This window comes from Sparus aurata, chromosome 8 (assembly GCF_900880675.1).
Source record: "Sparus aurata chromosome 8, fSpaAur1.1, whole genome shotgun sequence".
NCBI lineage: Eukaryota > Metazoa > Chordata > Actinopteri > Spariformes > Sparidae > Sparus > Sparus aurata.
This window is the reverse complement of record NC_044194.1, coordinates 13,100,843-13,172,931: the sequence shown is the minus strand read 5'-3', so window position 1 is coordinate 13,172,931 and position 72,089 is coordinate 13,100,843. Positions and strand designations below refer to the sequence as shown.

Here is a 72,089-nt window from a genome sequence, read left to right as displayed (position 1 = left end):
AGCAGTGGCTATTAATGTTTCACAACATAGTGTATCTGTTTCTCCGTCTCCGTTTTTTTTTTCCCTTTTTTCAAGGGCACACTGCCAGAGGGAAAGCGTGGGAGGGGTTTTGGTGGAGGGGTTGGGTGTTCAGACACAGACAATATTTCCCCCATCTCTTGTGCCTCAATGCTTCACTGCTCGCCAGACTCAATCACATGTGCGGTGTGCTTTCATGAATTAATAACGGGCACTTTGGAGGCCTGGCAGGAACATGGTGACCACACGCTGATGGAAGTTTAATGAGCAGCACGGGGACTGCGCCGCCATGGCATTGGCGGGTCTCTCAGCGCACTAGGCCATGTCCCCGGCCCTCCCCGCAGAGCCACAGTGTTTGGGCTCTCATTACCTAGATAAATATATCTGCCCTCTGGATCAGCCCACAGGCCCTGCTTCCTCCTCCTCCCCCCAAGAGATGCTATCATGGCCCTGATTACACTGTCATGCCCTTGGGACAATGGCTGGGCTGGAATCACAAGAACACAAACATCAGTCTCAATTCACTCCTCTGCTAACTATCTGGCCTTAGCACAGCAGCAGCTCCGTCGTAGCATGACACAGGTTCAGGATTGTCCAGGCAGAGATCACTGCGTGCTGTGACTGGAGTAAGGTTCAATGGTGTTTCCAATAGGCAATTATCTCAATCGGATCACATTTGGATTCAGGCAGTAGCACAGGGTAATTACGGAGGTCAGTAGCTAAGAGTGTACCCCCTCCCTCCTCCTCTATTCCAAAGTCTATCTCCCTCTCTTTCCTCCTCGCTCTCCAGGCTCTCTGGGGACTGCCCACTGATGAGACTCTGAGATGCAACACGCTCATTGATTTAAGACCCGCCACAGGCATTGATTTGAAATGGCTGAGGTACCAGGGCGCAGAGCACCCTGCTCCGTCTTAATGACTAGATCAAATGCATCACACCTCCTCAACTGGCCGGGTCCAATACTGACTGCATTCCACACCAACTACAATCACACAACTAATTCCCTTTTAGACTCTCGAATGCAATGTCAGTGAGGCTTCTACAAGAAAACAGCTTAAAACCAGCAGAGAAATATAATCAAGTACCAGACAGAATTTTGAAGTACTTGCATTGTGTGTTGTGAACTAACTGTATTGTGTTACTTTCTACATATTTATACCATTAGATTTCATTGGGATTTGTTGCACTTCAAGGCTATGATGAAGGAATATTTTCATTACTGACTACCCTTGGATTACTTTCTTGATAAATAGATGAAATGCAAAAAATCTATTGCCATTCTCAGTTAATTAATCTTTAGTTAATACTTAATAACATGTTTTACATTTAACAAACAATTAAATTCTTTTTAACTTTATATAGCCATCCACATAATGTTTATAGATGAACTACACAGTATTTTTCTTAACCAATAAATCATCAAACAAGTATCAAGAACATTGGTTGCAACTTTATGAAAAAGGAAACTGCCTTCTAAATGGTTTATAAATGAAGTAATTGTTTGTTAAACACAGATATAACTATCAACTTAGGTTTAATTGACTGTAGATTTGCCATTTACATGATCAATGAAGGTTAGTATACAGTGGTACCCTTTGTTCACATATGCTGTAGTACTCTGTACCTGTGAAGAGAATTTGAAGTTTAAAATAGGGGTAGGGTTAGGGTACCCCTCTTAAATGTTGCTCTTAACAAATCAATAACATAAAGTAATGTAAACACTGACAGGAGAATTTCTTCACCATGATAATTTCTGACACTTAAGTACAAATTGCTAACAATATGTACCTACTTTATTATTTTGAATGTCTTACTTTAACATGTACGGAGTATTTTTACACTATGATATAGCTACTTTTGCTAACATAAAGCAATGAAAAGCATCTGAATATGTCTTCCACCACGGTTCAAAACAGGTCACGCACAATGCACATTAATATATCATAGTGGTCTGTAGGTGCAATTTGTATTCACAGAGTAACTGATGGCTTTAGAGGCAGATGTAATATGCACTTGTAATGAAATGGAAAGGCCTCCTTGAATTCCCCGGTGTGAAGGGGTCTCTTCGTTTTCTTGCCTCTTGCACCTCTTGCTCTCATGTTTATATAACAGTATAGTCTCAATCATTCTCTCCAGCTGGTTGAAGGTTACCAGGGGCAAGAGGGGTAACAAATGGGCTCTGCGCACCATCTGAGAGCTAGCAGGCTGAAGGCTGGATAATGGCCTGTCATAATGGACAATATAGGCAGAACCCTCCTGGGACCAGGAAACCAAAGAACAAGTAGGCTGAATTATTCATGGTTACCATGGCGGCCCGCACAGCTGCATTACATTAGGCTCTTCATTAGCTGTGCCGTATTCTACAAAAAGCTTGAAACTAAAATATGACCAATATTTCCCATTGAGGGAAGACATTATCATAAGCTCTCGTGGGGGTTTATTCCTGCTTAAATGTGCCTGAGTGCTGACCTTCCTCACCACAGTAATAATGTGGTGGGGATTAAAATGTGATTCCATCCACGACAAGAGCTTCTCATGCTTATTCTAATGATGGGTGCACTGTGACAGCTTGGGCTCGTCTGACACTGCAGTCATTTCCCACTAATAAGACACTTAACACAGGGCCTCTCGCTCTTCTCCTCTCTCTGAATACTGAGCTAGACACAAGTAGGATGAAAATTGCACTCTGGGTTATATTTGCTTTCAACTACATGTACAAATCCGTCTGTCAATCACGTTACATTTAGAGAGAGGTATAACACTTTCTATATTATAAAAGCTTGCATGCTTTCTGTATGCATATACACAGAGTGAATGATTTGGAGTTTTTGTCATAATTTTCAGAAGGAATGATTTCAGAAGAATTTGCAAGTGAGATTAGGCAGCGTTTTTTCAATCCCACACAGGAATTTATGCCAACATTAGTTTGTGACTATAGAAATTTCAGAGCTTCTCAGCCAAATTCCTGAACTGTGCTTAGTTGCTGTCTCATTAAAATCTTGAGCGTCATCTCTTATATGAATTCTGCTCTGCCATTAAAGTGGCAACCTTCAAGGCTCAGACAACAGTTGAAGTGACAACTGGACTGCTCGTGTTGCGACCAAACACAGCAGCATTACCAATGTACCCCATTCAAAAAATACATCTTCATGCAAATACAGCACCACTGCTTCAGGACACAAGCTCTCCTCCCAGGATGAAAATAGAGCAAGGAATTTATGTAATTTAGTAACTTCAGATACAGACATTTCTCTCCATGGGTTCATTAAGCTTGAGTTATGCCCATGGCCACTTAATTAAGTAACAACTTTAAATACAGCTTTTCACTTGTATGTTAATAAATTGTCGATATGAAAAGCAAAACTCACAAAAAGGTGAAAAAATAACAAGCGCTCTTGCAATTAAGTCCTCCAAAACTGTCATAATAGCATCTTTGAAGTAATTCTGATGCAACAAGTTTTTGTTTGTAGAAAACAACAGACAACTGGTGCAGTTTACCCAATGTTACACCACAACAGACTTATGGACTCTCAAATCAAATCAATCTATCCATATTGTGCATTATTATATTTCTACAGATTTATCAATCTCAAAATTAAAGCTATCAAACAAGAGTGCGAGTCAACAGCTTTGCTAGCAGCTATATGAAAATCTTCATCTTGTTTTTAAGGGAAAAAGATAACATCACCAGGCTAACATGCTCATAATGAAAGATCTGCGTAAAAACTGTGGGACACATTAGGCTTCACATGTTAGTCAAGGCCTTAGCATACTAGGGGTTGACCGATATTCTAACCCCAAAGCATACCCTGCTACATTCTCGGTTTAACTCTAAATGGGACCATAATTTACTAAATAAACATCTTTCTGTATTGAAGAACACTTGAAATTAGCGATTAATACCATAAACTTCTTAGGAGAGTAGTAGTAGTAGGATTTTTTTTCCGTAAGCTTAAATACAATTAGATTTATTTTTGAAACCAGCAGAGTTGTCCCCTGCTGGTCATTAGAAAGAATGCAGGTTTAAGACACTACCACCCACATTAAATACAGTCAGTGTGGCAATCCGTCTAATAGCTGCCATTTTCACTCCACAAATGTCAACCTCGGGGTAAAGCTAGAGGGGATAGTTAGGGGATCACTAAAGTCATTAAGATTGCTCCTCTAGACAAAGTGGACACCTGTACAAAATGTGATGGCAATCCATCCAGTTGTTGTTGAGATGTTTCTGTCTGAGCCAAAGCGGTAGACCAACTGGCCAGCTGACTGACAGGACATTCCCATTACTAGAGCCATGCTGCTAGCATTGCTACAAATTACCTCTTGACAGAATTTATACTGGAAAACAGTGCCAGGCTTTAAAGGTCCAGTGTGTAGAATTTAGGGGATGCACAATTAATCGAGCTCAGTATTACAAGGTGCAATATCTAAATGTTAAATTTAAATTTGTAAAATGTATGACCAAACAGCAAGATAAAGTGAGGTGTGAAATGCAGTGCTGAAGAGATGCCCTGGCTTACAAATCTTGCTCTCCAGGTGTAAAGAAAACATATTTGTTTTGCTCAAACCCCAGCAAATGTCACATCTCTTGTTCGATGTAAAAATGATCATTCCCCGTAATATTAAATCATACTGCTATATGATTTGTTTCATGCAGTCCCAGAATATAATAGTCACGATTATGTTTTAATTCAGGCACAATCACCTGAAACTAAGAATTGTTGTTTTTGTCACCAAGCTGAACAAAATTACCTTAGACTTTGATTTGATAACATAAGTCATACAGCCAACACACTGCTGTATTGATTGTTTCATAAACTAAGGATTTGTTTAAGTGAAATTGTGTGAACAGCCTGCACCTCCCAGCTGTTGAAACCAGGGAGAGATGAAAGCAGTAGCACGTCAGCGGTGCTGCTATTTCAGTCATCGACCGTTGCACACACAGTCCATCATTTATTCATAGGGGGCAGTCTGTCAGAACAGGATGGCTCATGTCGGCCACTGTACCTCCAAACCTGCAGCTCAGGACCAGCGAATTGCTGGGGAAATGGTTTAAGGGTCATGATACCTGTCAATTATCAGAAGCTTCCGTTTTACAGCTGCAAAAAAAACCAAACAAACCCTGAATTAATCTACACAGCTGGTGAGATATAATGACAGCAAGACCGGGGCAATTAGTCATCTCATGTACGACTTTGTTCCATAAATGGGACCCAGACACATGCTGACACACATGTACTTATTCATTCAGGCTCACACACATGCCACACACGCTACATGCAGCCAGATATGCATGCATGCATGACCTTTCATACATAAACAAAGCACACACACACACACACACACAGACGCTGAAATCTGTCCACCCATTCAATCACACACATTAATCCGTACACACAAACACACACTCACACAGTAAAGGATCCATTTTCAGGCGGAGCAAAATGATTAGCACTGCTGAAACATGAGCGGTTATTAAAAAGTCAATACATTGTCATTATAAGTGAAGACTGTTCCCTCAGAGTGAAGATATTGATCCATTCATGTGCTTACTGGTCATCGACCCAGGCCAGTAATTTGCTCCCAAACAGATTTGAGATATGAGGTTTCTATTCCATGATGGCCTGTATCTCTGTTACGCCTAGAGATGAGGCTTCTACACTGATATGGTTTTAGGGATTCAGTAGGATTTAAATGTGTCCATGGAGGCGAGGAAGGGCACATTTTTATTCCCTGTAAGTGTTTACTATCTCACCACAATTTCTGTTCAATAGACTGAGTCATCCTGGGACTTTAAATCTTATCATTTGACAGTCATAAGTAAAGTGAGTCTGCCCTCTTTTCATAGAATTTACAATGTACTAATTTATGAATTATCTTTACATAACTATTACACATCTATAACTACAAATCCATGACAACTGGGCTATCCTCCATCTGCTGATGAAAATCATATGACATGACTTACGCTCCAGAGGAACTACTGGCACAGTATTCTCAACTGGTGTTTTCAAGCTCAAAAGCAAGTTATGATCCTCAGTATTTACCTGTTTTTTAAGCTTGCATTTCATTATATCTACATTTCTTTCTACTGGTTACAAGCTTACTTACAAGTACATACAGTATGTACTGTCTAGGTATCAACATGGTCGTAATTTACTTGACTCAACATTTTGGGAAATAGGCTAAATATGATGCTTGAGCCAGTCGATGATTAGCTTTGCTAAACAAGAGGAAACAAGAAGATATAGTTAAGATTTGTTCTGTCCACAGTAGGGCAGCAGGATGTGTTCAAAAAATAAATATGTCATACTGTCATTATTTCGAATGTATTGTGATCATAAGATTAATCATTATTGGATATGATAGTTTTGCATTTTCTGTGACAAAACTACTAAAATCATGATGATGTGACATTTGCTGGGGTCTGTACCAAATAACCAGGCACAAATCTATTTGGTTATAGTTTGAGTGGTATTATTGATTATTTACACATGTGCTTATGCAGTTACAACATCTCAAAAATGTCTGCTGTGGAATCAATGTTTTGCAATGTTTACAATAGAGAAAAATAGCATTACAGCTGGGTAGGCATATACTGTATAGTACCGGCCTATATGTTTTTAATACATACCAATTTTGTTTGGCGTTCCTTTGCTTTATACTAAGATTATCGTCACTTATACATAACTTTGGTAAAGACTAAAGTCATGAAACTGTTACTATCTAGAACAATCCAACAGTTAAGTTGAAAGTTAACAGAAAAGTTAAGTGTACTTTTTGAGAAAACAAGGCTTTTGTTCAACAGTTGTGCTGTCATTTAAAACTGAACATAAGAGTAAAAAGCTCCTGAGCCATTTGATCACAGAAACACCCCACAAATCAAAGCAAACCGATTATCTGTGGACTTCCACCTCCAGTGCTTTTACTCAGCCGGTGTGACAGGACTGTTTGTCTTCGAAACAATGCATTATTTAATTGGATATTATTCAAAGGTAATTCAAATGCAGACCTAGTCATAAGAGAGACCTTGAAGATTTATGTTTGCTTAATCCTTTGAATTTGTGTATGCTATGTGATTCAGCAATGCACTGGAGCAAAACCCAATCATTTGAAAAGGAAAAAATGCCCTCTTTAATATTCATAATCCCTTTTGAACTGTAAACTCCATCTGTAGTTTAAAGTGATGACTCGTTCAAAGCATAATCTTAATCCTTTTTTACGCAGCTTAGTTCTGAAACCAAAGGGAACTGGGGGAAATTGAAAGCTGCCATCAATGCAATAAACCAGAATCAAATACAAGCAGAAGGGCACAATCTAATTCTCATACAAGGTCACTAATGCTGTTCATCTGTGTCCCTCACCGCTAAGCAATGCACTGTTGCACAAGATGAGAAAAGGAAATCTAGGATCTCCACATTAGAAAACTGGATTCTGCAGAGTTCTGAATAATGTAAGAATCCATAAGTCGCAACCCAAAAAAAGTTTACCGCAGCAGGTCATTATATCTTTCAGTTTCCATTAGTTTGGGTTTTCCTCAGACTCTCCTGGCTTTATTGTGTTCACAGTTCTATGCTGCATCTTTGTGTATCAAACTTAGACCACAGTGATTTGGGAATTGTGTGTCTTTAAGTTTTCTAACATGCACTATAATACACCTTACGCTGAGTTCCCAAACTCTTTGTAATCACAGACGTACACCCCAAGTGTCAACACAAGGAAATGCATTTTTTAAAGAATAAGTAGAAACCACACTGTAAACACAGGAGATTTTTTTTGTTCTTATGTGCACATGGAGCATATCAAGACATACACAGGACCAATAAGGCATGGTGTCAAATAAGTGAGGAGGTTGGCCCGCCAGGTGTGCGGCCAGTTTTGTGAAATATTTAGTTAAAAGATGTACAAACCACAATGCATACACTCTATATGTAACAGGGCATTGACCAGGTTTCCTTACTTGCACTAAGAAAATTGTAAGAGTAACCATGAAAGAGGGCTTGTGTTAAGGATTAAAGGAATTCAATTTATATTGGGTGATCATGCATCTAATGATTTACATCAAATGGCAACATTTACAGGAAGACGTGTGGTGGTTGCATTTTGTCACAGATACCATAACCGCAACCTTTCTGTGACCTTAACCAACTGTTTCTGCTGCCTACTGTAACAATAATAATATTTTATAAGTCATGACTGTGATCCTTCCCTAAACTAAACAACATATTAGTTATAGTTGTGCAGATGAGATGATTTTAGCAGCACTGGCTCTGGACTATCCGGCATTGAACTTAATCCACGTTAATGCACAATCATCCAATATTTAAGTTTTTCTCTATTTTGGATGAAATCAATAATTAGTCTGTGTGCGACCACCATTCCTACAAACTCTGGCCATGCAGCACCGTGGACCTCTGTTTTCTGTTAATGGTTAACGCTTCAATCAAACAATTACTGCGTGCTAAATGAGTAATTTGTGTGCATGTAAATGTGCAATTAACATGAGCGTTCCCTGCATGATCACTGGCTGTTCTAAAGCTGGGGTTAACAACAGTCATATGAGCTATGATTGTATCTAACATACAGACAACAGGATATCAGTCGCTCTGGATCAGGAAGCATGCAGGTTTGATCAACCAGACAGTTCTTATGTCTTTTGAAAGAGAGAGAGAGTTCACAGCTGAGGACACACTATCCAAATCTCTTCCAACTGAGGTATCCGGTTTTACTAACTGGATTATAAGTGAAAGTCAAAGCCATCAGACAGATTAGGCTGCATCAAGACAAGGTCTGACCAGTCAGTACTTCTCATATAGGACAGATTCAAAGTGAATTACCGTCCAGATTAATGCAAATATAACATAACTAAACAGAATTTCTGAAGGTTAAGTATCAAATCTTTGTCACTCTACAGGCGCAGTGTCTTGTGTATCCTGACAGTACATCTAGATCTCACCGAGGCAGATTGCAGTTCACACTACGCATTAAGAATGTGTCTCAAATGACCACTTGTATGACAGATTTGCTGCTGAACATGCAAATAACCAGTCACACAGTTCATTTTCTACAGACAAGAGCCGACACTTGACATCAGAGGTCTTGACTTAGAGCTTAATGCAGGGCTCCTGTACGGGATCACATTATATACAGTGTACACATGTACTGTATGCACTGTATGTATGTGATTTTGTTGCTGTTAATCTGTGTCTGACACCTGTGGTGGAAGAAGTATCCAGATCTCTTACTTCATTAGAAGTAGCGACACTTGAAAAAGTAATATAGATTCCTTATTGCGATGGGCAACAGACAGGCTGCTAACAGTAGCCACGCTGCTAATGCTGTCTTTGCAACAGCAGCACCAGCAGCAATACTGCAGGGAAGGAATGGTTGAAAAGTTGTCTATTTTAACCTTTACTTTAAAATATTAGCATCCTGATATATCTTAAGTATATAAATGGCCCATCTCAGAATCCTGTATACAAACTTACTCATTTAAATTACTTTTAATACTGCTGGGTAGCTTAACCTACAGTAATACATTTTATTTTCTTTATTGATTTATATTAACTACTTTTGGTCCAACTTAACAAAAAATGTAATTCCTTACAAAACAATAACTATGTTTCCTCACCTCATGTAACTTATTTGAACTACATTCCGAATTTCTGCATAGGTTTAACATTTGATTGCCTGTTTTGTTGTCTGCGTCTGTTTCTTTTTTCACTTAGCTTTATGCAATGATGAATGGAGCACTGGGAGTTATGGATGGGTTAATTAGCAGCGAGAGCTCATCTCATTAGACAGTGAATGCCATCAGTGCTGAGTCTAGCATGCTGTCAGAGCTCTGATGACACATTCCTCCACAGACCTGCTTCACCAGCTCTCCATGTGTATTGGTCTGTTTATAGACAGTGACCAGCTCATCACTGAGACACATCATAACATGTTTGTCTGTCTGAACACAACCCTACACTACTCTAAACCTATACTTACAGCGTGATCTGATGTGTAAATTTGTGATGATGAATATTCATATTTGTCTATGGGAAATGTAACTTATTTTAACACTGATTTTGTTGAGTAACTGCCTCAGCAGGATTATAGCTGATGTTTCCCTATCTTGTGAACATATCCAAAAGCCTTTTAAATGTAACCATAATGCATAAATAATACGTATATTGCAGTTACAAAATATAGAAAAGGGTAAAGAAAATGAGCAAATAGATGTAGAAGAAATACAGTTTTAACTCCCTTTTGGTTAAATAAAAAGTAGCTGAAAATCTGATTTTGTTGTGCCGAATTCACCAAAAATAAACTAGTAATTATCATATATAATCATTTAAAATAGCAAACTTCAGTTTTTTGCTCAGTCAGTGACTCCAGCACTGAGTCTAATGGCCGCACGTATTGTCACCTCAACCGTCTGTTCAGTTTGACAATTTTATTTCCACAGATAGATTCCTGCATAAATGGTCTGATATCAGATGCAAAGTGTCTCCAATTTAGAATCTAATTAAGTTTGATCTAACCGAGTCATGGAGCAGGTGTGAATCCCTCTCCTACCACACTGTCTCCTTATCTGTGACACGGGAAGCTATCCAGCATCGAGCCACAGTCAAATTTCCATAGCACCTTGCTTACCATTTACACATTTTAATAATTTAATGATTCTGGCAGTTGGACATTAAATTTCTTATTCTCTCATCAGGAAAACCACAGGAGCTTTCTCTATGTTGGTCAAACACAGATCATTTGACAAATCATCCCCTGTAGCAAGCTTAATGTCTCGTGCATATTCATAGCTTTTTCACATTTCCAATCAAAGTTGCTGGCAGGTCTCTGGTGTGAGCTGTGCCTCTCACTCCTCTATGAATCATTCATGCTGTTTAGCTCACAGTTGTTTGGGTGCATCTGGCTCGGAGAGGTAAGGGGTTGGCCAAATGGAGAGGCCACATGGCGGCTCCAGATGTTTTGCTTTTGTATATGCACAGCTCATCAAAAACAACAAGCGCTGCCACCCTAGAGTCTCTGCCATCTGGGAGACACCAGACAACAGCTTCTCATGCTCCCCGGTGAATTATTGGAGGGCTCTTTTGAAAAGATAGGAGTTATTTTCAGGCAACCCCCTAATGCCACATTCAGCTGTGAAGACTGGGGCACGAGTCAACCGCTATTAAATTTGGGCAGCAGGCTGCTAATTTGAAGACAGTTATTGAGCTGGAGGGCCATGATTCAAAAAGCATCCGCCCAGTTGAAGGGTCCTTCAGCAAATTGCAGACAGCTCGGAAAGATGTTTTGTAGCTGCTATGTATCTGACCTTCCTGTGTAAAATAGTGTGGAACAACTTGACTTGTTTCTGAAGGGATCAATACAAAAAAACGATTAACGATGCTGTTCCAACACTACTTGTCTTTGAGTTTTTATTGCATCTCAGCATCAATCAAAATAATGGGAGAACAGTTAAAGAGCTGAAGTTCACTTTTTCACTCAAAGTTTTTGAATATCTGTCAGGTAACATTATTCTGAATGCTGTGCGCTGTGCTTCTCTGCAGCCTTTTTGTGTCCAGCCCCCCTGTGCACATCACACCCATCCCCAGATCCCTGCCACTCTCAGTAAAATCATTATTTAGTCCTTTTGTTAGCAAGCAGTGTCCCAGATCACAAATTAATCTTTCATATGTTTCCAAGATCTAGCCTTCTGTAATCCCATCTGTATGAGACACAACAAAGCACAGCCAGAGAGCGCCCATGAATTATTCATTCATTTCTCATGAAAGGCTTTCGTTATGTCTGTCATGTTTCACTCTTGCAAGGAAAATCCATTGATCCTTGCCTTTTCTCTGACAACAAGAACAAACAAGCGACATCACATAGCTGTACGTTTTCTCACACTCCGACAAAGAGATCTGACAAAAAATGCACCGGCTATAAAGCAATATATAATATGCATATGTGCATAATGTGTACACACATTACAAATGCTCATTCACACACACTGTGTGCACACCACATTAAACACATCTCCATGCTCTTAACTAATAGCTGCAAGTGCAACCTCAGGGAAAATGTTTGAACTAGAACACAGCGAGGCACGGTGGATTAAGTCACTCGTGCCTTGCCAGTAATCATTTATCTCCAGTAGTATTATAATATAATGGGCATGTCTTCCTTTTTGACAAGTTGCCTTCATAATTCAGTGCAACAGAATAGAGAAAACAGCATTGTTAACAAGAAAAGGCTTTAAATCACAAGCACGGAGTACATTTCCTGTAAAATATTAATGTGGAAAGTGTGTTTGTGTACAAGGAACAAAGGGCAGAGTGTTGTACATCAATGGGCTGACAGTGCTGCAGGCTTCACAGACCGGGCTCTGCTTACTCCAGCTATGGCACACAGTGTATGTATAGGGGGTTGGTGCATGGGGGGAAAGAGAGAGGGTCATTTATAATATATAGGCCCGCTGGAGCGTGAGGTGTTGGGTCTGCTAAGGTTAGTGTGCATAGCTCTGTGTGGCTGCTCCTCACCTCGCTCTGAGCACTTGCCTTATTTACTTTAAAAGCTTTCCTCTGGAGCCTTGTTTAGAAACTTGGGGGGGCTGGATGGATAAGACAGATCCAATTGACTAATACCTCCATTTTTACCATGATCAGCCTATTGCCTTACAAGATTGGGAGCAGGCACAACTCTCCCTTTGAAAGTCACATAGCCTTGTAAGTCCACATTAGTGTCTTGTTACCTGGAATGTAATGAGGTTAGTCGGGCAGTTGTCTGCGGGGTGCTGCAGTAATGCTTTTGGCTCTCAGGTTGGAGGCATCTGACTGGATCCTATTAAGAACAACACAGTGGCTTTATCTCCATTCACAGTGATGAAAAACTGAACATCGGACACATTAAAAAGCACTGTACTAACTGTGCACCTGTAGCTTGTTCTATTCTCGTCACTCATGCTTATTTCATAGTACGCTGCCGCTCTGATATGACAAGTAGCTCGTGCTGATTGTGTGTACTTGACTATGTAGATTATACAGCAGCTTGCAGGATAAGAGTGCTGTTGTTGGCCCAGGCTGCCTCCTCCCTGCCTGTCAGCGCCAAGCGGAGATGAGCTTGTGGCCCGTTCTGTCTGCTGTTAATCCTGCCTGTTCTGCTTTGTCAAAGCTGCTGTTTGAACAATGGAGCTGTCTTCTTGTCTGCTAATTTAGGAACAAACATTTGCCTGCGTAGCAAACAAGCTCTCCCAGGAAGTGCTATTAATAGGATAATTAAGCAGACGGTAATGAGCAGGATTACTGCTAATTATGACAAGATTTGTTTTGGCATTTGCCTGAGAGGCAGCGGAGTGTTAAAGTCTGCACAGGAGTTCATCACTGCACCGAGCGAGCAGGCACCTGAGTAAACAGACTGGGACTCACTGGGGGTATGGGTGTGCTACGTGCACACACTGTGCATGTGTGTGTTTGTGCGTGGATAGGTGGGTGGAAGGGGGGGGTAAACAGAGGAAAGATAATAGCAAAAGCACAACAATGCCAGAGGTACTGCCAGGCCAGGCTATCACTCTGAAACAAGGTCAATCCAGCCTGCCACCATCTGATTTTATGGCTGAAAGGGGCTGCCAGCTGACCCTGTACACAGCATCCATATCCTGAAGCTATCAAAACGTAATAATTTCCCAGTCCAATGCTGGGTCGTTACAACGCTGGAATAACTAAATACAATACATTAAAAAAAGATCAATATTCAAAACTAAGGGGGAAAACTGACACAACATAGAGGGCTATTAAATTTGAGATTTTTACAAAAGATGAATATTATGTTGCTATAACAACTATTACAAAAACAATGTTTTTTTTCTCAGTAGATCAGGCCTTTAAAAATCATGAGTGTGGCAGCACCGCTAGTACCAGAGTCTTTATACGAAGGCAACCGAGTATTGAAACCATTTCAAATATGTACAAATCGATAAATACACTGATATAAATTTTTCGATAATTTCAATGCTAGTCAAACATGACTTCCAACCAACAATCCAAAACCCAAAGATATTCCATTTACAATGTTGTAAAACAGAGAAAAGAGGCATGTTTCCAAGTGGTATTACTGTTTGCACCACTGTTCCAAAGACAACTGGATTGCTTTCCATTTTTTGAAAATAGCAGCTACCAACAACACAGGTCCGAACATGTTTATTCATTCATTCAGTCTGTACTGGAGACAGTCAGCCTTCACTTTCCCAGGAGATTTGGTGCCCAGACAGACAAAATAGCACAGTGAAAGTGGGGTTTATAGGGGAGCAATCGAAGCAGTGATATTGTAATTTTTCTTAGGCAATTACACTGTGCCATCAACATTTACTTCATAATAAGAAGTTGAAGCAAAACACTTGTCTATTTCCATGACTTAGTTTTAATGTGATATAAGATATATTGTCTTAAGTATTGTCTTTTCCATATCATATCAACAGGCCTAACAGTCAGAGGATGTTAGCATTTTTTCAAGCTTTATTGCAATTAATCATGGAAATCTTCTTACCTCATTCAGATAAGGCCTGGTAATATACAATAATTAGGAAATTGGACTGATAAGTAAATGCAACTGAATAAACTCATTAGACACACCTGTGGAACATCTGTTTTTTTCTTTCTCTATCAGGACAAAATGGACGCTACTGAATAAAATGGCGGCAATTTATTAAAAATAATCTCTACCCTGTACATTTCTGCTGTGTTTCTCATATGGAGTCCCTTTAAGTTTTCATCACATTATCACTGACTTCTCAAATCTTCTACATTAAAATGTATATAGCATGTGTATAAACATTTTGTTTAACTTGGGTGAGGCTTTTTTTTCTCTTCAGAATAGAATATCTCATTTTCAGGTGACAGGAGAAATGTGATGCGAGTGAATAAGCAAATACCTTTTTCAGATGACTGCACAGTATTGTTTTCAAAAAGGATTGTTAACTAGCCATTTTTTCTGTCATTAAACGCTAAAAGAAGTGTTGTTGTTTTTATCTTTATTTTGACATTTTATCCGTCAACAATAACTGATTCTTTTTTGTTCTTAAGGCTTTGCTCCTTTGCAGCTAACAGCAAGGACAAAAAGGCAAATCTACAGTTTTACGAGAGAAGTCTGATTATTTTTCAGCGTATTAGTGTGTTATTAGTTGTGGTATTATTGTCACTCTCTCACATGATAAGAGACTAAATAAGACTGTTCGTTCCTGGAAACGCAGCAGTTGGAAGAATTAAACCGTGGGGTGACTTTAACGGAGATGAAACCTTAATTCACAAGATTCAATCAAAATCTGACAACAAACAAGCCTAGTTGAGGTGAAGGGGAATCTTAATGCGATTGTAGCTAAAGCTCAGACAGTGAGCCGCCTCCATTAAAGCATGCCACACGGCCCAGCAGCTCCAGATAAGACAGCTGAGTCTGGGATTTAGAGCTTTGGCTTATCGTCATCTTCACACCACTGTCTCACCAAGAGCAGAGAACATGGCTCCCAAATCCTCTCCGGCTGGCAACCAAGTTTGTCTTGGCGCTATAGGTGCAGTCCAAGTCTGGGGCAGGTACGTTAATGGGTTATAACTCTCAATTAGGACCTTGATCTCTCAGCCTCCTCAAAACACACAGCAGCTTTGGCACGCTAACAAGACTTTTGATTCCGTAGCAGAAGCTGGGATGAGATTATAGAGAGGGAGAGCTGTGTGAAGCACTGTTTCAGAAATAAAATTGCTTTTATTCCACCCAACATGTGTTCACTGAGATTAAGGCATAATCTTACAACGTTTAATAAGAGCCCGTTTGTGGCCTTCCGGCTGAGGCAGAAAAAGTGGAGCATGCCTGCTCTACTTTAAATCCTGTTTATTGAATTATAAAGAACCTTAAAGGATCAGCAATGTGACTCATACATTTAAATATTTGATGGTATTTTCACGTCAGAGAACACCATCAAGTTAAGTGTGCAGTGTTTTGAAAACTTTTTCTGGCCAACAATCTCATTTTCAAAAAATATAACAAATGAACAAAAGAGAGACGACATATAGAACATTTGGGGGATACAGAATAACATATTTTATGTAAATACACGCAAAAGGTCAATTATCAATTACCAAAGGACACTGGGTAGGACATGAGTAACGATCCCTTTATTTAAGATTCAACACTGAGGAGACAAAATGATAAAATGCAGGAGATTTGCCACCACAACCTACATCCAAATCCTGTTCTATTCTCAAACATAAGGCCATATTGGAAATCCCTAACCTCAATTTATGTAATCCAAAGCCCTTGCATGAACTTCAGCTTGAGCTCTGGCTTTCAAGAGGTATTTGGAAGTTAAAGTCTCAGATCAGATTTGGACAGATTAGAATTAAGAGTTGGAAGTCTGGGAGGGGTGGATATGAGGATTTGCACTGCTCCACGAGACGGCCTTGTCAGTGATAAGTTATACTGAGCCACGGGTAAGAGGATTGCCCAGACTAATCCGAATCAAAAGACATACCATGTGAATTACATCCCGAAACAGGTTCGCTTACAGAGATTAGGAACCTGCATGTAAATCCTGTCATACTCTACTTGGCGCTGAAAGATGAGCCTGAAAGAACAAACACAAACATGCGCTTTGTACCCTGCTGCAACTGCTGGCACCAGGTCGCCTACCAAAAATCGGCGGCTTCCTTGATTACAGCTTTCTTTTTCCTATTCTTTAGAAGATTAGATATCCATTGATGAGACTATCTAGGCCAGGCACACTAATTATTCACACCACATGTAAGAAAGTGCTTAGACTGAGGGTTGAGAATAGCCCTCCACTAGTGAACTGGCACCCACAGACACCCACATAGCAGCCTGCTCAGCTCTCCTATCCCTCCCTCCCTCCTGCCCGCCATCACTAAGCTAAGCTCTAGTTCAATGAAGCATTTATTTCTCTTCCTGTTTGACATGGGTGATTCTATCAAGGCATCTGGCAGCAAGTGCTGTAATACAAGGCTCTCTGTTGAGACGTCAAAGAATGTTACTCTCTGCTGTAGTGAAAGAAAAAAATAGCTTACATTTTTTCTCTCCCTTTTTTTTTTTCTCCAGAAGTACTGAACAAACAAGACTTGTATCCCTGGCCCAGAAATGCTTCAAAGAGCACATGTCTGCTGGGACTGGCTGTGAAATGTAGAGCAGCGTTGGCTGCTTAGCTTTGCATTTCAGCCAGAGCAAGCTCATAAGAGCACTGCAGAAATCTGGGCAGATCTGTAAACCAGGGAGAGTGGAGGATGAGCTACACGCTTGCGACAACATCTACCCAAGGTGGAAATATGCTACTGCAATAAAAACACAACAACTGCAGTTTCATAACTTTTCCACTGCTTACATATTTCATTCTGTCTGATGTGCATGCTCACAGTTGTGAGTAATAAGACACAGGGATACCATAGGTTCTGCTACTGATAAAAGCTGATGAATAATAACACATCTTAAAGGTGGAATGAATCTGTTGGGCCCTCATGTGTACAAGGGATATATACTATGGTAATTACCCTACACATCAAGTCTCGCGAAAAATGCAGCAAAGCAAAGCTATTTTGTTGTAGATTGAATGGATGTAAATGCTTTAGGGCACAGTGTAAATGGAGAGCACTGAGACGAAAGCAGTAGGAGCCGGCATAAGAAAAACCATCAAGCGGTGGTGCAAAACTCTCTGCAGCGCTATGAAGCATGCCGAATAGAGGTCTCTCGCTGCAGTATAATGGCTCATAAAGCCGCAAATGGTATTTCCACTTCATTCAGTCTCAGGGCCAGGTTCCAAGCAGCTCCTCAACGATGGAATTGAACCCATTAGCAATCGATTAAAGAACCAGCAGGCAGTCACCACTCTGCCTGCGGGGAGGACGGAGTATGGCGGGGGTGGGGGCCTGTTGGCCAGCCAGCTGAGGCTCCTGGGGATTGAGGTTCAAATCTTTGTTTATGTAGAAATAGTGGCGAGCACTTTAACCTCAGATCCCACCCCTGTGGAGCAGATTATGACAGTCAGATTGTGAGCTTTGAGATTCAGAGCATGGCGGCTTTTGATTGACACATCATGTCACTGATGCACAAGGTACAACATGTCCCTGAGATAAGACAGCACCCACAGGGCACCTGTGACTCCTCAAGAGAGGGCTGGTTACCAATTTTAATGAGCATATTCATAAGTCCTATCGAATGTTTGAGCGGTGGATGTTTACCTAGACCATGAGATATGAATGATGAACAATTTGACCTTTGGAAACAGATTAGAATTTCAATCAAGTGACCACAAACCAATCCATAAAACTATATGAAAACGGAGAGGATTCATGTTATAACCTCAGGCTTAAAACATCTTAAAATGATCTCTAAAATAAATCATACAAGTTTTAAGATATAAATTGCAAGTGCAAATGCAAGAGCATAAATCAGAATTCTACTTAATTCTACTGTGATTCTACTCTTCTTCATCCCTATACCACACAGTATATGCTCCACACACATCAGCCTGTCAGCTTTTGTTCTTGGGGCCGACCTTTGCCTGCATGGGCCTCATAACTGACATTTTCAATTACACTGCAAACAACTTATCAATATGCATGGATTTCCCAGCCAATATCGGAGCAAACAGAGTCGTTTGGAGAGCCGAGTCTGTCAGGGGAGAGAAATGGGGCAGACATGTCAAGGTCAGGATTTTGTTAATGAGGGACGGGCCGCTGAATAATTGAATGGGCTGAGCAGTATCGACTGTTGAAGCAGAAGCGTTTAAAGCGTTGGCGATCGTTAAGGAAAATCCTCCCAGCACTTTATGTTCCATGGCAGTAATTTATGCACGGGCATCCAAGCGGGTGCCCTATGGTTCACAGCACTGAATGCACAAAGCAATGAGTGGATTAGCCAAGCACACTCTAGAAACAGCAGCCAAGCGTGCAAGTCATTCCTGTGGATGAAGTAATGACTCTGGCAGTGCAATTATTCAGCTGAGCATTTTAAATACGCAGACAAATGGCGGCGAGAGAAGCGTGGAATATTTGCTCTGCGTACCTAGCAGAAACATGGAAAAATAGATAATCGTGAACAGAATGTCAAGGCTGAAAGTGATCAATCTGCAAATTATGCATAGCATAAAGCACACTGAAATACGGAGCAGCTGCAGCATTGGCGGAGGGTGATCCAGAGTCAGGGAAACATAGCATGTGATTTTTTTTTATGCTATGTAGAATGTAAACAAGTTCCTAAAGAGAATAAAATGAACGATGATCTGATGAACGACTAAACTGATGACTTCAGCTGGTACTGCCTGATTCCCTGGCAGGCATGACTGGGATATTTGGCCGCAAATTCTGATAATTGTGGGATCAAAGCAGCAGATGTAAATGCATGTAAACAAGCTAAGTAATACTTCTTTAGCCAAATGTGCCCTTTGTTTTGAGTGCAATCCCAGCCATTTTTAATCTGCGCCACGAACTGCTCAAGCTGTTGTTGTTGCAGTAACATACTCGAGCAGTTCTCAGGCCTTAAAGCCTCCACCCCTCTCTCCTCTCTGTAGGTTGGGAGCGTTGGGGGGCTTCTAATCCCTCTATGTAATTACTGCTCCCTGCAATGGCCAGACCATCTCTGTGTAAATCAGATTAGCTGACCTAAATCGCACTCGTTTCTCTCTACCCCATCAAACAATTCCTTATCTACACCCAGAGAGCTAAACAACACACAGACACCACTCCTCCAACCTCCCGCCCCCCAAAGACATGGCCTGTTTATTTGATCAGCGCAGGAAAGCAAACAGTTTCTCCATGATACACAAACAGGCTGGGCTGGGTCGGCCCTGCTGGGTGGCCAGAGAGGCGAGGGTAGGGCTGAGTTGTAGACATGCAGATAACCACCTCCATCACGTCCACAACTTCCATGCCGGGGAGACATTAAAAGCAAAGGAAGCGAGGCAGACACATAACAACGGTGTTGCTCAATGCGCGGTAAATAAAGGTCACCGAACATGATAGAGATGTATTGCGTCTCTCTGTGCTGCCTCCTCGCCTCCTTCCCATCCAATTTATTCCTCAGGTCATACATTTACAACTTTGAGAGAGGGGGAGGAGGAGGGGCACGGAGAGGAAATGCTGCTCTTCAGTGGGAATAGAGACAGGCTAAAGTAAAGAGGGGGAACAAATGAGGTCTGTGATCCTGCCTGTCCCCTCCTCTCCCCCCTCCCTCCCTCCCGTGCCCCAATCAGGCTGAACCACTGCTCTCAGCGCGACAGCCAGGCCTTTGTTGCCGTCTGAATGGAGGTTAAATATCCCTCGAAATCAGAGCTCTTTGGCTTTCTGGACGCATAGTCAGAGACCCAGAGCCTTTCACATGCTAATGCCCGTGTTTTTTATTTCCTTTGTAACCATGGTTAGACAGCGGTATCATGCTAAAGGGCGATGAATAAAGCGGGTGAATTTGTTTTTTTCTCAGCTTTTTTTCCTTTCCTCTTTTCTCCCATCCCTCCCTCACCCTCCTTTCCCCTCGCTCCCTCTTTTATCACCATCTCTGCGAGCCAGCCCACATTCCATCCCCCTCCTGCAGGGGTTTAAAAAAGCACAGATGGTCTCTCCTGACCTGCTATTCATCATTGTGTCAAAAGCTTTGTCAGAATAATGCTCCACAACAACAAGCTGAAGGATTTTATTTGTTTCTATTGACGAGGCCCGTTAATTTCACAGACGTCTCATTAGGCTTAAACCACCAATTAATTTCTTTTGTTCTCATTAAATGGCTAATTCTAAACATGAACCGCGCTGACAATGAGTGCTGCTCAGAGCCAAAGCCAGACAGCGCCGCTCCCGCCACGGAGCTACTGGAGCGTGAAGCAGGCAGGTAGAGGGAGAAAATTGAAGAGCAGGAGGGAGTGTGAGATGGGGAGGGGGGGGCAGAGGAGAGAGAAAGAGAGAGAAAGTGGTGGCGATAGCAAGAAAGAGTGAGGGAGCGAAGAGAGCCCTGACAAAAGCCTCTGTTAATTTGTAGACGCCCTTAACACTAGGCATGGATGGCAACTCATTAACTGCTTGCAGATTTTTTCTTTCCTGTCGGGGGATCAAGTGGCCCTCAGGAGTAAAGGTTGCAATCATCTGTTGGTGGCAGCAGCCAGCACTCAGCCATGAATAAAAAAACGAAAATAAAAATGATAGCAGAATAGATCAAAACACAAATAGGAACAAAACAAAAAATAAAAAGCACAGACTGTGAACCAAGGTAGTAATTTTTCTATTGGAAGTGTGCTCACAAAAGCTATCTTGTGCCTGCACTCCATTATGGCAGAGCAAGCTGTCATTATGGCCAAGGATATATGGAAGCCTCATAATATCCAGAGATTGGTAGTTTGTTAGACAGCACTGTACAATTTGCTGCAGCCTTGAAGGATCCTTGAGCCTCTCTTGACAATTTACCGAGGGAATTGCCGGAGCGTTGCCTTTTGTCTGCTGGAGACACAGGGGCAATTATCCAGCCTCCTGTAATGTTTCCCTGACTTTAATCTCCTGGCTGAGAGCGTAAAGCAGAATGGGTAAGGTTTCAGAGTGCCTCTGGGTTCTATTAACACACAACTGCTGTTTCTGTTCAGGCCAGGCAGCCAAGAGAGGACTGCAATCTGACAGACAGGCCTCCCCTGGGCTTTTAGGGAGAAAACATGATTATGTCATAATATATTTTCGAAAAGAGATCCATTTGAAAGATTGCCCCTCTGTCTTTTCAATCTAACATGGCTCTGCTTTTGTCAGGCGCAGTGGGAGCACTGGGAATGACAGATGCTTCAATGAACCAAACAGGAATAGAAATAAAGTGTTTACCAGGAAAAAAAAAAGAAAAAAAAAATCACCAGAGACCGGAAGCAGGGGCAAGAAATTCAGTTTCACTAACAATTTCATCAAACAAATCTTATTAGTGTGGTGTCAAAATTTCCCTGGGTTTATTTAACTGTATTTCTTTGAAAGAAAATACCCCGCAGAGCAGTCTTGCTTCATGAAAGCATACACATGGTTTTACTTATAACTCACACATACTGCCACCATAAATGATACTTTTTGATAATTGATTTGCCATTTTTAAGCAAAAATGCCAAAACTTCTTGAGTCACATCCATCAAATGCTTTTCGTTTACAATTATTAAACCATAATGTATATGCATTTTGCTTTTCTTTTACACAGGTATGGGGCTGTGCTATAAGGACCTCAAATAATATTGCAATATATTTAGGATATATTGCAATCTATAATATATATCTCGATATTTTGATCTTCACTTCATAAATGCCAGGATTTGGAGACAAAGTCAAATATGATATTTTTGACTCAATACCTCAATATTGATATTGCAACAATATTGTAGGGATGACTTTTGGTGCTTTCACAAAATATCAACACAATTCTTTTGAGATTTAATAATCATCAGTAATGTGGATATAATAGATAAGTGGGTTAAGGCAAGTGTTTGATAATGCAGCCTTTAAAACCAGAAAAAGACAAGAGACCACTTGTGTCATATCACAATATAACATCATCCAAAGTTCATGACGATAAATAGTCTCCTATCGTGATAATGATAAAGTAAAAATAGATCAACCAGTCCTAAGCAGTTACACCCAGTAAAAATAGGTGATTGACTCCTGTTTTTTCATCAGTGACTCCATTGTAGATAGAGAGAAAAGTATTGACATGCAAACATCCTTAACTTCAGCGTGTGACATAGCATGGTACCTGGAAAAAGGTGAAAATGTGTGTGTTCATCTAGGTGTCATGTTTCCATTACTGGAGCTGGTGTTGTTTAACACCTGTGACTACTTCCGTCATTTAACCTGGAATTGAATGCCGACTGTACCTTGTAAGGCCAGATGTTAGTTGGTGTCTCTCTTTGGGCTGTGGGGAATTGTTCATAATTGTTTCGTACTATTTCAATATAGACCATCATTGTCAGATTAATCAACAATCAGAAGATACAAGTTCACTAACCAACAATCGCTAGCTGCTGCCCTAAAAAAAATTTCCTGTCGACCAATGGATTTTCCATTGCTGCTCAATTTGAAAACTTTGTCTAAAACAAGGTATCTATCATGCCCCATAGGTGTGCCTGTCCACTCGACTGAATGGAGGTAAACGTATCACTTCGAGGCTGAGAATAACACTTGAGCTTCACAACAGAGTATTTGGACAGGGTTGAGCTCTCCAGCACAGAGATCATGCAGCCACTTCACTTTTACTTATATGTGTAAGAGCTTTCTAAAAAGCCAAGAGACAAGGGTGGGCAATCTTGTGATCAAAGTATATACGCCTTTTAGAGTGTAGGCTGCTCTCTGCACCTCTCCAGTGATGACTATAGTACACTACAGGGATACTGAAATGAGAGCATCCACTGGGAGGAAAGCAAAAGGTCCAGTGTTTCTTAACAGAGTACGGATGAGACAGATGCATTGCTCAGATAATGGGTTAAATCTATGACCTCTGTACCAGACACAAACAACCGCTTAAGTTACCATTGTTTTTGTCAAGTTTATCTGACAGCAGATAATCAAAGCCCATTGTTTTGTACTTGAAAAAGAAAATATATTAATAAATATATATTTGAGAAATCATCACTATTTACTGCAGCAAATGGATAATGCCAAACTTCTGGTGGAAATTGTTTTCTTTTTTCAGTTGCTATCACAAGAAACATACTGTAGGGAAAGGATGGAGTTTACAGTAAAAAAACACTTGAAAAACTTGCCAACATCTACTGTGTGAAGACAGTATTGTTCAAAAGACTGATCAGCGGAATTCAACAAAGTATCATCCTGGACAACATCCTCTTTTAAAACTCAAAATAATGCCGTGAGTAGTAACCTTCAGAGGCCTATTCTTCCAGTCAAATCAAGCTGAGGTGGCTAACTCAGTTAGCTTGATTTGATTGTTGATTTGACGTGAGTCTGGATGGGAGCGTAGGCTATCTATGTTCCCAGGGTCGTATGTTCCCAGGGCCTTAAAGGACATATTGATAGAGCTTGTACAAAGGTGCAGAGTGAAAGATCTCTTTTCCTTAATAACAATTATTGTGATTGTGAATGCTTGTGAAAAATGTGTCAAGCCCAAAATTATTATTTTGTAAATATCTGTGTAAGAATTCTGACAGTTGTTTCCAGCGACTAACAAGGTTTGTCAGCCAATAGTATAATGCTGTTAGGATCATGTGAAATGTGTGTTTCATCAGCGATCAACAGATTTATTCCATGAAAATGGCTAAACTGTACTGCCCTAACTAAGCTAGCATTATTAACATTAGTTAGCATAGCAATGTTACCTAGTGTCACGCAACAGCCGTATTGTGACGTGAATGCAGAGGAAGGAGAGAGATGGAATGTCACATTTAATTGCTGAATGTTATCAATAACACCTTTAAGTTCCCAACGTCCTACGTTCCCAATTCAACATCCAGTTAACACACATTAATCCTCTTACTCTGCTCTCTTTATGTGTATCATAAATCTGGGGAAACTAGCACTCTTGGAACTATTCTGCACACCTTCAGTTCTTCATAGTTCATTTAAAATATATCTGGAGCTGTTATCACATCAATTTATGTCAAACACTCACCCACTGAAGCCTTCACTGGTGGCTGTTGTCAGGTTTCCTTTCCAGTAGCTGTGGCTAACATTAGCCTAGCTTCCTGTCAGTTGGGGTGGATCCCAGTAGTGGTCACTTTTCTTCAGAGCAATACAAAAAAATCAAGACAGACATGTATATAAAAAAGAAAACAACTTCCAACACCACCCACACCTCTGCTGGTCACCTGTACGACCAGTAAGATGCTAGGGGCGGTTACTCACCACTTCCGGTGGAGAGAGCTAGCTGTTGCGCGACATGCTAATCCATAGCTGGTACATTTTCTCGAGTGTAATTCCAAGATAAGGCAGGTAAGTAACATTATAGTATACAGTACTCGAATCTCAGCTAGCAGCCTGGCTTACTGACAGAAATGTTAAATGTAAACTCTGTTGTTAGGCTGTTTGTAGCTAGCTGAACACAGTTATGAGTAAACCAGCAGGAGGAACTGACAGGTGCACTAACCAACTTTTAACTGGATGCAAAGGGATTTTCACGTAGGAACACCTTTTGATTTTATTAGAAAAAAATGTGTCTAACTGATGTATAATGATTAACTGTTAATGAAGTGCAGTCTTAATAATAGTATTTACATTTATGAGGAGTATATAGCTGCATTTACAGCAAGTGTGTATCAGGGGATACAAGTATTGGAGTAAAGTACAATTTGGGGGTACTTGTACAGTACTTTACTTGAGTATTTGATAGCTTTAGCGACTAGTTATTATGACATCTGTACATATCTATTGTATGTCCTGGAGTACTTGAACAAAACCATAATGTTGTTAAGCATCACTGAAGCACTTTAAATTCACTGAAATATAGCCTAGTTAAAACATGGCTTTCACATCCGAGAGAACAACAAACCAAAGGCTCCATGCAGTTTAGGAAGTGTACAGTAAGTAATATTTTGCCCTGCACATTATTTATAACATGGTGGTTTAACAAATAACAAGCAACTCAAATGATTATCGACATATGCAAAGATAAATTCATATTAACTATTAATCCCCCTCCCTTTAATACGTCTGAGTATGTGATCAAGCTGTTAATGAGATTTACCGTATATTAAAAAAGATGTCTTACAAGTAAACACAGGCAGAGGAAGGGGCCAAAGGGAAACACAGCTCCCACCACTTTAGCTCGGTTCCACCATTTCCTCTGTAATTAGTCGTGTTACTTATACACCTCCAGCTGTGCCTTAATCAAAGAATATGTGTGGAAATATAATTAGCATGTTAGCATAATGCATATAATAAAGAAGTACTTGTAGCTGAGTTGATCTCAACATCAAAGAGCATGTTGGTTCCTTCTCAGGGCATTACTATCATAAGAATCTAATTACTCCCTGTATTGAATTACTGGATTTTAGTAGATTCTTGGAACAAGTACAAAGAAATGTCTCGACAGTAGTCTCGCCTTCCAGTGAAATACGGCCGTTACAGAAAGGGCAGCTGTGAGAAGATGGCGAGACGACATACTGATAACGTGTGGTCGCCTGTTACTCGGGACACATCAGGAGGAATTTCGTTTTTTAGCTTCACGGCCCACCAGCCGCGGTGACACAAACCTGCCCAGTGCAGACAGTGCCTTGACCTCAATATCTAAAATAGCATCGAGTCCATTACTGTGCCTGTGCCCTCTCACTAAGCTCTGAGAGTCCATGGGGTGAAGTGCAACATCAAGTTCTCGTGTAGAAAGTCCTGTGAACATCAGTAGTCTGAACACAGCAGCGAAAGCAGCTGTGGTGGCGGTGGCAGCAGCAGCAATCCAGCCTAATCCAAATGAATCCGGGTCTCCCAGGTTTGTTCATCCTGGTTGGAGGGTGATGACTGCTCTGCTCTGCTGGGGTGCTTATCTGCTGTCAGTGGTCGGTGGCTGTACAGGCCCCGTGTTATCAGGGCTCAGCCTGCTCAGGGATTGGAGGGCCCATGGAAAGTAAACAGTGAACCTGTCCTTTGCTTATCTATCCCAGGAGAGAGCGTGTGTGTATCGCGTGTGTGTGTGTGCATGTGTGTCTATGTGAGGGAGAGAGAGATGCACAAAGAGAGAGAGAGAGAGGCTTGTTTCCATAGCAACCTCCTCCTTTAACCCCCCCCCCTCCCCACACGCACACACCCCTCCCCTCTAGAGGAGAACCCTGGTGGTCTTTGTGTAATGCGATTCCACTAGAATGCACTGTGGATTAAAGCTGCACTGCCTTCGGGCCCTAAGCAGGGCAACAGTGAAGACATTATTACCCAGATCAAATGCTGTAATCACTAGGCACTGGGGGCTTTCACATCCATTGCAGATAAAACCTAGGACTGGCAATACTCAGGTGATTAGGGGATTATTATTCTGCATTTCAGCACGGTGCCAGTCCCTCACTGTTGAGAAAAAAAAAAAAAAAGAAGAAAAACCCTGATTCTCTGTGTGATGGATAGGGGAGGGTGGAAAACAGAATGCCAGCCAAAAGGACCAGCCAGAATTCTGGTGGACTGTGATCAATGCCTGGCAAGTAAATCTACAAAACAGGAAAAAAAAAAACATTCACATAGTGGTTTGCATGTGCGGGCCCGCATATTGGCATTGCGGACCTCCCCCCTGATTTTCTGTAGGGTCTTTGAGTCTTGGCTCTAACAATCTGAGCAGAAGTAGAGAATTGGACTATGTTCTTATGTTTAGAGCTGCTGTAAAACACTCAGCCATTCTGCACTGTAGCCCTCGAAATAGAACAGGGCAGCATGGGCTTTTGCATGAGAACCTACTGAAAGCCCTCCATTGAGAGGTAGATCAGCGGAAGGCAAGACAATGACCCCCTTAGTGTCCAGCAATAGGCACTCAGGAGGTACAACCTTTCATCTGCAGATATTCCACTGTTTGATTAAGTGAGGAAGAAAATTCTACTTGAGCAAGGAGCTTAAGCTACAAATGCACACAGGAAGTACACACTTGAGCGATGTGGGAAAAGAAAGACTATAGCCTTTAACAAATGAGCCCGTGAGAGCAGAGCATGGCGGCTGGCTCCATGCTGAAAGCATCCGGCCCTGCTTTTATAATCTAACAATAACATCTCTGAAGAGGCAGCCATATGAAGGGCTCACAGCTTCACGCACAGAGTCCTAGAAGAGCCTTGCTCTGGAGTGGAAGGACTGGGCCATTCACCTCATCCTTCCCAAAAGTACTCAACTACCTAAAGACCACTCAAGAGAACTCGAGAGCAGTGTTTGCGTCATACTTCTGAAGTGGCACTGCATAAAAACGCTGCCTTATTGTATTACTCTGAGGCGGCTGTGCCGTTTCAGCGCTGCCATCGTACATGGACGCCAACCAACAAACAGTGGCAGCTGACAGGGACCACAGTTGGTTACAGTACACTGTGACTTTGAAAGTTTGTTCCTCAAATATTAATGCAAGCTCAGTAATTTTCTGAGTTAAAGCCACGGCCAGAGCTCCCTAGCAGCCTGCCTAACAACACCCACAATGTCTTCCTCTCATGTCTGCGGTTCTCCTGAGACAGTTGTCAGCTCCTATCTGGATGCATTTACAGCCATTTACTGATGTACTTCCATTTACTGTCAGGGAGAGCCTGTGAGTAAGTCGGTATGTCCTGCAGATGCTGACTAAAGTGAGGGAGCACCCTCACTAGCAGCAGTGCACGGGGCAATCAGCACTTTGAGGATACATTTCTGGTTTACAGAGCCAAGAAACATTCAGCATGTCAATACATGGTGTATTTCCCTCAGTTCCCCGTGCAGTCCACAGCTGGTTTACACTCCCTGTCCCACAAAAGCAAATAGTAATCTGTGTCTATAGATATAAAACTGCCTTACTTAAAAGGAATAGTTTGACATGTTTGGAAATGTGCTTATTTGTTTTCTTGCAGGATGTGAGATGAGATGATTGATACCGTTCCCATAGCTCGTGCGGTAAAAACGAAGCCAGTCATCAGCTACTTAGCTTAGTTTAGCATAGAGAGTGCAAATAGGAGGAAACGGCTGGCTTGTCCAAGGGTGACAAAGTTGGCCTACCAACACCTTTAAAGATCACTAATTAACAGAGCATACCTTGTTTGTATAATCAAAAAACTGAAGTGTAAAAACAACACTGGCTAGTTTATGTCCTGGACTGTTTATTGGCCAGGAGCAGTGACTTCCCTCAGAGACTCCAGTAATATTACTGAGCTTTAGAGTTGCTGCTGCTGAGGTAGATTTTGTTACTTTAAAAGAAAATGTGGCAAAGTTTCCCTTTAGTTTCCATATTTATCCTAAACTAACCTGCAGCTGGCTGTAGCTTTATATTTACTGAACATGATCCATTGGATTAGTGACAATCTTCTAATTTTAACTCTTGGCAAGAAAGCAAACAACCGCATTTCCCAAAATATCAGATAATTCCTTTAAAATGTGCAACAGTAGCAAGGTGCCAGCACTATAGAAATTCAGTCAAGATGATTTTATATAAAAAACAGTTTATTGATTTATCAACAACTGCCAACTGTACAATCCTTAGGGATGATGAAACATGTATGCTACACAGTCTAACTTGTGTTTATGCAGAGACCATTCCTGTCTATGAGAAGATTGTAGCCGAATATCATGAAATACTGAAGAAAGCAAACAGAGCATACCCAAAATGTCAGATGTGGTAATGGCTTTGCCTGCCACCTTTATGAGTAACCATGTAAGTCTTGCACATCAGTCACAGAGAGTCAAACGAGAGAGGCAATAATTAACTCCTGACTGATGTGACTAAACTTTGCTGAGTGGAGAAATGAAGCTTCATTCAATAGTTGAGTCAACAGATGAACTCAAGTCACAGCTGCTTCTCCGTAAAATCCATCAGTCCTCCAGTTGATAGTTATCCATTTTAAGATCACTGAAAGCAGCCAGCGGCCAGTGATAGATCTTCATTTCAATGTTGAATTTCTGCTGTCTGGGGCCAAAGGGTATAGTAACTGGAAACCATGATTTTCTCCTTTTCCAGAATTCTCCACTGCTAAAATCCATGAGACAAGCGTCTGTGTTCTGTGTTACAGCAAATAGCGAGGAAAAAAGATGCCGTTGTCAGGGAGAAAAAAAATCCAAATTAGATTTCCGAAAAGGTCATTCTGGACAACGAACATGAAAAAAAAGCAGAGGAGGGAAAAAAAACTGAAATAGAATATCCTCTTACAAAGTCCTAATCTAATTTCCATCCCCAGAGGGGAAAGAAAATCACGGAGAGAACAAGAAAGAACCATCACAAGCGTAACTGGACACCAAAATATAAATCTATAAAAGGCCTTTTATTACTCCATTATGTACACTTTTCACAGGACCTCCAAGGAGAAGCTCCAGAGCGAAGCGCCGCTTCTAGTTGTGTCATGGAACTTTATCTCCACATTAAAAAGGACGAATAAAAAAGAAATATCCAACAAACAGAAAAACAGCAAGACATTATTTTCTTCTTAGTGCCTTGGGGAACTGCACTTGCTGTACAAGTGTTAGTTGTATGAGTGAGGAAGGGCAGAGCCGAAGGTCACAGCATCCATGGCCACAACAGCGCCAACGTCCATTTCAGTCTGGCACTGCCAAACTTCCTGGCCATCCACCCCGGGGGCTGCAGGCAACATCCATGCTGTCTGTGTGAGGGAAGGTAGATGGAGGAAGAGTCTACTGTTCCTGAGCATGAGCATGCTCCCGTCCACAGCAGTCTGTTCTAGTAGATCACTTCATATACAGTGGCCTTCTTGTCACCAGAGCCTGTCACAATATACTTGTCGTCTGTTGAGATGTCACAGCTCAGGACAGATGAGGATTCCTTGGACTGAAGAAGATAAAAAAAAACAAAAAACCTTTCAGTCTTGGGGGCAGTTAACATTTCAAACTACATCTGAAGTTAAGTGGAGAGGATAAGCTGACTACAGGGCAAGATTAGATTGCAATGACATCAAGTTCTGGCCTCATGCCCCTCAAAAAGACTTCTTTGTCAGGTCAATAATTCAGGTTCAGTTTTCACTGATAGGAGAGTCCTGTCAGACAGCGGTCACAGTGCCCTTCCTCTAAGACACAACTGTGCATACTTTTGGACTGGCTGCAGACAGAGTGTATTGATCTACATACCTGGAATATGCTGGCGCCATAAGGAGTCCTCCAAGCATTCAACAGATTGTCCTTCCCAGTGCTTACGAACCATTTACCTGCGAAGAAAACAACAGCGTAATCAGGCCTCTAAGGACAGAGAAGTGGTGGAAAAATACCTACAAATGAAAAGTTATTGGGTCCGTAACCTTGAAAACACACACAGGCATTCAGACTGTAAAAAAGGCACAGTAGTTTTAGCAGCACAGAAAATAGGACAGGCTGAGGCTGAGCAGTCAGCATTATCTCTCCTTTGTTTTATGTGTGTGTTCATACCACAGTAGGCGAACTTGAGGGAGAGGACACAGCTCTCGTGCAGGTGGAGCTGATACTTGTCAGGCTTTGAGTGGTGGAGCACCTCCACGTTGCTGCTTTCCATACCCACAGCGAGCCACTCTCCAGTCGGACAGTAGCCTAAGGAGAAGATCTGGAAACGGAACAGAGCAGTCATTACTAAAAGGAAGCTGTCCACTACAGTAAGTCTGTGGCGGTATGTTATCTCTCTTCTATGTACCTGCGATGTGAAGTCATGCTGCTGCAGCTGTCGACCCTCCCTCAGATCCCAGGAGCGAACAGTGTTGTCAAGACCGCCTGTCCAAAGCTTAGTGCCATCATGGGATATGTCGATACAGCTGGCGCCATCCGTGTGACCCTGGAACTGCCTACAATCAAAGTCACAAGGCATACAAACATTTATTGACATCTCCTTTCAAAGTGACTCGCACGGTCGTAATCCTGTTGTGGGGCCAAAGCCCACATAGTGTGAGTAAGTGTTTTCTTCCAACCTAACAAGAGTCTGGTTGTGCAGGTCCCAGACGGCAATGTTTCCATCACTGCAGCAGGAGAAGCAGACTTTGGCATCGGGGCTGATGGCCAAGGCGTAGCACGCCGGGGCTGAGGAGGTGAGCTCAGCCTTGATGCGGGGTGTCTGAGAAGCCAGATCCCAGATGGTCAATGTGCTGGCCTCACCTCCAACAATCAATGTGCGACCATCAGGCAGCAGCTTACAGGAGCGGATGTAGTTATCCCTGTTCTGTTGCACAGAGGACAAAGCCAATCAATACATGTTCAGGGCAGTGGAGCAAGTGAGAGATTTCAGAACAAGTTGGTGGGAAAGAGGATGAAATAATAAACCAACCCAAGGCTTTTCTCAAAACTAGTTGACGAGTTTTCAGCTGGTTTCATATTAATTTGGTGATATTCACATTTCAAGGAAACTATCATTTATTTGTAAATGTTGTGTGAGGTTATTATGTTCTACCTTGAGTTAAAAACTGGGTAAATGCATCATCAGCGCATCTACTAAAAACAAAAATCACCTTACAAACAATTGCACAAAAATAATAAAAGTTGTTGATGTTGACTGAAATGTGAATCGGCGGCGGTCCTCACCAGACAATCCAGCTGAGACACAGGACTCTTGCTGCCGGGTTGGCTGATGTCCCAGATTTTGACACAGCCTTTGCCACCGGTATAGACGTGACGTGTGGGGTTGCTGATGGTAACAGCACAGACCACCTCGCCGTGGCTCAGCGTGTTGATCTGACGGGCGTGGCGAGGAATACCTGGGCCGATCAGGGCGTCAGGAGGAAAGGGCACGGGCTGCATCTGACCGTCTGCACTGACGTGAAAGGAGTAGGCCCTGAAAGAAAAGACAGACATTCGTTAGTGTCTTGCATCACTCTTGTTTTTAATAAATGTGTGACTGTAACACATTTAGTGAGACACTTACGGTTTGCCTCCAGAAATTGATGTGAGGCTGGCTGGAAGGCCTGGAGCTCTCATGTGGGTGTGAGGATCAAAGCCCTGAAAAACAACAAAATGGACACCTTCAGATAATAGATCTGTTACTGACCTGTGATAAAATCCACACATTGTTATTATAAAAGGGAATACATCGACATTTTGGGAAATTCACTTATTTGCTTTCTTGCGGGGAGCCACTCATAGAAAAACAGCTCCATAGGTTACTAGAGGTCTAAAACTCTACGGGGAGTCTTTAACAGACAGAGAAACATCGATCTTTTCATTTCTCTGCAAGAAAGTGAATGAGTGTTTCCCAGAATGTCAAACTGTTCTTTTTACTATGTGCAGTGCTTTTAGCAAAAAAAAAGCAAATGCTGTTACCATGGGGGAGCGTCCGTAGGCTGCAGCTGCTGCAGCGCTCATTTGAGGGGAGATGTGCAGACCAGCATACACACCAGGACTAGTCAGGCCTCCGTTCATTTCATGATGACCCATCATAGCAAAGGGGGTTGGGTAGGAGCCAGCGATGGACAGAGGGGTACGCAAAGCTGGGGCTGCTACGGACAAAGACAAGAGAGGGATATTGGTATGTGATGTAACGGTTCATTGGGGGAGGATGGAGAAAAGATTATCTCAGTTGCTAGAGAGGAAAGAGAGTGGTACCAACCAAGAGCCTCCATGCCTGGTGGTTTGCCCAGGATGGGTCTGAGCCCGGGAGTGGAGCTGGTGCCAGGGGTGGGGGCGTCGTTGCGGGGAGTGGGGGTGTTGGACTTGAGGCCAGGCGTGGAGGATTTGTCATTCTGTTGAGGGAACGAGAGAGTAAGCACATTCACAATCCCGGAAAGCAGGCACTGTGCAGACTGACAATTTGAGAGCAAACTGAACTTAATCCAATCTAATTCTGACAACCCTCATAGTCCTGCGGAGCCATAAACTGCTATTTATTCTAAAACCTATTATGGCCACAATGGAGATGGGGCCGTTTTTATCCCCTTACTGCTTTGGCTTTAATCTTTTAGTGAGGCAGAGGGAAAAAAATCCTGGAATAGTTAAATACATTGAGCTATTAACAGAGAAGACCTGACTGATCCTGATGCGGGACAATATTATCCCTGACGTTTAGTCATGCACTTAAAGCACCGACAGCCATTCCTAATCCACTACAGAAAACGTCCTAGATTTATTTGCACATATCCCTTTGCTCTCTCTGAAATTCTCATTTAAACCCTTTCTGTCCTAGTTTGTTCGTAACTCTTGGTGTCTTACATGACTGAGCTCCTTGGCCTTTGAGGATGGGGTGCTTCCAGAGGACGCCACCGACGCCGGGCTGTTGGGGGTGTCCTTCTTTGGAGGGCGGGGCTTATCAATGCCATTTTCAGGTGGCGAGTGCGCTGGGCTTGCCCGTGGAGTGGCAGGGTCCTGGAGAAAGACAGCATTAGATTTTGACGTTTGTGCGATGGCTTCATCTCGGTGCACGTCAATATGCCATTTAGAGTTACATGCTGCTCTGCTCACCTCATTAGACACATCTACCACCAGATCATCACTTTTCTCTCCATCACTGTCCTGTGAGGATAATAAGCGAATTAGTCAACTTAAAAAAAACATTTTTTTTTTCAGTGAAACCCTATAAATGCATCTCTGATCACAGCAGGGCCTAAATAATATCGCTTTTATCTTCACTTTGGGAAATATTCACATTGTTGCTGAGAGTTGGAGGAACCTGGAGTCAAAATTGTCCTGCACATAACCCCCCCATTAAAAAAAAAACCCTATATAACATATCATATAGTGCAAGGCGGGCTAGCTGTTGCCCCCTGTTTCCAGTCTTTTATATATTTAATGGACAGACACCAGAGTGGTATGGACCTCCCTATCTTCCTCTTAGCAAGAAGGTGAATAAGTGAACAATTCCTTTAATAACTTACATATCTGCTCATGCTGTCCTTCTCCTCTACTTTGCGTTTCTTAGAGTCCAAACTGTAGTCAGAGGAGCTGCGGTGCTTCTCGCTGGATGTGCGTAAGCTTTCTGATGGGGATATGGAGTTATTCTGCAAAGAGAAAACCAAACAAACTTTATTACCATTTCATCTTCCATCGTAAAAACGAAGCAGTGAGTCACTCATCGGTTACAAATTTACAGCGAACATGCTGCGCCAATCCAAACACTAAAAATGCCTCATTCACACAATTATGGATGCTGCAGACTCTTAAAATGCAGCTGTAGGCCAGCTCCAAGCAGTACCCTGACACCAGCCAAGCCCAATCTCGCACACAAGGCTGTCCCTCGCCAAACAACAGAATGGGCCGTTATCTGAACTGAAAGGAGGAGGGCTTGTTTTCTGAGCTGGGCTCCCTCCTCCTCATAACTGGACAACAAACAGCCTCACAGGGACATGAGCAGTGTGTTGTGGCTGAACAGAGGGCCTTTTCTCCGGAGGCAGTCAGGCTAAGCGCACAAGAGAGAGAGCGAGAGAGAAAGAGGGAGAGAGACTGTATGTTGTGGGCATTGGGCATTGATTGCCGCAGCGCGCTTGGGCACCATGTCAGCTCAGGCTTTGAGCTCTGATAAAGAAAGAGAATCTATATCCTGCCAGTGGGCACGGCAGCGTGGGACTGACTGGTGCTTCTTCATGGAGCATGCCTGCCCACACAAGCTGGGACAGCTCACTCCAAACACCAACAGAATGGGAGGAACTGGGCAGGTGTCCAGCGGCTTTCACAGGAGTTTGCCATTTGCCCGCAAACTGCCAAGTTCTCCTGATTCCCTCTGTCCGTTCCTCTGAAGACCAAAGCAACAACATGGACTAAGTCAGTGGCGGCCCAGAGAAGCGAACAATGGCCGATGGACTAGCAGACTGGGCAAAGGGCCACTGTCTGCATAATGGCTGACCTTTAAAGAGATGCTTAGCGTGACTCATTAACCAAAGTCACCACTCTGCTATCAGATGACCTGGGACGAGAGCACAGAAACAAAACAGGCCTGCTAATCGCCCCAGGAGTTCCATTTCTTCAGACATGACTGCACCCATTCAGCTGGCCCAGCCTGCAGAAACGTAATCTCACAGGCCCATCACAAGCCATCAGAGATCGTAGCCATTCAAATAAAACGCTTTAGCAGGTCCAGCCAGACGGGGTGGAGAAAAAGAAAACAAAACAATTCTCCATTTGTGTTCATAAATATTCATCACATGCCAAGGAGGAGAAAGAGTGAGCTGGTAAACAAGGGAGACAGTAACAGTAGAAGGGATCAAATAAATCCCTTAAGAAGGGGAAGTCCAAGTCTTTCTTTAATTGTGATGAAATTACAAGGCTTCTAATCTCTCCAGCATGATACCAGTCATTTCCCTTCTGGATTAAAAGCACAGGACTTATATTCCAAACCTCATTTCCAATTAATCATTTTATTGAAAGCAGATTACAACAGTGCATGAAATCAGCGTGAGCACGCTGTTAGCGGGAATTTTTTAGTTTACATTCACAGTGGAGATGAAAATGTAATGAATCACGAAACCAACAAGCCCTGCAAGGAAAAACTAGGTGCGGGTTTGTGAAACTCACCGCGTTCTCTGTATCGCAGGCATCGCGATGGCGGCCGAGACGGTGATGAAACCAAGTGGAGCAAGGAGAAAAACAAGTCAGTTAGCATATCATAACAGATGCTTCTGGCTGAACGTGTGAGAATCAACTGCAGGGCACAAGGCCCCTCTTATCACCGTGTGTTGGAGCTGTTGAATAGCTTATGCAGTCATGGGCTGGGAATGTACCAGCTCATTACCCAGACAGAATGTGAACAGACAGGATGTGCTCCTCACCTAAGGGCCCTACCATTCTGCTCTAGAGAGTGAGAAGCACTCCGCACTAAATTGGTTTTTCCCTGTTAAACATCTATGCAATAATGTCAAAATTAATATACATTTCAATTCTTCATAATAAACTGGTTAAGCAGCTAATGCCCAATTGGGCATCAACGACACCTCACCTCTGTGTTCCAGATCGTGGTGGTTCTTCTCGTCCTTCACTGGGAGGTGGGCTTGGCTGCCCAGGGCACCCAGTGCAAGCAGGCCTGACCCAGAGCCCGTCACAGGGGGGATGCCAGGCGGCTGCAGACCTGAGGGGTGAGGTGGCAGTTGGACGGGAGGCCCGTGAGCAGCATGGGAGAGGTGCTGTGCCTGGAGCTGCTGCTGCTGTAAGTAGAAAGTGAGATAGACAGATAGAGACCAAGTGGGTCAGAGGGAAAAGGCAAGGAGAAACCACACACTAAACGTGAGGCTGATCAGTTAAACCCTGGATGATATTAGCGCATTCACACATCTATTACTGTCAGGATCAGACAGCAATCCCCCTCAGTGCTATTTCCATACCAGGCCATGGTGGCATAAGCCCCAGATCTGTGCTGAGGAGAGCAGACGTTATGACTAACGATCAACTGCTCAACACATCTAACGCATGAGACGCACAATCACACAGCGTTAGCAGTGCATGATGAGATGAAAAAAAAATAAGCTGAAATATTTTTCACTCTACATTAATATCAAAACAGCAAAGTGAAGTTTGATTCAACCAGGAAATCATTTCCCATCAGGTAAACTAACGCATTTGATATTGCAGCACCACAGCACACCTATGCCATCTGTGCGTTGAGCAATCCTCTTGAGGAACATGAAGCTGTGTAGGAATCTGTCAGCCTGTGGGCTAAACAACTACCTGCTTTTTAAACACTTTGGAAAACACGAGCAGCGTCTATTTACTCCTCTCATATTCATGTTCCTGGATTAACAGAACATGAATCATTTGCACACTCAAACTTTAAGAGACCGAGGGAACACTAAGTGCCAGAAGCTGGCACTCCTTCCCTCTCACTCTGAGTATTTGAGTGTGTGTTTGTGTGTGCATGTGTGTGTGCGTCTGGAAGACTGCTCCGGGAGCCAGGACCAGGGGTCCCATGCTGGCGCTCAGTCAACCCTCCAATATTCACCATCAATATTTGAAAGGCACAGGGAAATGGATGGGAGTTAAAAGGCACTCAGCATGGAAGTAAGCAGTTTAAAGCAAGGTTAAATAATACTTAGCTGAGACACCAATAAAAACATCAGCAATTTATTACCCGTCTACGAGCCAGCTGAATTATTCAGCTGCTGTTACAGCATGCACCTTCTCTCTTTTACAAGACAGACATCAATCAGTGACCATTTATGGCCATTTCTGGATTATTAGGCACTTTGTAATAACTGGGGCGGGGGTACGACATATAGAACAATGTGGTCAACCCCCCTAACGCATTGTTAAAAATACATTAAATCAGGAGGAACCTGATTGATTTCTTTCTTATCTCATTTTAAAAACAGACGTTTAGTTCAGATCTTACAAAGGGCGTCATCTTCTAAAAATATATCCTTAAAAATCATATCTGGAGGGTCTATTTAATTGCTTATTGCCCTCTACTGTATCCGCCCTGAAGATACAGATGATTGGAAAATTGTGAGGTTTTTAACTTGCAACCTTGTCCTTTGCTCCATGGTGCAGATGTCAATCCAATTACAAAATGTGCAGGACACAGAGGAAGAGAGAGAAGGAGAGCGAGAGAGAGAGAGCGAGTGTGTTATAATATTGTGTCCATGAGGGAAATTAAGGAGCCAGTTCATTGGCAGGGGAGAGCCATCCTTGCTCATTGTGTTTAATGAGGCACTGATGGGTAATATGCATGGTTGATCAGAAAGAGCCCTCATTAGAAGGCCATAAATGAAGACAATAATAAATAAAGAAAGGAGTCTGGCCTATTTCCTCTAATTTAATATTCCAAGATAAAGACCTACTCTTTGCCCCTTTTTTCTCAGAGCGAGTGAGGCTACTGAAAAAAAAAAAATACACACACAGGCAAAATTTAGCAAATGTTTTATAGTATTCTCAAGTGTACCAAATACACTTGCTATAGTGAGGCACTTGGACAGAAAAAGTGCCATGCAACATGCACAAGCCTTTCAAGCCCAGATGTGTGCACACACCAAATGACAGCATGGCACATACACATGTTTGTGGATGCCACTGACCATGAGAGCAGGGTAGGCAGCCTGCTGCTGCTGAAAAGGAGGACAGAAAACAGTCAGGGCTGCAGCTGCTCTACACGTCCTCTCTGAATTATTATAAACGTCAAATGAAGGTGTTACAGACAAAATAATTCTCGATGTTTAATACAAACCCATTAATGGGGTTTATGCAGGTGGCCACTCACTGGGAGAAAGGTGGGCTTCTCTGAACTATTCCTTGGCTGCCATCACTATTTTGTGTGTTTTCCAATCAAACAGGAAACACCACCTGTCAGGTTCATCTCGACGCAAGCAGCTGCCCTAGTTGCATCCTATTAATGGCCCTCAGCCCCATCAATAAGGCATGCAGCTGGCTCCTGGATGTTGCCTGTCTGCCTGGCACGCTCTTTCACCCCACCTTGCTTTACAATATGCATGAGGATTTTGGCATGCCTACAGAGCTTCTCCTCAATGAATAACTAATGGAGAGTTATTCGTAAAACATACAGTAGCTACATTTCCACTTCCTCCTACATGAGCAACCAGCGGGACTTGGGTGGAGGCTTCATAAAACAGACTGGGTGTCGAAAGGGGCCGTAAACTAAAATCATGAATGGGCTATATACATTTTATAAAATGAAGATTTTTTTAATGCTGCTAATTTGAAATTATAGCCAAAGACCAACAGAGAGCTGCAGTGAAAGTATTACAGCTACAAATTCAAGAGTTCAGCAATATTTCAGAACTGTATTGTTCCAAATTACACAGGAAGGAGACACAAATCAAATCTTGATTTCTTTTTGTAGGAACAACTTCTGCTTGCAGCTGCTCTGCTTGATTAAAGTCTAATAACGCATCTGCTTCAGTCCAACAGATAAAAACAAACGGCTCTCCATCAACCGGCTAAGACACCTACTCAGACAAATTCTAGGGAGCAATTATCCCAGAACAAAAGGTCACCAAGGGGGCATTAATTGAATTCCAATATGTGCCTCCAGTCATCAAGTCAGCCTTTTGGGTTGGCCTCTTCTGCATGCTAAAGACTCTGCGAGATTTAACTGTAGTAATAAGATCACTGATAGCCTGGGCTGTGTATCGAGGGTGACACCAATCACTTCTCCTTTAGGAGGCCAGAGTGAGTACAGCTGATCAATGAGGAGCAGATGGCGTTTTGAAGCCGTGATGAACGCCGCACATTACTGCTTGGTGCTGCGGTGAGCAGAGAGAACGGCGCCGTGGAGCTGTGATGGCTGACTGCTGTCTGTACTGTCTGAGCTAGCTTGCAGCGCTGGCTGTGTTCTGCTCACCCTCTGCCTTTTTATTCCCACAGCTATCCAGGTCAGCTGTGAGGGATGAGGCTCCTCGTTAAAACCTTAGCCAATTAAAGCAATACAGGCTGCGGAGGGGATCTCAAGAGCTCTCAGGCTCGCATTTATAAACACACAACAAGGCAGTGAAGACGCCACAGAGACCATAGCTGGAGCAACAGACCAGCTCTAGAGAGCTACACTTGTTGTGGATACACTTTGAATAATTTGGTAAAGAATATAGCACTTAATTGAAAGAAAAAAAAAAAAACATAAAGACATTTGATGCAAGAAAAGACAAATCTGTACTATAACTTAAGCGGATGGTGAATCATTCAATTCACTTAGCATTTCAGGCTACTTAATTAACAAAAATATAAAAAAGTACAATCTACTCTACAGTAATTATCTTCTCTAACCAAGGTCATATGAAAGAATAAAAGGGGGTATACACACGGTGAGAGGCAGATTGGGAAGTCCACGTACCCCGATGATAGCATTCAGCTCAGTCATAGTCACCTGCTTAGCCCGCTCCACTGCCTGAGCGACCTGCTGCTGGTGCTGTGGGAAGACATACAAAAGATGATTGGGGCATGCCAGCATCTATAACACACCCACACTCACTTATCTGTGAATTTCACACTTGATTTTCTTAGTGCTGCTGCAATGTAATAAGTGAGGGCAAGTGCCACACACTGTAAATGTAGCTACAATAGGCGACTTTATTTTCGTGCTAAACTGTGACACCGTGTCAGAGCCACATTCAGAACTCACCTCTTGTGACAGGAAAGGCATAATTTGAGCTAAAATTGCGTTGAGCCGTTTGGCAATCTCCGTCTGGAAAAACAAAAGAGGAGCGAAATGAGATGGTAAAGTATGAAACAGACAGTGACTCCACATAACCCCGCCTTTAATGTTTACACCGATTAAGTCAATTACTGCGGCAATCAGAACTGCTTGACTCAACATCCTCTAAACAGCGTGATATTGACATTTGAAATATTTAAAACATTAGGAGAGCCCAGGGGGATGGAGCACAGCTGTGCTGAGAGTGCACTCCATGCTAAACGGATATGAGCAGGCAGAGTGCTGCTGTGTTGAGAGGATCCTCTCTCCCTCTGCCCTCCTTCCCCTCATCTGCAACTGCGGTGTCTTGCAGTTAACCTCAGAGTTAAACCACACAACCACACCCCAGGAAGAGAGGCCCACTAACCAGACTGCACTGTTTACTTACATGTGACAGTGTAGGCAATTTACAATACAGGGTATAACTGCAGTTTGAGCAGAGTTTACAAACCGTAATGACCTAGAGGGCCTCGAATCTATGATCAATACCATTAGAAGACAACGTTAAGAGCACGGTGTGCTAAAGCTCTGCCTTTCCAAGAATGAAGCCTGGGCCATTTCTCACTGCAATCAGCTGCCCAGCCCTCCACCCTCCCAACCTCCCATCCATCCACTGAGCCCTGCCTCCATTCTTCTGCTTGTCTACCAACTGCCATGGCAACGGTTGCAGCCCTATCTTGCTGGGATCATTATGCAAATGGCACCTCTGCTTGACCGTAACAGGCTTTAAAATCATATTACGTGCTTGGAGGCAGGTCATTAAATTGAATTTTCAGCCTGTCGCTCACATGAACGTAGCAAATGAATGGTGGATAAAAAGAGCAATGGGAGGAGGTGCGATACACCCCCTCTCCCCTGTAAAAACACTGCACAGCCGGCTTGTTCTGCCTCCTCCTCCTTCTTCTTCCAATGATGGGAGATGAGACACTCAGGTTCAAGCTCTGCGCTGGGAGCAGAAAAAAATAACAGTGCCAAAGCTACATCATCTATGGAATTTATGAGCTGCAGTTCAACCCAAGGCCACTGCGGAACACAAACACATCACAGGGATTTTCTCCGATTTTTCATTTGGAGCAGCACACACAATGTACTTTGCAGACCGCCAGCTTATTTATTACACATGGCAGAAATGCCAGGCAGTTTTGGCAGCCAGACATATTACCTCTGAGCAGAGCCAGAGAGATTGGAGAATAATGTCCAACAGAACGAGACCTGCTGACCCAAGCTGCAACATGGATAGCCACTTAGCCGGGCACGCCAGCAGCACAAACTACAAGCTGAAGATGAAATATGGCATGAAAAAAGGTAAAGCCTGGGATCAGATGCAATAATGTGAAACAAATATATGGTAGCATGTGTTATAGAAAGTACAATAGTCCAGGACATAACACTGATTATAACTTGATTACCGTCTGCAGATACTGAACTCCTCTGACATGCAATAAATGTGACCTACAACCAATAAAGCAATGAGAGGGTTGGATAGAGGTTTTATGAGCATTAGTATTAATACAATGCAGTAAGTGCTCGAGCAAGAGCTCAAGAACACCCTCAGAAATGGTTGAAAAGCTACAGAGCCTTTATAATCCATGTTTGCTGAGATAAGCCATGTCAATAGCAGTCGAACATTTGACAGGATTTGTGAAAAGGCCTTGAGCGCACAGTCCATTCCTCTGTAGCTTAGTGTCATGGTGACAGCTGGCTGAGAGAGGTCAGAAGGTGGCTGATCTACTGTGCCCTACACAACTGGCAGCCTCCACACTCTCACAACACAACATGCAAATACATGGAAAAGGCATCAACTCAGCTCGCCACCGCTGTCAAAATAGACACAGCGCAGTGCCGGGAGGATTTTTTTTTGTTCTGCTCGCAGATAAAAATGGGGCTGTTGTCACTTTAAGTAGATGACAGCTTGGCCCTTGAGAGGCCAGCTTTGCGCTGCTGCTACACAATTACAGGTACTCGGACCTGTGTAGCACCACTTTAAGAGCACTCTCAGGCTGGCTTGTCAATGGTGTGCAGAAAGGTATTCGCCTGTTGCTATCAGGAGTGAGAAAATGGAGTCGAGACACTGATGAGTATTAAATACAGAGAGAAAAAACACTGGTGGCTCTGGTCACATGATCCATCTATAAACAATACTTGACTAGTCAGATTTAGAGGGCCTCCAATTTGTCCAAGATGACAGCGTTGCCCCTTTCCTGATTATTCTAGTAGGAAGAAAATTAGACTAGTGCTTCACTAGTGGCTCATCTAAGCCAGAAAATTATGTTGCACAAAGCCTCGGAGCATTGGTTAATGTGAAGCAAGTCCAGAACATTTCTAATTGGCATTTGAAGTTATCTGTATTGATCTGGCTAAGGCTAAAAGCCTGCCTAAATGGATGCATGACTCATTACTATGATTAACCTTGTCAGCCACGGCAGTAAGTCAGCTGCTTTTCTTGGGAAGAACTGTGATCATAAAATAATAAACGTATTATTTTTTCGTTATGCCATATGCTAAAATACAATAACTTTCTGTTTGTATAAGTGGACCTGACACCCAACAGTTCACACCCTGTAATTATTACACTCCAGTGCAGTCCCACATAACAGACTGGGGAGCCACAGTTTCTCCAACCACTTTTCACAACACGCCTCTTTTATATGAACACTGCAGACAGTCCACTGGCTGACCATGTTTGTTTTGGCGCTGGGTATGACAGATAGTTTGCTACTTAGCAAATGATTCCAGCAGCCATGGGTCTCATGTCAGCGTTACGACTGCAGGTAACAGCCAAATCTGATTGAGCCTCACAAACATCCAAGCCCTAAACTCTGAGCAGCTCTTGGAAACAAGCACCAGATGATGGTAATTACTGGCTGACATCACAGGGCAGAAATTAGCTGTTTGTATCTACATACTGTCACAGCTGATAGAGAGGGATCAGATAACACTGCCACATCAGTCCATCTGAGCTGTGCCGGTGTGTGCATTCTGAAATGTGAATTATGTCCCTGCACAGTAATGAAAAAGGCACAGTTAGAGGAATGGATTTCCTCACAGTGGAATAAATCTCCTGGCAGGAAAATAATATGCCTATGTGCATCCAATAATCCATCCCATCCCTGCCTGTTAACCACTCCCCATCTTCTCCTCCTCCCCTGCCTGAGCAGTAAGCTGGGGGAGCTGCATGGACGGGGCCCACACTGTTTGCTCACAAACACGCCGTTCAGCAGGTTAGGGCCCCACTGATGAATTATTCAAGCACTTCCATCAGCTCTGTTGAGGTTCCTGATAAAAGTCAGGCACTAAAATGGATCAGTCGATTAACCTGTTTACACAGAGCCGGGGCTGTTGCCCCTCCCCCAGCTCTATTCTCCAACGTGTCTCTCCGGCTCGCATCCCCCTCCTCTTTCCTCTGGTTGGCGATAAGTGCCTGACAGAAGCTATCAGAGCGGCTCGAGCCCTGACAGACATGTGGCAGCGTGACACACGGCCCAGACACTGATGGATCACCCTACCACACCAATCCGCCAATGCCCCCAACGCTGTCATTATCCAGGCTAGGCTGTCGCAGGAGAGGGGACAACCCCACTGGCTTAAGAGCAGCATGCATGGGAATCTCAGGGTTACTCATTCATACAATCTTTATCTCTCCAAGCATCAGTGTGATTGATCTGTGGGGCAATACAAGATAGGATCTTTGGATAAAGATAAGGGCACAATAAGTGACTAAAGGACTTTAACCCCCCTCTTGTAATTACTGTTCATCTTAAAAGAAATACTGGCCCATCAGCAATCCTCTCCCTTTAATCATTAAGTCAAAGGCCGAGCCTGCCAAAGTCTACCTTTAATCTTATCAAAAGGCTGAGACAAATCCAGGATTTACACAACTCAAAAAAGGGCCACAGTGACTGTACATGTGGTGGTACAAGTTCACAATTGTATTGCCTGGTTTGTGTGCAGCATCCTATTACATCCTATTACCAACGCTCAGTTCAGTTCACGGCCTATGGGCTGCTCCTCCTGGGTCTCCCTTCCCCTGACGCTGTGGAAAACCACTGAGCTGCAGAATATGAGGAACATGATGGTACCTACCTGTTTGTGCATCTCTATGTTCAGCCCGTAGGACATCTCATAATACTGAAAAGAAAGCAAAAATTTCATTAGGATTAATGAAGTCAGAAAAGGTCACATTTGTAATCAAGTTAAGTGAACATTTACTTAAAAATATTTCAGTGCAACTCACATACTGTATATAGTCAGGTTGACACAATACCAGAATGTTAACCTTCGAAAAGATAATTCTTGACACCTCTTTTGACATAATGGCAAAAAGGAGGTAAAAAGTCCAAGGTACACAAATGCACAATGTCAGTACAGAACGATTACACTGAACACAAACACATTTATAATATTGTTAATATCCGTGCAGCGGGGCTCCAGACTACATTCTTACACTGGCTTCACTTATGCACCTTTTTATTTGGGTACACATTATAGGTCCATCCAATAATACATTTACTTCAAATAAGTTAATAATTGCAGACAGGAATACATGTACAGTCTGAGATATTATTCCTTATTTAAATCTCAGCACAACTGTTTAAAAAAAAAAATTAAGTTTTTCACACATGTGCGACATGTGCATAGGAGCCTGCTATACACTGACAAAATAATATACAGAAAATATGTTGATAGGCTAATATTTGCTCAAAGGCGACTGTCCACTCACCCAGAATATCGTATTATATACAGTGTCGTTTTAACATGCGCTACCATAAACATATTGACACTTTGACAGAGAATGTATGTAGCCACACATCTAATTTGATTTGATCGCTTTGGTAATTTCATCACTAAATGGTTTTGAACGTTATGACTGAAATCTAAATACAATCCAGCTTCTTTGGAGCAAATGTGATGAACTAAGATCAGACAAGAAAAAGAAGGGAGTTATTTGAGCAGCTGGCAGAAAATAGCCAATAAATCCATATTGTGTTGTTTATAGTGCGGGCACAGAGAAGAAAGGGGTCAGATTTATTGATCATCATCTTAAGCCCTCAGATCTCCAGGATGTCTATTTACTTAGCGTAACACGATTGCTCAACACTCCTGATATTTCGAGCCAGGTCAGTCTGTCTGGCTGAAATGTAATCCGCGGAGCCCACAAGTGGCAGCCAGGGCAGAAATGGCTTTCCAGTCAGCGTCTATTTGATGAGGCCAATGCATTATTCAGTCCATTAGCTTCTTCGAAAATTACTCTCAAACAAGAGAGCCATTCTGTCTGAGATCAGAGCCCCGCAGCCGTAGCGTAACCCGACACCCGGTGCTGGCTGTGGGATACTTCCCTACATGTTTACCTAACCTCCTCCCTGTCAGGCTGACATGTTGTTTTCCTGTGAAAAGAATGTTTAACTTAAGCCTGCGCGTATTGGTTTAAGTCATCCCTGGTGTGTTTACCTGGGACAACAGAGTACACTTCCACAGAAGGAACACACTGATTGCATCATGTCTGAGCTGGATTCCTGCGTCATAAGCACACCTATGTTTTTCTAAAGGGCTGCTTTATAAATAAGAGCTAATAATTTGTGGTTTGCACAGAAACTGAGGCGCAAAATAAGCTGCAGCACATCCTCCATTTTGTTTGCTGTGGTGCGTTTTTCCCACACGCTGCTCTGGCCCTCTCCACCGTCAGCTCACACCTAATTTATGGCCATGCATATGTCTGAGCGTGGAGTCTCCTAGGAGAATAATCAGATCAGCACACACGGAGGGCAACGCTGCAGTCGACCCTTGGAGATCAGGGGCGCGTTATAATGGAGCCTCAGCCCACCGCTGCCTGCCTGTCAGGAAGAGCTCCTCCGTAACCACCAGCTACAGCAAAACCCCCTTGGGGGCTTTCACAGGCCTGTACCTGACACTCAACCCGCCCTAACCACAGCACAGGTGATCACAATAGCCTGTCTCGCTCCACCCTGACTAGATCTTCAACAAGCCTTGCAATTTGGAACCATAATTGCTCCCTATTGTAACGTAATCTTACCATGACATAGTGGCGCTGCATCTCCGTCTTCTCATTGGCCAGTTTGTCGTACTCCACCTTAAGACTGAAATAGAAGACAAGGTGTTAATTTCAGGCGTCTCCATCACTTCAATAACTCGCTCACTGTATTTTTTCTTTCATTCGTGCAGAAGTCAACAACCAAATATTAGCCTTAACCTTTACTATTCAGCGGAGAGTCAATGTTGACACAAGTCATACTTCAGTGAAACACTCTGTAATCATTACCTGTGATACTGGGCTTGCAGGAACTGAAATTCATCTTTAATCCTGTCACAAGACTCTGCTACGGTGAATTTGAAGCCCGGCTGGCCGGGCTGATGTGGAGCCTGAAAGGAGGTGAGAAAAAAATAAAAAAAGGAAAAAGGAAAAACAACATTAGTAAAGTGACAGAAAGTTTTATGCATCATTTTCTGCATTGTGTCCCGGAGAGCTGAACCGTTTTCACAAGATAACATCTCCTCTGCAGTTCAGTAAGACATTACCACACCAAAGACATGGGTCTGCTTCACACCTCCAGCAGCTAAGAACACAACATGAAAAGGCTTTCACTCTGAAAATTACATTTCCCCTAAAAAAAAAAAATTAATTTAAACCACCACCTGTCCTCATGTGCAGCAGAATCATATGTTAGTGTATGGCTGAGTAAACATCTCCAGGCATGCAACCCATCTGCATCCATTTACCACTAAGTGCATTTTCTGGTGCAGCTTAAATGCATTATAATAGAACCATATAGAAATATGATGAGCTGCGTTGAGGCTGGGAAACGCTTTTGCTTATTTATTTATTTATTTATTTTTTCCTTTGCTTTGCGGGGAACCAGCACAGTCAGGAGCCATGTCAACATCAGTGTTGTCAGATACATATGTAAGCTGTAGTAAGTGGAGAGAGGAAGCGCTTCTTACCGGATGTCGGCCTTGTGGATACATCTTGAAATGTATCCTTTGTTTATCTCTCCAGTGTTCAGGTCCTTTGGCAAAATGGTCGAAATGTGCTCACAGCCACACCAGTCTCAGCAGACAGGGGTGGTGGTGGGGGGTAGGGGGGGAGGAGGAGGTCGTGAAAATCCCTGTGTTGAAAAATGACGCGGTTTAATCTACAGACGAGAAAACAACACAATACAGCGCACGTTGTTTGGTAATAAGTGGTCGGGACGTCAAAATAGTTGCAATAATCGCGGGCGAAGGGAGTAAATGTCAGAAAGCGGCACCGGTCGTGCGCTTCTGTCTTCTTGGTGACCTTATTCGGTCAGTGGTCAGCGATATCCAAACAAAATGTACCATTTAAACTGATGCAAACACAACAACACAGGCTCGACAGAGCGGCCACTTTCTGCGCGTAAAAATGTAAATACTCGCACCAGGTTGGTTTGTTTGTGAAAAAAAAAAAAAAAACCCTCGCCGCTGTAGGACGTCTACAGGCCGGCTACAGCCGACAGCAGCTGGCTCCGACCTCCTGTTTGACTCCGCGGAAAAGCGATGGAAGCGGCGCTGCTGAGCGTAACGCCCCGAAAAACTCAAAAAGAAACCATCAGCTCCGGTAAATACATACCCGTACGTGCGTCCTAGCCGTCCGTCCGACTTTTGTTCCTGAAGAAGAAACAGCGCAGGCTGTAATTCATGCGTTTAATCCCTCGTAATGTACGCGTGGTGGACGCAGATCTCTGCAAGCATCTTCTCTCTCGCTCGCTCGCTCCGGAGCGCACCCAGCCAGACTGGGGGAGCAGTTGGGAGAAAATTTGGTGCGGTCGGGCTCGATTAAACTACTTTATTCTCAGCCGCGAACCTCCGAGGAATGTGCGCCTTTTGTGGCTGGTTAATCCCAGGAAAAGAAGGAAGAAGAAAAAAAAAATACGCTTCCAAAATCTGTCTTCCGACTCGAAGAGGCTGGAGATTCTTTAAAAGCGTAACATGGTACTCTCCACAATCTCGCATTTCCCCCAGTTGTCCAGCTTACCCCGGTTGCCACACACAGGCAGCAGGGCTGAACTGCCGTGAAAGCGCCTATCTGTCCAATCGGATTACTCGGAAGGAATACGGCCACATCTGCCTATCGGAGAGCGACGGCCCCCACGTGGGGTGCAACGATACATGACATCATCCCGCGGATCCACAAGGCATCATCCGTCCGTCCCACCATGTACAACAACAACAGCAGCAGCAGCAGCATTGATGTGCCGACGATGATATCCACATTTGACAGAGGCAGCACAAATTCCACAGCCGCGCTTCATTATGTGTGTTTGCTCTCTTTCTTTTAGTATCATTATTTTGTTGTTGTTTGTTGTCCCAAATAAAGTTGATGAATATTTTTGGGTGAGACCACCACCAGCGGGACAGGGAGGGGGAGAGGGAGGGAGGGAGGTGTGAGGTGCAACAAGCATTCTTGAATTTTTATCCCCATACAAGGAAGAGAGAAGGAGGGGGGGGCTGAGGGAGAGATACGGGAGCTTGTTAGTGCAACACGGTGATAAAACGGGAAGCGATGTCGCTGCGAAGTATTCAAAGCGAGGACCCATATCAGAAATGCGCGGGTGAACCCCCCCAGTGCACGCTACACCCTGAAGGACACAATAATGACCAATCGATCGACGATGTCCACCGAACTGCGGCGACTCCGGGCGCGTTTTTTAATTATTATTTTTTTTTTTAAAGCCCTTTAATATCATCTTGCACAACGCGCCTATCAGCGTTTGTGTAATAGTTGCACTGCGGGGAGAGAGAGGAGGTGATTGCCTTTGTCTGATATGAACATCAGCCATGTCTGAGCGCAGCCTCGACGCCTTGTTTTGAAGGCTCGACTCAAGCCCCACGTGGGACTCCTCTGCGGCTTTAAGGCCCGTCGTCCAATGGCGGCGCGGCGCACTTACTCCGCAGCCTCCCATTGGCCGAGCCGCGTCGAGCCTGTCATTCACGGAGCCACGTTGTCAATCAATACCACGCGGGGTCAAGCGCTGACAAATGCCTGTGCTCCTCGGTCCTCTGCCTGTGAATAGAGCCTGGAATGGCTGCTTAATTAGCTTCGAATGGCTTTTCTCTCCAGTTCAAACAATCTGTTACCACCACGTGGTAATGAGAGCCTACATTAAACAAAGGAAGAAAGGAAGCATGCAAACAGTTGTAACATCACAACCTGTAGTTTTCCTTTACATATGGGCCTATGTAGCGAGCAGTCAAAGAGCTGTTGTTTGCTTTCCACGCAAAAGGCCAATCGACCCGCTCTAACATTAAAACATGAGTGACAAGCTGATATTAATGTTATGCCGCCTTGTGCTTCCGCAATCAAAAGACCACAAATAAGACATTTGTCCTGTTGTTTTTTTTTTTTGGATGGATACGAAAGAAGCTACTTAAATCAGCGACAACAAGCCGGTGAGATGAAAAACAACAACAGCAGATGCATAAAAATGGCAGACTAATTATATTATCTCCAGTCTTTTAATGTAGAAGACAACTTTCCAACGCCGCCAAATTAGCAAGAGAGGAGACATGTGGGTTCTTTACACATGGAGGACATGTAATCCTACACAATATGGATCTTAATCACAGTCGTGCTGGCGAACAAATTTCATATGAGACTTGCGCATGAAAATAACACACACGTAAGGTGACTAAATTATTGTTCCAGTGTTTCAAAAAGCACCTGAAAGTTATACTTGAGTATAAGGTGCACTTAGTGGTTTTGGGGGAAACATTTTAATCAGAAAGGAACAAACCAAAGTCATTTTTTTCATGATTGAATAAACAAACAGACCATAAAGGACAACACAATTTCATACTTTCTTACTTTGTTTATATTCGGCGGACCCTGCCACCTTTCTTTGCCTCAAACGTTGTTCCATATTGTGTAGGGCTCTGTGTGACGAGCAGTCAAAGAGCTCCTCCAACACAAAAGGCCAATCGACCTGCAAATTGAACGTTATCGAACGAGCGTTAAACGTGAGTGACAAGCTGATATTAATGTTATGCTGTGTAGTGCTTCCGCAAATGAAAAGACCACAAATAAGTCATTTGTCCCCGTGTTTTTGCTTTTTTTTTCTATGATGGATACAAAAGGAAGTGACTTAAATCAGCGATAACAAGCTGGTGAGATGAAGAAAAACAACAGCAGATGCATAAAAATGGCAGACTAATTATATTATCTCCAGAACACAACTTTGAAAGCTGCTAAATTAGCAAGAGAGGAGACATGTGGGCTCTTTACACATGGAGATCATGTAATCCTACACAATATGGAACTGTCAATATGGTCGTTGCCAATAGAGACATTTCATATAAGGCTTGTTCATTAACATAACACATACATTAAGTGATTGAATTACAAAACATCCAGCTGTGTTCCAGTGTGAAAGTCATACTTGAGTTAAAGGTGCACTAATCAGAGGAGAAGGAAAGAAACTCCCTTCGTTTTCATGAATGAATAGACTAAATACACAAACTGACCTTAAAGGACAACACACGTTCACACTGTTATACCTTGTTTATGTTTGGCGGACCCTGCCACCATTCTGGCATCAAACAGTGTTCCAGTGACGTCATTTCGTCTGAGAGCACCATATTCAGTTATGTCTGTGTTTGTATTATCTCAATAATATTGTAAATGTTTAGATTTCTTCTCCAACTCTTCATAGTGTTCCTTTAAAGTAAAGACTAGTAAAATTTTTAGTTGCACTTACTTACATACATATCAAGTACAAGTAAAAGTAAGTAGTAGTAGAATTAGTTTTTTAAGATTTTATTTTTTTTATCCAACGAAAATAAGTTAATTGAAAATTGAGCTACTTCGGCTCTGATGCAGCATGCACACAAGTAACTAGTAAGTAAAGTAAACAAATACACGTAATTAAGTTTAAAGTACATTATTAGCCTCTGAAGTGTAGTGGAGTAGAAGTTTAAAGTAGCGGAAGATGGAAATACTCATGTACAAGTACCTCGAAATGGTACTTAGGTAAAGAACTTGAGTAAATATACAAAGTTACATGCCGTCAATGCATGTTTCACACGGAGTCTAGCAGAAGCTTCTCGGGAATGCTGAGGTCATTTTGTCATGTAGAGGTCTGAGCTTGCCCAGCGGTCGTCTTACTTGTCATTCTTGTCAGCCACCTTGAGGATGTGGGATAACTGTGTTATTTCCAAAAGTATATGGAGGCAGTCTGTGAGAAACTCAAGCACACACAAGAGCTGGCGGGCTAATCTCAGCCAGGCACCCCCTCATGCTTTTCAATAGAGAGTGCTTGGATTAAAGGCAACAAAAGGCTGGGCCAAACCCCAGGGAGAGGGGGGCCCTCCGCCCACTGAGACCCCCACACTGTTTATTTACACGGAAACCCCAGCCTCGGTGAAACTCCCACCCTCAGGCATTACACACTGGCCTATTTGCAGAGGTGGCTCTAATTCTTGACAGAGCAGGGATTGTCCTCACTTCTACCACTTTCAACTGACACTCCACATACCTCAGATACGGCTACCGAAGAATTATTTTCCTCACAATTTATTGTCAGAAGATAACCATAACTCTCACACTCTGCATGTATTTCTGAGGAAAAACTGGTTTTATTCCACTCGGCTACTGTTTTGGAATCATGGCCGCCGAACAAGGCAAAGATCAACGACCTGGTGGAGCCATTTATCATGAACTTATATTGGATGTATTTGGAGATTACACAGTATTGGCTCATTAATGTGACGCGCGGTTAATAAATGACTCAGCCATTTTTCTCTCTCATGTGGGCTTACTTTCCTGTTCATGAAGCAGAAAATGAGGGCCCTGTTACTGCGAGGGCTCGGGTTTGTATGCGGCGACTTACACTTCGGGGGAACCGGCACGCTGTTTATACGGAGACGCACACGGACATGCTGCACATTCACAAACAAACACACACTGTCGCGGCCGCGTCATTCGCAGGCAGGAGGCAGAAATTCACAGAAACACACACACACACACACACACACACACACACACACACACACACACACACATTCCTTGCAACAAAGGGCCTACAGTGTGTGTTGGAAAGATGAGTTGCTTGTACTGTATAATCAGGGTGACTCATCAGACAGTAATCAATGAAAACAGGATGAAAGTCCTTATCAAAGGAGAAAAATGCAGACATGAAGAGTGTCTCTCAACAAAAAGATGAGGTGTTTGGCAGGAATCCTGGAGCTGTACTAAGCCCTCGGCTGGGGACGACATGGAGCCAAAACCTGCTCTGATATTAATATTATCTGCTATCAACGGTCCTACACTGATAAACATAAATACAGACATTAATAACAATACATATAATTGTGCACAAGTTTTTGGATGGTGATTTCCCTTTGAGATCAAGCACAGATAACACTGAACAGTTTCAAATTAAACATTTGCAACGAGAGCCATGTTTTTATACTCCAGTGCTGGACACAGCTACGGTTAAGTAACTTTTTTGGCGTCTTGTTTCATATAAGTGATCGACCCGTCCCAGTTTTTTGTCAGAAATATTTACTCTTAGTCTCGAAAGACTTTAAATAAATTTCCTCTTTCAAGCCAGTGCTCTTTTCCTGGAGGATCAGCTTTACACCAGTTTCTTGCCATGGCAGAAAATGGTCTTACGTCTCAAGAATGTGTCACGGTTTCCTTTCCAAAACATATTCCATGTTCCATTGTTAACTTCAGAGTTTATTGCACTCTGCCATGTAGATTACAAGACACTAAAATGACATACATTGTATAGAGTCGTCCAGATTATGACTAAAAGCTGTAGTTATCCTGAGTTCATCTGCCAGCGTTATCACCTGTTGATATTTCTCAACACTCCCAAGCTTTTAGTGTTTTTAGTTAATTTGGTTCGTAGACAGACACCTTAGTCAGTGATTTAAAGTGCTAACAAACATGTTAAATTAGGTGAAAAAGTGAAATCAGACCACAACTTTGTGCATTTATTGGACACAACGGTCATAAAATCATCCAGCATTAACATCCAGAAAGTTGACATGACACTTTTCAAAGGCTGAGAGTAACAATAAAACTGTCTTGTGTTTGTTAATCGTTCCATGTTACGAGCAAAGGCTGCCAGAATAACAGATTTTCACAACACAATTATCTGGGCCTGAAGGATTCGTAATAATTATATTATTGCATTATAAATGGAAAATATGTATATCTGTAACTTGTGTGTTTTGTTTCTTTTTTGCCAAACAAATTGCACTCATGCAAGTGTAAGGAAGGGAAGAGGGTTTGTAACAGGAACTGTACAAGAAAAGTTGACCACTAATGAAATTTTCCGTTTTATGGCAACTAGCGTAAAGGCGCTCTACTGCCACCTACAATGACAAAGCACGAACAAAAATAATTTAAGAAGTATTGGATTATTTACACAATATTATCATGTGTGTGTTATTAAAGTGGAACTATTATGCTTTTTCCTTTTTTTTTCCTACAGTGTGTTTTATGGGTTCTTGTGCATGTAAAAGATTTTGTCTGCGCCAACACAAGCTCCTTTCTCCCACAGAAAATACTGCTCCCACACTACATCACCATGTCACACCTTCACACACACATGTATCTCCTATAGGCTAGCTTGGCATGTAAAAACTGATTTAGCACAGCTACTCTAATGTTGTTAGCATTGCTGGCTCAGGTGTGTGTGAGCTGACCAATCAGAGCAGATTAGGTATTCAGGAGGGAGGAGCCTTAAAGAGACAGGAGCTAAAACAGAAGGGTAATACAGTATGAGAAAGCTGGCGTGTTTATTAACATTAGAGCATGTAAACCTATTGTAGTAGAAACCCAAAATAAAATCATGAACCTGAAAGTGAGCATAATATGTCTCCTTTAACACAATATCAATATTTTCATTTTTAAATGTAAGCTACAATGTAAGCAATCATAAAGTCCTCCAACTTCAAGTACTTTATTGTCACATATACAACAATTTCTAGTCAAGCAGTAATTCAATTCATAATGCTGAAATAGTATGCATCCTCATCTTTCAATTAAAGCTACACAGTGCAGCTAGAACACAGAGCGTCTCCACGTTCCTCTCTGTGTTCAGCCTGTAAAACGTCTCAGTGCTGAACCAGCAGGACTCACGCAGCAGCTGATACATGAACACCACCTCCTCCCTCCCACCACCTCATCCTTGTAAACAAGTCTCGGTATGTTGTTATTGTTCTGTGTCCACCACACGCAGCAGAGCTGGAGAGCCGCCAGTTATATTCTTATCCACTTAAATTCAGCAGCCTACTTTCAGAGAGGTGATGGTGGCGCAGCGGTGGCCCTTCAGAACTTCATTTTCACTCACACCCTTCACACTGCATAATCAAGAATCGGAATTGCCGTGGCGAGAGCTTGTTGGACAGACTCTCAGCTCGGGAAAATGCATAGCTGTATTATTTCTATTTTTGACAACAAACTGCAGATCACAGCTAGTTACAAGCTCCCAGCTAGTCATGAAGCTGTTTTCTGAATTATCCCTCCAGCTGGACTCGCTCCATGAGTCACAACACGATTACTAAGAAAAGATTGGACATTAAACTGATCAGAGGATCAAGCGGTACCAGTTGATTGAGAAGACCTTGAGCTGCTCAACAACGATTCTGTTCCTCTAATCCAGTTTGCTAAATGGCTAATGTGATTAAAAAGATTCTTTAGGCCTAAATTCAGTTATGGTTCATGATTACATTCACATGGCATGGGAATGACTTCACATGACTGTCTCACAAAGGAAAATATGTTGTCAAGGTAACAGCTCATGCAAGAAAAAGTGCAACTGCTACTGAGGTCAGACTCTGTAAATTGTTTCGCTAAGTGTCTCAGGAGGGTGAACATTATATTCACATATTCAGATGTAACAGTGTATGCCAGGGCGAAGCCTCAGCAGTGGGAAATGTGATGAAGCAACCTTGTAGACTCAGTGTGAGATGAGTGTATCACAGGGTGTAATGAATGGTAAGCAGAGCCCTTTAACTAGCTCCATAATGATAATGTGAGCCGTGCAGTATCTCAGAAATCTCCTCATGAGGCCGCGAGCCTCTGTCCTCGTATACCGCATTTCACCACTTCTGCCTCACCGAGGAGCATTTCATATTCCCTGGCTCACAGTAATATAGCTCCACTCCTCCATGCCAAATTGACTCCACAAGTGCTCCTATACCTGCTGACTGACACATGCTCGCTGAAAATGATTCCTTCACCAGCAGCCAGCATTGCTGCTTGCTCTGGGAGGTACTTGATTCCATTATTAAGTTGAAAAAGAGAAGACAGAGTGAGGGGATGGGGAGGACTCGGAGGAAGGGGAAAAAAAAGAAAAAAAGAAAGAAGCTTGACTGGGCAGGGAAGAATAATAGAGAGCTGAGGAAGTTATCAGGGCAGGGGAGAGTGAGCGTGCCGTCTGACAGCAGATCAGAGAGCTCCTCCAGCTGGAACTCCTGCTCATGAGGCCGGCAGAGCAGAGCCCCACAGTCCAGCAGCGTGATGAGCAGCAGCACCTTTAAACTGCAGCAACTCCACATCTACGCCTCAGCACGTCACCGTCAATGGCGGGATTCAAATCATGTACTTAAGCGGCGATGAGAGGTAACTAATTACACCCACTCAAGTACTATGACTACAAATAAAAGTTTCCAGCTGCTTTATTCCTACTCCGCTGCAAATATTTTACTTTCAGATTAAGAGTTAAAGGAGCGGCGTGTTGGAATTAGTGGCATCTAGCGGTGTGCTCGCGGAATGCAACCAACTGAATCCTCCTCGTATCACCGTCCTGGCAGCTTCCATAAGCATGGACAACGCAGAAAGGCCCTCTGTTACGGAGTGAGTCAACACTTTTTATGTACTTGTACTTTACTTAAGAATTTCCATTTGCAGCTCACGCCATTACATTTGGTAGGCTCATATTGTACTTTTACTCCGCTACATTTATTTGATAGTCACTTTGAAGACTATATGCTACATCAGAGACGAAGCAGCAATATCTAATAATCTGTTGACTCACAGTATACATACATGTAAATGTGTATTTTGTATTTTTACTTGTATTTTGATACTTAGGTGCATTTATTGTCTGAAGATTACTTTTGATATCAGAAAATATCAACATCAGATACTTTAAGACTTTTTACTTGAGTATTATTCGTATGGGTGACTTTCACTATCAGCTAAGTAATATTTTAACACAATAGCTTTACCTATACTCAAGATGACTTCTGGCTGCTTATTTACTATTTTGAGAGTCAGAGTTTGGTTTGATTTGTTTGTTCTGGGTTACTGTAGAAACATGGCAGACTCAATGGTAGAGGAACCTCTCCCTCTGTAGATATAAGAGGCTCATTCTTGGGTAACGAGTACTCAACGAGACTTGGTTTTAAGTGATTATAAACACACACAATTTCTGCTAATAGATCCTCCTTAATCCCTCCAAATCCTGCATACTGGGCTTTTAAATGTGTTGTGTCGTTACTCTCACTTAAGGAGGGGAACTAAATACTCCTTCCGCCACTACGTGAAAGTATGAAAAGTACAATGAAAAAGTCCAAATCAAAAAATGCTGAATTCTGGAAAAATGGCCCTTTTGAGAGTTATACTAATAAATATTTTTTGATTAGTATTAGTGACATATTAAACTTGAAGCAGCATCTTGCTGTTGCAGTTGGTCTGTTTTGGTTTGTTTAATCTGTCACAATACATCATAACCATAGAAATTAATGGTGTGTGTGGAAAATCTTTTTTTGTACAGCTGACAAACAAATGTTGGAGGATAAAAAAGGCACACAGCAGCAGGAAATGGTACTACTCAAGGAAAGTACAAGTACTTCACATTTGCACAGTACGAGTACCGTCCTTGAATCGTTTCTGTTCCATTGCTGTTAACCATTCAGCAGTCTCTATATCAGAGAGCAGTTGATCTTACGTACCTAACCCCCAGAATATTGCTACGAGTGTATTTTTGTTTCCTAAACAAGGACAGAAGAGGGTTAAAGAATTATGTAGGCAGAAGCCCTGAGAGAGAAAGCGAGACCAAATCAACAAATTAATGCCTGTCCTATGAGAGACTAATCCTCTTATTTTTATTTCAAATGAGGATAGAAATTGACTTCCTTATTAAATCTAATTATTAGCCGGTGCCCTCCAAAAGTCTTCAGAAATCGCCTGGAGCGTCCAGCCTATTAGCATAAACACCACCACTGGCAAGCTTAAAACAAATGGTATATTTAGTCAGTGTTAATGGGATTAAAGTGTGCTGGATTCAGGAGCAGTTTCTGCTAACAGTGAGCATCACATCTTCATTATGGATGCCCCGACTTCTCCATTTCCACTCTCTTTGTTTGCATTTCATTCCACTCTGCTGCCTCCTGCTCCTCTCAGTTATTCAACAGATTGTGTTCAATCTTGATCCAAAAATCCCAGACAATCATAAATAATAAAGGATTACACCAATCTCTGAAAAGCTGGTGGCTCGCCAGCGGCAATGCGCACACAGAGAAATAATTGTTGGCCATCTGTGCACCAGATTGGTAAGAGAAAGGGTAAACAAAGAGCACAGTGTACCTGCTAAAGCTTTCTCCCCTTCTCTCTCTCTCTCTCCCCCTCTCTCTCTCTCCCCTTTTAGCCAGTGAACATGAAAGGCTTTGATGACGCTCACCCCTGCAGAATCCACTGGCTCGCTCCAAGAGATTTTTTGATTATGGAGGTTTCAGAACCACAGACTGACAAGCTGCGCCTGTCAGGAATCTAACAAGGCTTGGGGTTATCTCTCCATCAGCAGCCAAACAGTGCTGAAACGCTGCACAATGCCAGCCAAACAGAGAAAAGACAGAGGATAATTGACCAGGCAAATGATCGCATTTACATGTCATATAACTCAGCTCTCCAGGAAAAAGAGAGTGAAGTCATGAAAGCTTACCCTCTGCAGTCTCATAAATCACTCTTCTGTGGGCTGAGATTGGATTTACTGGCACAGTGTTGCTAACACACTGCCAGAACAACTGCTAGGGATGCATAAACCTGCGCCGAAACATCGCAGATCCTTATTAGGGAATATTGATCTCGTTGCTAAAGATTGCACCGGGGGTCAATCAATGCATTCTGATGTGAGCTGTAAACTTAACAGTGATATGCTTTAGATTTATGGGTCAGAGAATGAATCAATATGAGAAAGATTTCACATGGGTCCCCCTCATGTTTTCAATAGCCTGATTGTTTCTAATTGAGTGACTCATTTGATACGAACCATCACATTTACCGTTTGGATAATAAACCCGAAATGTTGGATTTTCCACACGAAACGCACACCACATCACAGCTGTTTCCACCTTTTTAATGGGAAACTAAAACAAAAGCCACGGTTCTGCATGCTTTTGCCGCTGCACACTCGGCACAGGGAGTGAAAAATGACCTCACAGCTTCCTATCCATCCCAGCTGGAGGACCCTCATTTGGGTGTGAGATTTATATATTTATACATGGAGCGAGATAGATGGAGATAAATAGCATGGGATTCTGGAGCGGGGAGGAGACAAAGAACAGGGCAGAGCCATAATGAGCTGTGTTTATGTGTAGCGTAGCTTGGCCTGTTGACAGCGGTTAATGAAGTTACAGTTAGTTGGGGAACCTGCTGGCACTAATTAAACTTACTGTCATTAGCAGTGTTGGAAAGAGGAGGCGCTGCAGCAGGAGTGGGAGGAGAAAACACAGGCAGATCAATCGGAGCAGCAAACACGCAAACATGAGCACACGCGGGAGGAATGTGTGATGATGAAGCAGATCAGATGTAACTTTATTGTAAACAGGGAACTCCTGACGTTGCATTTAAGTTTTATGAGATATAAATCCTCCTGAAAGCTGACGAAGTCAAAAACAGAGGTCGCTTTCTTATACAGCAAATGATTAATAATATGAAATCTACTACCACAGGGAAAAAAATGTGATATGAGATGGAGGATTTAAAGGTGCAATATGCAAGAATTGTACTTCAAACATTAAAAAAAAAACACTAAAATGACCAGATATATAGAAATAATAGTTATGACATTATGTGTGTGTGAGTTATATACTGAAGTTAGCATGCTAACCAGCTAGCCCCAGGCCTGAAAACCTCTTTCTCTCTGTGGTCCAAAGTTCCTGTGCTAGTGGTGTAAACACCAACATGTTAACTGAATAGCTAGCTGAGCTAACAAGCTAACAGTAGCTACAGTCATGGATGTATAAAGAGAACACGGCTGGCAGCAGTCAGCACTCCGGTGATATAATGACTCAACTTGTTGGGAGAACTAATTCAAGGTGGTCAATTCTTATATACTTCACCTTTAAACATATGATATACAACAGTATATCAGGTGCTTGAACACATAAAGTCAACAGAGCTTCTATTAAACAGCAGATGCAGGAAACTATTTTACACCTAACTGAGCCTTCAGTGTGGATTGGCTCCTGCAGAAGCCACAGCTCTGACATCTGGAAATGCTGCAGTCACCACTGAGCTGTTAGAAAGTGGGAGAGCGCTCGATTGACTGTCACAGAGTCTGAGTGGAGCTCAGTGTGTGCCATCTAGACCACAGCTCCATCGTAGCCTGTAATCCAGCTCACCACCAAAGCCACCGCTGTTGGCTGACTGCGCAGACCAAGCCTCACTGTTTGTTTATGCAGCACGTAGACCCGGCCATTAAAAGTGGGAAGCCTGTCAAAAATAAAAAGAGACTTTTCATGTTTGAGGGCTGCAATTGTGGCTCTTGTGTGATGTTTTTCCTCCACAGTGACCCCTTGCTTTGAGGTCGGGAAGCCGCTTAACCCTGGGCTGTGGAGCCAGCTGATTGGTTGGGACAAACGCAGTATTTTTGAATGTGGTGGCGTAGTGGGTGCCTCCGGCAGAGGTACTGTGGTTGCGTGCAGTGACTATGGCTGTGTAACCGAGGCAGCCTACACATCATTATAATGGCTCCTCAGGCAGCGAAGCCAAAGATCCTTCATAAATGTGCACATCATTTCCCTTATTATGTCCTAGTTACCTTTCCTCATGCTCCCCAAACTTCACTACAAGGCAAAGTTAACCATGCAACAAGCTGCGTGACGGCTCCAAATCATAAAGAAATGACGGCTTAGCAGCAGTCTTACTCAAATAAATACCTCTGCCTAACATGCAACTTCCCAATATACAGAAGCTGCTTACAAATGATACAAGCTGTTTAAAATAGCTATTCCCAGCTCACAGCCATTCAAATACTAAAGCAGCGCAGGGAGAATGTGGAAATTTGCTATGTAGTTAACTTGCGACAGCCACCAATTAGGTTTACGATTCGGGCGCCTTTGGGCCACTGTCGCCAGGCCTCAGTCTCCCTCTGATGTCATTACACAAATCTGCTGCAGTCTGACAGAGCAACAGGGCTGTAGGACACAGGGGGAGAAGGGGAAGGAAAGTTGGCTCGGCTCCTCTCCTGTGATAGCAGCAGATAAGCCGGCCTTGGGGCCTCTTATCTCATCGTTGGATCCTGTGTAAATGTAAGTTTTAGTCTGGCAGATTACATCAGCAGAGCCTGTTGGGGACAGAGGTTGGCCGCTGGGGGACCATGATGACTCCCCTCATGCGACAAATGCATCCCCTCCACCCTTCGCGGACTAACAAAGCAGGACCGGAGTGTACTGCGGGAGACGACTCCTCTCAGCCAGTTAAAGTGAGGCCCCAAAGGAACCGGAATTAAAACTGTCAACTCCCATTTAGTCCAAAACGTTCACCCCGTAGCATTTGTTTTCACTGTCAGCTGCTGCACACTGTTCGCGGTGATAGTGATATTAGTGGACAGCATGCCTCACTTTGCATAAACGTCCGTATTGCAGCTGTGTGACGGCGTGTGTCCTGACGGGAGAGGAGCCGACCAGCTGACGTGGGACAGGCCCTCTGCGGTCCAGGGGCCACAAAGGTGCCATGTGACTGTGAGAGGTTCATTTTAGGATACATATACACCCTCCCTGTTTGTCTAAATGTCTCTCTATCCGTCTACTGTATGTACAGCACATTCCAGCCAAAGAGACAGACAGGCCACATCTGGGGAGCGACCAGTGGAAGGCCGTCCCCCTTTTTCCCTCGTCTCTCCCTGCTCCCTGCGTCTGTCATCCCACCCAGAGAGGGGAAGTGGTGAGGTTGGAGTGGTTGGCCAGACGGGGCCAGCTGTGCGACCACAGACCTCTGAGTGTGTGTATGTGGGAGGGAGGGAGGGAGGGATCCACAGGCCTTATTACAGACCCGACTACACACTGGGCCTCACAAACAGCTACTTCACAGCCAGCAGCAGCCACTGAGTAGCAGCAGAAACACTGCAGGATTTATTCTGTGACAGCATGGGAACGTATGCTCGTGTGTTCCTATCAATCACAAACACATATCTACTATCTGGTGTTTTGAATGGACACTAATAAAATTATTATTTTTTTATAAACGTTGCTGTTTCATGGTTAAAATAAACAGATTTAGTCACTGAGATGACAAACTCACTAGAGGCGATACAGATGTTAAACAAGCCCGGCAGTTTTGGGAGGAATGTGTTGTACCAGAGTCTGCTGCCAGCTCATATCAGCTGAAAGCGACTGTTGCTGGACTGCACCGTCAGCCGGATCACAGGACAGAGGGTCTCAGAGTGATGATGTCACTGTTTTGCCTGGGTCCCCAGGGCAGTGATTTATGAGCTAATCTGGGTCTGTCTCTCCAGATTCCAGGTCTTTCTCTCCCTGGGGAGCAGCTAATGGTACAGTGGGACGGAGCCACCATGCAGCAGGAGTCCTCTCAGCGCACAGGGCCTGACATCCATCTCCATGATCACACACACCAAAAGGAAAGAAAAAAAATAGAACAATGTTGACTTCATTTTGCAGCACACATCGATGTACACACACACACACACACACACACACACACACACTTGCACAGAAGCAAATACAGAATAAATTAAGTGTTGCATATATAACCTTGGGTATTTGCAATTTGTCATGCAGCCCAAGAAAGATAATTGAGGCAACCTCCCAGTATGCAAATAGAATGATAATCAGCCTGCGACTCTCTACCAAACACATATGCTCAGAAAGACGAAAAAAAAAAACAGTTACATTGTTAGCAATTTCTAATAGAGGACACCTATTGACCCATTTTCTCTTGGAAAGCAATTTGTCCCTCCAAAATAAAACTAATAGGTGGCAAGATGAATGGATTAGAGTGGGCTAGACTGGGTGCACCGTGCCACAAGGCACTAAATCACCAGATTATTAGTTTTATGAGCCAAGCCCATGAGAGAATAATTGCTAATGTTCCCAGAGTAACCAAGGGAAATAAAGGTAATGGAGCAATTTATAAATTCTGATTGGTATACATAGAGAACTTCCAGCCCATCTCCTTTGTTATTTTACTGCTCTCGATAAAATACGCCCCAAGCCACACAAACACTCGGGCTACGGCTATCAAAATCAATACAATCACAGAACCGCAAGTGCTGCTTCTGCTCCTTTGTTATTTTTAGTGCAACGCAGCCTGACTCGCAGTTATAAATCAAACTAATGTGGAAAGAGAGAGAGAGAGAGAAAAAAAAGAGTAGCAACATCAACTTCCATTTCTTAACTTCATTTAGCCTGTCTGAGATGATGATTCACCCCCAATGCACTCTGCATACTGTAGGTGTCTGTTATTGATGATAAAGACGAGCTCTGGCTAAAATTGTTCAGTGAGGCAGACAGACAGACAGACAGACAGCCAGGATGCCAAGGCAGGCAGGTGTCCTGTTTAATCCACCCAGCTCAGATGAATAACCGCTCTTCACTCATCCTGTTTCTGTAACCACACAACTTTCCATCATGCAGACCCAAATCCCTAATTTCCACTTCTTCACAGCTCTCTGATGTTTAAATTGTACGTTGCACTAAGTCCAAATGTCGTCTGAAATGTTCTGCAGATGTACAGCCTTCTCATGTGGTTCATGAAAGTGGAGATTTATCTGGTTAGAGAGGGCTCGTTGCTCTGCGGCCGCAGTCTGCCTCCCTCGTATTCAGCTCGAGGTGGGTGGTCTTCTCCAGCCTCTTCTCTTCCCCATTTCTCAGGAGGATAAACAGCACGTATCCTACAACAATCAACTCCCGGTGTTTTGTTTTAAACAAAGCGCCTAATTATTATTGCATTAAAATTGAAACAAGCCAGCGTGCTATTTAAACTAGACATGTGCAGCTATGGCCTCCAATGTAAATTGATACACTGCTGTATTGAATTACACATTCAAGGCAGGGTGAGAGAAGGTAGAGCAGATCCATGTAGAAAACAATATGGAGGCAGGGTCACAGGGTCGGATCATCCGACAGCCCTGAGCTGCTTGTCTGCTGGAGGATCTGTGATAGATTCGCTGTGCTGCAGCTGAGGCGAGCTGATGTCTTAGCATATGCACACACACACACACACACACACACACACACACACACACACACACACACACACTACTTGACCTTTCAACAGCAGTGTTGACAGCTAAGTAACTGAAAATCTCCTCATATACTTTCCGCCCACTTCTCGTTTTTCTGTGGTGCAACTGCATTGCTCACTTGCGTTTTCACTTCCTCGTCTTGCGATGGTATGAAGTAACACCGTGAACTGTGACGGCCCCCTCTGTTCAGACTTGTCGGGTTAAGGTAAGTATCCTTTTCGTGTATTTAACACTCACTCCTAAGAGGGTGATTCAGACGAGACAATTCAGCTGTCCTCGGGCCAAAATGTATAAATCTTTCAAATCCAGGCTCCCACATTATCTGCACTTTGTCATCCCATCTGTACTCCTGCAATCCCACAGAGAGGGTGTTTTTTGGGTCAGATCGTTGGTTCATCATCACCTCACATTTCCTGTTATGAAATAGCATGACACCCGACACAGTGTAAAGCAGATCTTAGCAAATCATGAGAGCGGAAGATACGTAGGATGGAAGTTTATCTCACAGTGGGAAGATTTAACTCAGCTGCGTTTTTTTCATGCTGGCGCATAAGCATTTTATCCTGGCTTTATGGTATCATTTAAATTGAAGCAGGTTTTATGGCAATTCACTATCAACCTCAAATGTCAATTTAATTCCACACACAGCTTTCAAGAACCACTGACAGCAGGATGCAGGCTCAGACATGGAAATTGATTTTCCAACGGATTGATTCCACCCCGGATCTTGCGCTGGTCTACAGAGAAAGAAGCCGTAATGACACATTCCGTGATCCCACAGTTTCTATACGATGTGGTTAGGTTTTATCCAAATGCGACAAGGCCTGTAATAAATCTTGTCTTCCTTCCATCAGCTTGCCAGCAGCTGGGAGCCGTCAAGGGAAGCCACCCCAAGCAAAATGTTATTCCAGCTTGTTAGTGTTTGAAGTCACAGCAAGCTGGGCTGCAGAAGCTGCTGCCTGTGGTTTATGGCTTGTGGGGTTGCTCAAGATATGGAGTCTCACTTTCCAAGTCAGGATGTCTCACCGCCATTGAAGCCACAACTGTAGCTGTGAGATAACGCAGGCACGTTGAGAAGAAAGGACTTCAGAGCAGACATGTGGTCTTGACTCAGTGAGTGACAACACTACAGTGTGTGCGTGTGTGTGCGTGTGTGAGCCTTGGTTCATGTTGTTTTTCCACATCTGCCTACGGATGCAGAGCTGAAAACCACTTGCTGAAACACTATTGCTTCCTCTTCTACTTTTAAATGCTCTTTCCTTTTATCCAAAAATGCACCATTTTCTTTTACGAGTGTATACACTTTCCAAGTTCCTGCATGACAAAACACTTTTATGCTCCTTTTTCATTGTGACAGTAAATTAATTTATGCAGTCCTGACAAACTAGCAAAATTAATCTATTTGTACTCGGACAAACAAAATGAAAAATGAACAGAAAAATGGATATGTAATTGTGTCTCTGTGTGACAGACGGGGGACATTTTCATATTCCACCACAAGGCCACTGAACCACACAGCTCCTTTGATTTCTAAAATTCAATAATGTCCTGGAAATCTTGGCTCCGATCTGTGATTCAGTGATTAGAGTGGTTGTATTTCAACCGCAATGGGTCAAAGGTTGTCAGACACCCCGTGTATCCACCGCTCCTGTCTCTGATATGTTTCTGTAATCCCTCATTGTTGCACTGTGGGACTAATCCCTCAGATTCCCTCTCAGTCACAAGATTGACCCTCAATCAGACAAACAACTACTGCTTAACAGCTTACAGCCCAAAGCACACTTAATGGACACTGTGAGCAAAAATGTTTGTTAAAGCATAAAGAAAAATAGGCAGTGGGTGGAGCTTTCAGGTTTTACTTTTAAAAGCAGCAAAGCTACAAAAGCCATGAATAAAAAAATAAACAAAACTGAAAGCAACACTATTTCACTTTCAGACCTTAAAATAGCAGCTTCAAAATCATGTTGATGGTAAAGTGTCTTGTAATAGGGTGAATGGTGTCTCTGTCTTAGCCACTCTGACCCCCATCACTTGTTTCTGCACTGTGTATCTTCAGCAAGAGGGTGGAATCACAGCGTTACATACATGTTTACTTTAACATACAAGTTTTGAACACATAACTTTGCTGTTATGTAATGAGCTTGTTTGTAGTCGGCACCTACATTACTTGGAGAGTTGTGACGATGACATCTATGTTGGCAGCGCTAGCCACAGTTCACGTTAAAGGTGCGATGTGTAAGACTTCTCGTTGAACCAAAGCTATCGACAGAATTCGAAGACATAATAGCTTTGAAGGTGTGACGTCTTTGTTGCGTGTTGCAGAGATATCTACTGAAGATAGCATGCTAAACAGCTAGCCTCAGCCCATCCCGGCCCAAAGCTGTGAAGACCAACAGTCGCCTGGTGCTCCAAGCTGCCAGTACAAATCCACAAGCTGCACAGCTGCTGAGCTAACTAGCTAACAGTGGCTACAATTCTCGGCATGTAGCAGTGACATCGGTGATACGCAGCCCAGTATTTCTTGAGTATGAATACAAAAGGTGGCCAACTCTCACATAATACAACTTTGATATTGTCATCAGGGATGCTACATGTCATGTTCTCTCGTCAGGGTTGCAACTAATTTTCATCTTCACTCACCGTGATGATAATTTTCTTTCGGGCAAAAAAAAATTAGCTCAGAGCACGTTCGATTTTCGTTTTATCCAAAACCAAAAGATATTTCATTTAATTTTCGTCGCATGAGACAAAATAAAGCAGCCAAACCTCACGTTTGAGAGGCTGGAACTAGTGAGTTTTTTTGGCACCGTTGCTTAAATGTAATGACACTATTCAAACTGAAGTAAGCAAGAATATCAGAATATGTAAATGAGAAAATGTTGAAATCTTGAATTAGGAAAATCATGCATAGTGTACCTTGAGAATAGACCAAAACTATTAATTGTTTATCTAAATCGTTGCAGTTTAATTTTGATCTACTTGACATGTCAGCTCTAGTTTAAATAAGGTAACAGGAACAATCACCCAGCCGTTCACTCTGGGCTCTTTGGGATGAATACCCTGAAGGGAATAAGGAGTGCAGGAAAGAGGCAGCTGGAAGAAAGTACTCCCAGTGAGAACGACAGGGGAGGATGTGAAAATGTCTCCTATGTACCACTATGAATAAACCATTAGAGTTTAAGTGAAGGACATGCAGATACTAATTGGATATGCTTGGTTGATTCTATTACACTATGAAGATAAGGTTAGGCAGAAAGGTCAAGAGGGCAATACGATGCTCCATCTGATTCAGTGATAGTTTTCTCTCAGACCTCCCTCCCTCCCCCTCTCTCTCTCTCTCACACACACACACACAGACACAGACACATGACCTGGGGGTCAGCTGTCGTGGCTGCTGCTCCTGCCGGTCCCTTAGGGACGAAGGGCGGACAGGCTATTGATCAGCCGGACTATTATCAGAGCTGAAGCTGTTTATCATGCTGTCTGCTCTCAACAGGGAGCCTCCGTCTCTAATGGACCATGGTACGGCGCTCCCCTGCACCTGTCCTTGTCACCACCACACCTTAAGCACCATCGATCCCCACATCAGCCGTCCTTGCTCCCCGGTGCCACACTCTCTGGGGGAGGGTGGCTCCTCCTGGACTGTCAGGACTGAGATATGTTTCTCATTGGTGTCGCCCTGCTGATGAGTCTCTCCTCTGTCCTTTTAGAAACCACCGTCACCCTGTTAACTGCAGTCTGGAAACAATGATGAGCATATCATCAAACTCTGACCTCTGACATATTCATGCATAGCATACCCGAGTTAGCCAGCGAGACGGAGTCATCATTTTCCTCTTTATATCTTAAAGGTTACTCATTGTGTTAAAAGGCACGGGCATGTCAAAGACAAATAAGGTGCCCAAAAGGTGACAAAGTCCATACTGGGGCCTGATTGTGGTGGGTGAATGTGTTCGACACTTTCAGAAACTTGGGTTTGTGTCTGATGAGCAACTTAAAGTCATATGATGGACTTATTTTTAGACTAAGCTGACTTATTAGTTTGGTTTGTTCTCAGTTGTTAGTAAGTTTGACAATAAAGGTACTTGGTTTGGTTTAGGAAAATCATCATATGGGCTCAAATAGACCCTTACATGTTAACCACACCCTAGAAAGGCTTACTTCTATTGTGTGTGTATTATTTTCTGTCTTTTTCCAGAGTTACAAAGCTCTTACACAAAAAATGACGATGACTGGTCAGTTGCATCATCGCAACTGCCCGGTCATCGTCATTTTGTCTGCAAGATAAGTCATGATGTTGTAAGAAGGACATCAACCTGACGATGTCAGATCTCATGGGATGAGATTGAAAAAAGTGCCAGGATAATCTTGATTCTTAATTCCTTAATTCCCCCCCCTGCTCAAAGAAAAATAATTGATGGGATCTACATATGTACATACTTAAAGAGCATTTTACCTCACACGGAATAAAACTGCACAAATGATTTAAATTTTTGTTTTTGCCTGGCAGGCCAAGTGAAACATGGAACTTGCTTTGGGTAGCTTTGCCCCACATCCACAGAAAGCATTATTCTACTGGTTTCACGGGCTGACTACGACCTGCATCTCATCTTAAAACCAGTGGACTGTCTCTTTAAATTGCGCCAAATTCTGTAGAATGTACCAGCTAGTTTTCATCATTTCTTACCCCGATGACACATAAAAAGATACAGCCCATGGGTGCTGACAAAGCTTGATGTTGAGGATGGGTGACCTACTATATGTGCTCACTTTATGGGATAAAACTGCATCCAGTCACACACTTTGAAGCGGTGGTCAATATCAGCTCTGTGTACAGCAGAGCTGTTACACTGGCCTATTAAAAAAGAGACAGTAAATGTCACACACCGGGAGCCGGGGCCATAAACAAGCCAGTGGACAGTGGTTATTCAGAGGTCACGCTGAGTGCTCAGTCGTCTGTGGCGGCTGGCCGGGGGAAACAAAGTGATGAGGATTTAATGATATCCAGCTTTGTGGCTATTGATAGCAGAGTCAATGGGCTGCACTGTGGGTGTCTCTCTGATACACAGCAGATTAGCAGCTCTGTGCCAGATGAAAACGTCAGAGATCAATAGGACACAGGGGAGAATCAATAATCGTCCCACTACTCTGTGGCTTTCATTTGGTGGATTGCTCTGGTCCTTTATGGCCTGCCGTGCTGTCAGCGTGCCATTAACTGCATTCATAAAACATGCATCAGAGATCTGTCACGGGCATCATATGTTAATGCCTGCTGCTAATGAATATGAATGCTCTGTTCATAAGCCAAGTCTCTCTCTCATTACATTGCTTTACACCTCGCTGAGCCCGGAGAGCTCGCCTTGGATGAAATGTAAATCACTGCTTTATTGGAGTAAAATGCATGACTATCATACTAAAACGCCATGCAGATGAGAACAAAATATACTCACTTTGCAGGGGATCGAACGCTTTGAAGCCAATAGTCTCGTAAAAGTGTGAGAAACGAGTGGGCTAATTGCAGCATCATCGGCGAGCTCGGGACGAGGAAATAACGCAGAATATTCAGTCATGTCCTAAATACTATAATCAGCATTACCTGGCTTGTCGCGCTTCATTATAGTCCAGAAATCTTAGATTAATTAGCATTATTGCGCACAGTGAGTGAGAGAATTGGACAGTAATTACATTAACCTTCGGGATCACACCTTGTCTTTCTACAAGACGCGTCTGAGCAATAAAAGATTGCTAGTGCATAGATGATTACTCTTATCCTTGACAGTGTCTGCCTTCCAAATTGATCCAATTAGCCATTCAGGGCTAATTTAATTACTTGGGGCTGCTATAGCCTCTCTATCTTTCTGTCCTTGCCACCAGGATAATCATAACTCTGGGCACTGGAACAGATTATCTTTAGCACATGCATGAAGAAAGCAAATTTAATCTGATATGGGAAAACATGAATTAATAGTCCCTCTAAGAGCAATTGGTGGAGGGATAGAAATTCCTCCTTTTTGTCCTGATTCCTCATATTAATGTGCTCGACAGCTCAGCGCTGACGGACCTGTGAAGGAGAAGATGGTGAGCTTGGCTTTGTCACAGTTATCAGTCTCAGAAAGTCGCTCGCTAAACTTCTCTGGAATATCAATCACGTTAGAAAAAAGCGATGTTTCATTTTAGGCACTAATGAAGGTGAGAGCTAGTGCGTATGAAAGAACATCCATATGATTAGTATGCATGGGGAAGGCTCGTAGTTGATATTAGGTGAAACCATCTTCATGCACACAGAGTAATCTCATCTGCTTCATTTTGAGCACAGCGGTGGGAGACCGGGCACGTCGTAATCTTCTCTGCTCTGGGGACAATATGAGTTTGAGAAATGAGAGGTGGAAGCCACTGCATTGCCAGCCACATCCATAATTGGCAAAGCGAACAAGATGAGAATGAACTCTCGGCTTGGCTCGTCTTTGGTGTAATTAAGATGAAATTCACCAATCATTTAAACTCACAAATGGAGGTTTGAAGGGAGGCCAAGAGCCCATTGAAAGACCATTGGCTTGCAGTTTAGGTATTTATCTATCTCTGCAGAACGGAGGAGCCAGTATTTAAGTTTTTCTTCAATCAGCCTTCAGGATTAAACCTTTGAGTGAAAGGTCAAAGAGTAACACATCAGAGAAACCAGAAAACATGTACGCCGTAATTGAATTTTAAATTCGGCGCAGGAGAAGACACCACAAATGAACCCAGTCGTACATTTCCGTAAGATTAGACGCCACATGTGAAAGAGAAGCTAATTTACAGGCTTTATCTTGTATCATCTGTTGAGCAGTTTGCCGTGTGAAAGACGAACATAAAAAGATCCACAGGAAACATATCTGTTGAACCCTGAATAAACGCTTCTTTCAGTTTTTCTTTCTGTCGTATCTCCTCATCTCTCTGTGGGTTCAATTCATAAGCATGACATGCAAGATTCAGGCCAAGTTTTGGAGCTAATGAGCTGAAACAGATCCAGAGACTTGGTGTTCACAATAGCCAGTGGGAGCCACATTAAAGACTGTGTGTTCGCAGCTCGGCTCGTCCTACGGGGGCTTTTTCTTCAATGCCTGCGTGTGAATCTCACTTGGTCATGAGCGGAGCGTATAAACAGAGCTTTAATCAGGGAATTGTTTGGGGAGAGTTCTTTTAATCTGTGATTATAACGCCAGATCAATGAGGATTCCTGCTCTGAGCCGTGTCAGTGATAAAAAGGAGGATTTACATCAAATATTCATAGCCAGCGTTCCCAGAGGATTCACCACCACAGACAACCACTGACTTTTCTATACAAAGCAGATGAAAAACAAAACCAGTGAGCGAATTCCCTGTAAAGACAGAGCTGCTCCAAATTGGGGCTTATGTAAGGAGAGTTGAAAACTGCAGTAATTATCTACAAAGTGCTGCTTTATGTTTAAAGGAAACAGAACATCCTTTGCCATCCTACTCCCCATGCCACCAGCGTCAGGAGAGGGAGTCAACAACATGTTAAACATGGTTACACAGCAGCATTATACAGTCAATGAAAGCAGTCTCCTGAGACGGACCCAGCCTTGTCGTCAGATTGCGTTTGGTCTTCGCTTCATGATTCCCTCTAAAGAACTGAGGCATAATTTAAGACTGGACACAGTATTTTAAGTGCAACAGAACAATAAATTATAAACGACCAAACGAGTATTACCAAAGTGAAACAATGAGAACGTTTTAGGGATTAGAGCGGTAGATGTTTCCTGCTGGTCCTTCCAAGCGCCATCAGCAAACCGAGGAGGTGTTTGAGGCCAAAAATGGAAATGGGCTTCAGTGATTTTGCTATCTTACAAACAAAATTACATAATAATGAGAAGAACACCTGTTTCAATTATTGCAAGGCCGTAGCCATGTGGTCAAAATTTGATTGGGCAGAATCTGCCAGGGGGCCCCTTGGAGAA

At 42.9% G+C, this 72,089-nt stretch overlaps 1 protein-coding gene across 6 annotated transcripts; it reads right to left on the bottom strand.

Annotated features, from left to right (window-relative positions):
- Window positions 1-29,061: 29,061 nt before the first annotated feature.
- On the bottom strand, window positions 29,062-48,967 carry tle3a (TLE family member 3, transcriptional corepressor a). Of its 6 annotated transcripts, none has more exons than XM_030425938.1 (22): window positions 48,261-48,967; window positions 47,615-47,778; window positions 46,935-47,035; window positions 46,689-46,752; window positions 44,741-44,785; window positions 40,586-40,648; window positions 40,268-40,372; window positions 38,529-38,558; window positions 36,461-36,665; window positions 36,040-36,047; window positions 34,407-34,529; window positions 33,994-34,044; window positions 33,745-33,897; window positions 33,146-33,278; window positions 32,860-33,032; window positions 32,465-32,538; window positions 32,125-32,374; window positions 31,518-31,765; window positions 31,247-31,394; window positions 31,009-31,159; window positions 30,715-30,791; window positions 29,062-30,418 (listed from the first exon to the last, which is right to left on the bottom strand). In XM_030425938.1, the coding sequence occupies exons 2-22, from the start codon at window positions 47,636-47,638 to the stop codon at window positions 30,311-30,313; spliced, it is 2,334 nt and encodes a 777-aa protein (XP_030281798.1). In that variant the 5' UTR covers window positions 47,639-47,778; window positions 48,261-48,967; the 3' UTR covers window positions 29,062-30,310. The 6 variants fall into 6 exon arrangements, with proteins under 6 accessions (XP_030281798.1, XP_030281796.1, XP_030281800.1 ...); XM_030425936.1 differs by having other exon boundaries at window positions 32,860-33,035; window positions 48,261-48,966; XM_030425940.1 differs by having other exon boundaries at window positions 32,860-33,035; window positions 40,298-40,372; window positions 48,261-48,965.
- Between the last annotated feature and the right edge of the window lie 23,122 nt (window positions 48,968-72,089).

What these genes read in the sequence shown, in the direction of transcription:
- tle3a (XM_030425936.1), bottom strand. Translation starts at nt 47,638, where the DNA reads ATGTATCCACAAGGCCGACATCCG. An exon ending in TGGTAGATGTGTCTAATGAG is followed by an intron (nt 33,898 to 33,993) that starts GTGAGCAGAGCA and finishes GTCTTTCTCCAG; the next exon opens with GACCCTGCCACTCCACGGGC. An exon ending in CCTACGGACGCTCCCCCATG is followed by an intron (nt 32,539 to 32,859) that starts GTAACAGCATTT and finishes GTTGTTTTTCAG; the next exon opens with GGCTTTGATCCTCACACCCA.